Source organism: Lolium rigidum, chromosome 7 (genome assembly GCF_022539505.1).
Source record: "Lolium rigidum isolate FL_2022 chromosome 7, APGP_CSIRO_Lrig_0.1, whole genome shotgun sequence".
Lineage (NCBI taxonomy): Eukaryota > Viridiplantae > Streptophyta > Magnoliopsida > Poales > Poaceae > Lolium > Lolium rigidum.
In genome coordinates, this window is record NC_061514.1 from 328,568,357 (window position 1) to 328,640,445 (window position 72,089).

The 72,089-nt window shown below is 44.7% G+C and overlaps 2 protein-coding genes across 2 annotated transcripts; both read left to right on the forward strand.

Moving 5' to 3' along the window:
* Positions 1–13,146: 13,146 nt before the first annotated feature.
* Positions 13,147–23,647, forward strand: LOC124669880 (B3 domain-containing protein Os07g0679700-like). Its single transcript, XM_047206415.1, has 12 exons — positions 13,147–13,292; positions 14,414–14,495; positions 14,581–14,682; positions 14,744–15,480; positions 15,660–15,756; positions 16,280–16,454; positions 20,710–20,786; positions 20,916–21,329; positions 21,466–21,515; positions 21,660–21,773; positions 22,359–22,426; positions 22,582–23,647. The coding sequence occupies exons 1-12, from the start codon at positions 13,147–13,149 to the stop codon at positions 23,370–23,372; spliced, it is 2,853 nt and encodes a 950-aa protein (XP_047062371.1). The 3' UTR covers positions 23,373–23,647.
* Positions 23,648–27,671: 4,024 nt separating this feature from the next.
* Positions 27,672–32,293, forward strand: LOC124676417 (transcription factor RF2b-like). Its single transcript, XM_047212484.1, has 4 exons — positions 27,672–28,168; positions 29,617–29,749; positions 30,501–30,585; positions 31,637–32,293. The coding sequence occupies exons 1-4, from the start codon at positions 27,672–27,674 to the stop codon at positions 32,005–32,007; spliced, it is 1,086 nt and encodes a 361-aa protein (XP_047068440.1). The 3' UTR covers positions 32,008–32,293.
* The last annotated feature ends 39,796 nt before the right edge of the window (positions 32,294–72,089 follow it).

Genomic DNA, 72,089 nt, shown 5'->3' on the forward strand with positions numbered 1-72,089 from the left:
CGTTTTATCGCGTTACTACCGCTGCAATACCACCACCATCAACTACACGCCAAGCACTTTTCTCGGCACCGTTGCTACTGCTCATACTTATTTATACCACCTGTATTTCACTATCTCTTCGCCGAACTAGTGCACCTATTTGGTGTGTTGGGGACACAAGAGACTTCTTGCTTTGTGGTTGCAGTGGTTGCATGAGAGGGATATCTTTGACCTCTTCCTCCCCGAGTTCGATAAACCTTGGGTATCCACTTAAGGGAAACTTGCCGCTGTTCTACAAACCTCTGCACTTGGAGGCCCAACACCGTCTACGAGAAAGGAGGGGAACGTAGACATCAAGCACTTTTCTCGGCGCCGTTGCTGGGAGGAAAGGTAAACGGCACACACACATCGGCAACCCCGGCAACTAGCCACTTTTCCGGCGCCGTTGCCGGGGAGGAAAGGTAAAAAGGCTCTCATACTACGGTCTCGTGTAAAGTATTTTTCTCGCGCCGTTGTGTGTGTGCTCAAAGCTATTTCCTTTAGATCCTGCAATTGCATCTTTTTGTTTCTTGTTTACACTAGTTTGGCATAATGGACAACAATGAGCTTCTTGTTCTATTTCCTGATTTAAAACATGGATTGTTTGATGCGAAAATTAAAAAACCTATGAAATCTTATTTGCATGCTGGTAGTAATATTAGTATGAACGCTTTGAACACCAATGTTGCTAATGATATAGAAAGTTCTAAGCTTGGGGAAGCTGGTTTTCATGATATTTTTAGTCCCCCAAGCATTGAGGAGAAAATTTTCTTTGATGATACTTTGCCTCCTATTTGTGATGATAATAATAGTGGTCTTTTGGTACAAACTACTATGGAGAGTGAATTTTGTTGTGATTATACTATGCCTCCTACACTTGATGAGAATAATAATGATAGCTACTTTGTTGAATTTGCTCCCACTACAACTAATAAAATTGATTATGCTTATGTGGAGAGTAATAATTTTATGCATGAGACTCATGATAAGAATGCTTTATGTGATAGTTATATTGTTGAGTTTGCTCATGTTGCTACTGAAAGTTATTATGAGAGAGGAAAATATGGTTGTAGAAATTTTCATGTTACTAAAATGCCTCTCTATGTGCTGAAATTTTTGATGCTACACTTGTTTTATCTTCCTATGCTTGTTACTTTGCTCTTCATGAACTTGTTTATTTACAAGATTCCTATGCATAGGAAGCATGTTAGACTTAAATGTGTTTTGAATTTGCCTCTTGATGCTCTCTTTTGCTTCACATACTATCTCTTGCGAGTGCATCATTAAAACTGGCTGAGCCCATCTTAATGGCTAAAAAGAAAGAACTTCTTGGGAGATAACCCATGTGTTATTTTGCTACAGTACTTTGTTTTATATTTGTGTCTTGGAAGTTGTTTACTACTGTAGCAACCTCTCCTTATCTTAGTTTTGAGTTTTGTTGTGCCAAGTTAAGCCGTTGATAGAAAAGTAAGTACTAGATTTGGATTACTGCGCAGTTCCAGATTTCTTTGCTGTCACGAATCTGAGCCCACTGCCCTGCAGGAAGCTCAGAAAATTATGCCAATTTACGAGCATGATCCTCAGATATGTACGCAACTTTCATTCAATTTGAGCATTTTCGTTTGAGCAAGTCTGGTGGCCTAATAAAATCCATCTTTACGGACTGTTCTGTTTTGACAGATTCTGCCTTTTATTTCGCATTGCCTCTTTTGCTATGTTGGATGAATTTCTTTGATCCATTGATGTCCAGTAGCTTTATGCAATGTCCAGAAGTGTTAAGAATGATTGTGTCACCTTTGAACATGTTAATTTTTATTGTCCACTAACCCTCTAATGAGTTGTTTCGAGTTTGGTGTGGAGGAAGTTTTCAAGGGTCAAGAGAGGAGGATGATATACTATGATCAAGGAGAGTGAAAGCTCTAAGCTTGGGGATGCACCCGGTGGTTCACCCCTGCATATATCAAGAAGACTCAAGCGTCTAAGCTTGGGGATGCCCAAGGCATCCCCTTCTTCATCGACAACATTATCAGGTTCCTCCCCTGAAACTATATTTTTATTCGGTCACATCTTATGTGCTTTACTTGGAGCGTCTGTGTGCTTTTGTTTTTTTTTTTTGTTTGAATAAATTGGATTACATCATGCTTGTGTGGGAGAGAGACACGCTCCGCTGGTTCGTATGAACACATGTGTTCTTAGCTCATAATATTCATGGCGAAGTTTCCTCTTCGTTAATTTGTTATATGGTTGGAATTGGAAAATGATACATGTAGTAAATTGCTATAATGTCTTGGATAATGTGATACTTGGCAATTGTTGTGCTCATGTTTAAGCTCTTGCATCATATACTTTTCACCCATTAATGAAGAAATACAAAGAGCTTGCTAAAATTTGGTTTGCATAATTGGTCTCTCTAAGGTCTAGATAATTTCTAGTAAGGTGTTTGAACAACAAGGAAGACGATGTATAGTCTTATAATACTTGTAATATGTCTTTTATGTGAGTTTTGCTGTACCAGTTCATCCTTGTGTTTGTTTCAAATAACCTTGCTAGCCTAAACCTTGTATCGAGAGGGAATACTTCTCATGCATCCAAATACTTGAGCCAACACTATGCCATTTGTGTCCACCATACCTACCTACTACATGGTATTTCTCCGCCATTCCAAAGTAAATTGCTTGAGTGCTACCTTTAAACAATTCAAAATTTATTACCTCTTATTTGTGTCAATGTTTTATAGCTCATGAGGAAGTATGTGGTGTTTATCTTTCAATCTTGTTGGGCAACTTTCACCAATGGACTAGTGGCTTCATCCGCTTATCCAATAATTTTGCAAAAAGAGCTGGCAATGGGATTCTCAGTCCCAAATTAATTAACAAAAATAGACACTCCTCCATGGTATGTGATTGTTGGACGGCACCGAAGGATTCGGTTAGCCATGGCTTGTGTAAGCAAAGGTTGGGAGGAGTGTCATCATAATAAAACTAAAATAAAAAGGTACTCCTTCATGGTATGAGATTGTTGGCAGGCACCCGAGGATTCGGTTAGCCATGGTTTGTGAAAGAAAGGTTGGAAGGAGTGCCATCCAAAAATAAAATAAAATGGGAGCCGCTCTTTGAAGGTTTGTCCGGCAAGGGGGTTAGAGTACCCGCTACCATTCGTTGACAACAACATACACCTCTCAAAACTTTATTTTTATGCTCTCTTTATGTTTTCAAAATCAAAGCTCTAGCACAAATATAGCAATCGATGCTTTCCTCTTTGAAGGACCATTCTTTTACTTTTATTGTTGAGTCAGTTCACCTATTTCTCTCCACCTCAAGAAGCAAACACTTGTGTGAACTGTGCATTGATTCTTACATATTTGCATATTGCATTTGTTATATTGCTTTGCATTGACAATTATCCATGAGATATACATGTTACAAGTTGAAAGCAACCGCTGAAACTTAATCTTCTTTTGTGTTGCTTCAATGCCTTTACTTTGAATTATTACTTTATGAGTTAACTCTTATGCAAGACTTATTGATGCTTGTCTTGAAGTACTATTCATGAAAAGTCTTTGCTTTATGATTCAGTTGTTTACCCATGTCATATACATTGTTTTGATCGCTGCATTCACTACATATGTTGTACAAATAGTATGATCAAGTTTATGATGGCATGTCACTCCAGAAATTATCTTTGTTATCGTTTTACCTCGCTCGGGACGAGCGTAACTAAGCTTGGGGATGCCGATACGTCTCCAACGTATCGATAATTTCTTGTGTTCCATGCCACATTATTGATGTTATCTACATGTTTTATGCACACTTTATGTCATATTCGTGCATTTTCTCGGAACTAACCTATTAACAAGATGCCGAAGTGCCGCTCTCGTTTTCCGCTGTTTTTGGTTTCGTAAATCCTAGTAACGAAATATTCTCGAATCGGACGAAATCAACGCCAAAGTTCCTATTTTCATCCGAAGCATCCAGAACACCCGGAAGGACCGAGAGGGGGCCACAGTGGCCACCAAACCCTAGGCCGGCGCGGCCGCAGAGGGGCCGCGCCGCCCTATGGTGTGGCCCCCCGTCAGCCCTCCCGCGCCGCCTCTTCGCCTATATAAAGCCCCCGGATCGGAAAACCCGATACCAATTGACGAAACCCACGTAAACCTGCCGGAGCCGCCGCCATCGCGAAGCCAAGATCCGGGGGACAGGATCTCTGCTCCCGCACCCCGCCGGAGCGGGGAAGTGCCCCCGAAGGCTTCTCCATCGACACCGCCGCCATCTCCACCGCCATCTTCATCACCGCCGCTGCTCCCATGAGGAGGGAGTAGTTCTCCATCGAGGCTCGGGGCCGTACCGGTAGCTATGTGGTTCATCTCTCTCCTATGTGTGTCAATACAATAATCTCATGAGCTGCCTTACATGATTGAGATTCATATGATGATGCTTGTAATCTAGATGTCATTATGCTAGTCAAGTGAGTTTTACCTATGTGATCTCCGGAGACTCCTAGTCCCACGTGTGTAAAGGTGACAAGTGTGTGCACCGTGTGGGTCTCTTAGGCCATATTTCACAGAATACTTACTCATTGAATGGCATAGTGAGGTGCTTATTTATATCTCTTTATGATTGCAGCATGTTGTATCACAATTTATCTATGTGCTACTCTAGTGATGTGTTATTAAAGTAGTTTTATTCCTCCCGCATGTGTGCAAAGGTGACAAGTGCGTGCACCGTGTTAGTACTTGGTTTATGCTATGATCATGATCTCTTGTAGATTATGAAGTTAACTATTGCTATGATATATTGATGTGATCTATTCCTCCTACATATGCATGAAGGTGACAGGGTGCATGCTATGCTAGTACTTGGTTTAGTAGCGTTGATCTATCTTACACTAAAGGTTACTTAAACATGAGCATTATTGTGGAGCTTGTTAACTCCGGCATTGAGGGTTCGTGTAATCCTACGCAATGTGTTCATCATCCAACAAAAGTGTAGAGTATGCATTTATCTCGTTCGTTATGTGATCAATGTTGAGAGTGTCCACTAGTGAAAGTGTAATCCCTAGGCCTTGTTCCTAAATACCGCTGAGTTACTACCGCTTGTTTACTACTACTGCGTTACTACCGCTGAGTTACTACCGCTTGTTTACTCGTTTTATCGCGTTACTACTCGTCGCAATACCACCACCATCAACTACACGCCAAGCACTTTTCTCGGCACCGTTGCTACCGCTCATACTTATTTATACCACCTGTATTTCACTATCTCTTCGCCGAACTAGTGCACCTATTTGGTGTGTTGGGGACACAAGAGACTTCTTGCTTTGTGGTTGCAGGGTTGCATGAGAGGGATATCTTTGACCTCTTCCTCCCTGAGTTCGATAAACCTTGGGTATCCACTTAAGGGAAACTTGCTGCTGTTCTACAAACCTCTGCACTTGGAGGCCCAACACTGTCTACAGGAAAGGAGGGGGAACGTAGACATCAGTGGGCCATGCCACCGGAGAGAGCGGCGGCAGGCCTACGTGGCACATGCCGCCACCCGCGATGGAGGCAGGTCTAAGCGGGAATCCGGCGACAGGTCCCATCACACTGACTTTGGTAATTGCACTGACTTTGATGCTCCTTAATTGCTCGGTGGAGGCAGCAGTTCCCGCGCGAATCTGTCCGGACAGACTGACAGCATCGCACTGACTTTGGTGAGGCACTAATTTTTAGGCTATACTGTTGCAAATTGGTCTGCTTCTTCCCACGCATCTCACATCCAAACTGATCTCGTCCGTCGCTACTGGAAGATCCACAAGCCGAACCGGCCCCTCCGTTCCGCGCCCGACAGATCTGCCGTCGCCCACTTTCTTTTTTATAAACCCAACCGCTACAAAACCGAACCCAATCCAATCCAAACCGGCCGGCACCGGCGATTTACACAAAAATAACCCAAAAGTGGAAGAAAAGCACAGACTGACCCTCCGGCGAAACTATTTCACCAATCTAACCCTTTTGTGTGGCGCCCTCCCGTGGGCGCCACACGTGCCCATGTGGCGCCCTCTCGCCGGCGCCACCGACCCAGCCGACGTGGCCCCCTCGCCGCTGAGCTGGTGCGCCCATCCGACGTGGCAGCATGTGTGGCGCCCCTCCCAACGGCGCCACACATGCACTTGTAATCCCCCAAAACATACTGTAAGACAAATGCTCTGGGACTTAGCCGTTTTGTGAGGCTCGATGTGTGGCGCCGATGCCACGGGCGCCACACTAGCATGTGTGGCGCCGATGCCACGGGCGCCACACATCCACTTAAGTGTGGCGCCCGCGCCCGCCCCCAGCCCGACCATCTTCTTCTCTGGTTTCTTCTCCTCTCTCCCTCTCTCCCCCAAGGCGGCCGGCGGTTCCTCCTCCTCCCTCTCTCTCTCCCCCAACAAATCTGCCACAAATTCATCAGATCTGACCGGCCAATCTCTTCCCCATCCATTCCTCAAGGTAATCCCCTTCGAATCCCTCACATTCATCCACTAATTTCATAGATCTTGCTAGATTTGCACATGAACCCTAGACATGGAAACTAGATTTGAAATGGCTATGTATGTGTTGAATGTGTATGTGTAGGAACCCTAGATATGTAGGAACCCTAGATATGTAGGAACCCTAGATATGTAGGAACCCTAGATGTGTTGAATGAAATTTTACATGTATGTGTTGAAATCCTTATGTATGTATGTGGTGAAAGGCAAAATTGGATATGAACTCTCATGTATGTATGTGGTGAAAGGCAAAATTGGATATGAACTCTCATGTGTGATGTATTTGGATATGAACTCTCATGTATGTGTATTTGGATATGAACTCTCATGTATGTGTGATGTATATGTGATTCGAAAGTTAGATATATTCTCATGTATTCTTGATGGAATAACTCATATTTGTTAGGAATGTATGTGTGATGGCTTATTTGGATATATTCTCATGTATGTGTTGCTCATATTTGGTATGAATGGCTCATAATATGTTGTATGTGTTGCTCATACATGTAGGATGGTGTGGCTTCTGGATGAAGAGTACGACAGGGAGCACCGGGCTGTTCATATGACGGAGGGAACGGATCTTCACCCTTTGAAGATTCGTTACCATGGCACACCGGATATACCTTATGACGAGAGGTACACGGAGTTCATCCGGCCTACCGGTCTTATGCCGTTCATATCCCTTGTAAGCCGTGGGGGGCCACACATGAACCCTCGGCACTCACCGCCCTTGTCGACCGGTGGAGGCCGGAGACTCACACCTTCCACTTGAGGGCCGGCGAGATGGCCCCTACTCGCAGGATGTTTCCATGATCCTTGCACTACCTATTCGGGGCGAGCCACCGTGTATGAACACAGCTTCGATGGGTGGCGCCGGCGGATGGTGGGGCTTATTGGCGGGGCTCCTCCGCCGCCGAAAAATCCAAAGGAGAGAGTTCCCGCCGGCGCGTCTTTCACTTGGATCGGAACTAACTTTGCGAGAATGCCCCATAGAGGCCGACGAGGACACTCGGAGGACGTACGCCCGCGTGTACTTATGGTACATGATTTCCGGGACTCTCTTTCCCGACGGTGGGGGTAAGCTGGCCCATTGGTGTTGGCCGAAGGCGCTTACGGTGTTGGACGCCCGGTGGAGTTGGGGAACAGCGGCACTTGCCTACCTCTACCGGCAGGTGATGATTTGTTCTATGTACTATTTTCCTATAGTAGTGCGCTACACAAAGTAGTAACCAAATATCTTATGTACGCAGTTGGACGAAGCTTGTCGCAGGACTGGGAGCAAGACGGGTAGCGGCGGTATTGGTGGATGCATGCTCCTACTTTCCGTATGGAGCCGGGACCGCCTATCGCTTGGGCGTCCCGTGGTACTCAACGAGACGCCATGGCCCCATTTCCCTCACTTTCCCGATCGGGAGCCTACTTGGGCATACCTTTGGGACAATGTCTCGGAGATGACGAGCGATCCAATGATCATGTACAGGCAGTACACTCGCGGAGTTGGACACTCTTACCGCCGAGCGGTAACCGATCACCGCGGAGTTGCAATCCTAGTTTTGATTGATTCTACCGGCATCTACTAAATAATTGTATGCTCGCAGGTGGAATGGGAGCCATATGGTAGCTACTACCGTATTGGCGCGGCGATGACCGACCTAAACCCCAAGTGCACGGAGGAGGCGCGGTTCCGGCGTATGCGCTGCCCACTCATATGCATGTGGCTTGTTGAACACCACCAGCCGCAAAGAGTGATGAGACAGTTTGGGTCGTATCGGAGTGCCCACCAATGTGGCAAGACACGGACAAGGCGCTTCACGGGTAAACTTCGGAATCATGCGATGGAAGATTCTTGATAGAAGAGGTACAAACTAACTTGTTGATTCTTGCGGGCTTGATAGGCAGCGGCAGAGGAAGATCACAAATTGGCCGGTCCATCATAGCGGCCACATCACAGCGTTCCAACACGCTTGGAAGCGGCACGGAATGCCGGCCCCGAGCGGATTGTGCCTCACGACTTCACCGCTTTCAACAACTACCTCGAGTGGTTCCATCGGAACACGCGTATCGAGTTAGTGAAGCGCGCGTATCGTGAAGAGATCTTGGACGACCCCATCCGGTTCGATGAGGTTGGGCAAAGCCGGCACGACACTTTTGCTCGCGAGAGGAGATCGACTTCTATTGCTTCCGAGCTGAACTTCGTGGTAATGGATTCTCTCACTAACTAGTACATCATCTAGATTGCCATGTGCTCGCTTAAATTGTGTATGCTATGTTTGTCACAGCGGGAGGAGATCCGGAAAACAGTCGAGGAGTGCGAGGTTGTGTGGGAGCAGAGCCACACGGATGAAAAGCCTGTCGGACCGTTGCGGAATTTCGTTAAGGTATGATCACCAACTTTGAATGTACGCAATTATGTTCCGGTGGCTTTGTAACCGTGAGTTCCATGACGCGAGAACACCGCACGAAAGATGCGGCGGTTAGCGAACTTGCTAGGTTGCCGCGAAGGCGAAATCCCTACATCCTCCTCTTCCGAAGAACATGTATGGACTATTTTGTTGTCGTGAAACATGTTCTTACTAATTTCAACTTTTGTAATCTCATGTGTTCATGTTTGTGCAGATTCCTCCCGAGGACGACCTAATTCCGAGTCAAGGCGTACTTCCGAAGCGTACCTCCAAGCAACGGTCGACTTACCGAGTTGAAGCCAAGGGCAAGGCTCCAAACCGGTACACTCCGGAAGATTATGTCAACCGAGGAAAGAAGGTTGTCACTGAGGAGGATGACGGGCCGCCGCGGAGATCAGCTATGTCGAGGATGAGGAACGACGAGCCGTTCTCTTCGAGAGGAGGAGGAGGAGGAGGAGGAGGAGGAGGAGGAGGAGGAGGAGCGAGGAGCGACAGCGGGAGCGAGCAGCGAGCAGGGAGCAGCAGCGAGGAGCAGCCAAGGCGGCGGACGAAGAGGATGGCCGTCCGGAAGCAGCCCGTGAGGACGACACGTCGAGGACGACACTAGGATGTGCTCCGTGTTGTTGTGAACTATATCTTCATAAGTATCGATTTGTGAACCCTATGTCATTTCGAACCATGGTCTGTAATGCTATTTGTTTGAATCTACGTGCTACAATGTGACCTATGAAGTGTTATATGTGTATGTCATGAAATTGCTACTTGTTGTGTCCAATGTTGTACTCGTGAATCGTTGGAGTTTGGTAGGATTTTTCGGGTTTTTAACACAAGTCGAGTGTGTGGCGCCCTTCACGATGGCGCCACATCGCACCGTAGTGGCGCCCACGGCATCGGCGCCACACATGCCAACCTATATCAACTATTGGGTCGAAAACATCCAGGGGCTTCGGACGATAAGTCCTTAGCCGTTTTCGCGAGCCTCTATGTGTGGCGCCCGTGGCATCGGCGCCACACATGCTAGTGTGGCGCCCGTGGCATCGGCGCCACACATCGAGCCTCGCAAAACGGCTAAGTCCCAGAGGATTTGTCTTACAGTATGTTTTTGGGGATTACAAGTGCATGTGTGACGCCGTTGGGAGGGGCGCCACACATGCTGCCACGTCGGACGGGCGCACCAGCTCAGCGTCGATGGCGCCACGTCGGGTCGGGTCGGTGGCGCCGGCGGGAGGGAGCCACATGGGCATGTGTGGCGCTCCTGGGAGGGCGCCACACAAAAGGGTTAGATTGGTGAAATAGTTTCGCCGGAGGGTTAGTCTGTGCTTTTCTTCCACTTATGGGTTATTTTTGTGTAAATCGCCGCCGGCACCACGCGTGGGGCCCGCCCAACTGCCACGGCGCCGAACCACCTTCTGCTCCCACGCACACCCGACCCATGGCGTACACTATGTTTACGTTCCTTCCCGATGCGCACTCCTCATTCGTCTCACCAGCACCGTCACCGTCGCCCTCAATCAATCCCCGTCACCAGAAAAGAAAAACAGTCACCATCCCCCGCCGTCGCTTCCACGCGGGCCCCACCCCGGCGCCCGTGCGTGCGATCGATTAGAGCCGTCGCCGTCGACGACGCGCGACATGTCGGGTGCACGTACCCTCACCTCGTGCCCACGCAAACGCCTACGTACTACGACTGCTCTCGTACAGTAGTACTAGTAGTACTATACGTCCACACTCGGCAAGTTGCGTTGGCGCCTCGTTTTCACCACCGATACCCGACGTGACCCGCATGGGGCCCAAAGGGATGGGGCCCGAGCGTCAGTGACCGCGTTGCAGTGGCCGACGCCAGCATGCGGGCCTGCGGACGCAAGCGCCTCGTGGTTCGTCTGCAGGGGATGGGATACGCGCGCGCGACGTAGGCAGCGAACGTGCGACGAGGCAGAGGTCACGTGACGCGAGATGGTTGCGCTGTCCACGTCGCCACGTCCGTCTCCCCGACCGCGACGCCCACGGCCGGCTGCCGACGCGTTCAATTGCTGTGCCGCACTGCCGCTCCCATTTTTTCTGCCCTGTTTCGTACACTACGTACGTACCGCCGTGTCCCGCGCCGGAGCACGTACGTCCTGTAGTGTACGTGGAAGTGAGCGCTCGCGTGGCCGGCCTGAAACGTGCGGCCTCAGCCAGAACTAGGGCTCCGCCCACCCACCTGAAAGCGACGCCACACGCGGGATCGGGGCGGCCAGCCGGCGCCGGAGCCGGCGAGCATTCAAGAGTTGAAGCTGCAGCTCGGCCACTGCCTGCCTGCCTGCCAGGCATTCTACTCCCTGCCAATTCCCTTCTTCGCATTCAATTCGGTGCGTGCAGAGGTTGCCCGCCTCCGACCAGGCGCAGCGCAGACACGCATGCAGTTCATCCTCTACTTTTTGTTTTCTTCCCAAACAACAATCTGCGATAAACTAAACTCTGGCACGCATGCGTAAAAGTAGCACCACATGCCAATGCAAAAGTAGGAGTGCTGGTAGTAGCCCAGGGCAGCTCCAGCGGGGCGGCGCATATTTATGTCCGCCCGCCCGCATCTTTTAAGGGTTTGCCCACGAAATATCCATTACTCACTCATGCATGTCTAATAAAAAAATCTCAGTTGTGATCCAGATGCTGCTGAGGAAATCTCAGCTACAAAGTACAAACAATGGATCACTTCCTAAACCAGCACGAACCAGGACACTTTTCTGAGCTGCACCACATGTGTCGCTATTTTTTTTCTTTCTCTAAGAACAACAAGCACATAAGAGAAAAAAATGCTGAACAACACATGCTACAAAGACATGGAAAATAAGCAAAGCAAAGCAGCCCATCACAAAGACAACCGTCCATGATAAAGCAATAGCCATTGACAAGCCGTAGCCAACAAATCAGCTTACAACGTTGTTGGAGAAAAAGAGTTCCCGACGCAAAATAACAAGATTGGACTAATATCGACGTCCTTAATCTAGTGGTCGAGTAGGTGACTGCGTTTTGTTAAATCCGAGGCGTCTGATTTCCAACAATTCTGCGATGTATTTTATTTTACATGTATCTTCTCCTAGAATAAATTTCACTCTGCAAAAGTTGTTTGGAGTCGTCACAAGCGATTTTGGCAATTTGCACATTTGCGGAAGATGCTCTAACACAGCCTACCGGCTGATTAGTGATTGGCATTTGTGCCCGTGACTTGCTGACTCCGACATCGACACAACGCTCTCCGAAGCGGAGTGGGAGCGCCACCACTCCCTCGCCGCAGGTGTGGGAGCGCCAACTGCTGCCGTGACGCGGTTGGGGAGGACGAGCAGCAGATCGAGGAGGCCTAGCGTGTGGCACCTCGGCTTTGTCGCTAGGCCGACGGCTCGGAGTGAAGCCTTCGATGCTGCTAGAACCACCCCCAATCTCGGCGAAGTTTCCATGCTAGCATATTTAGGGTTTAGGAACTAACTAGAGGATCTAATTCCCCTTCTGGGTCGATTATATGTAAACTACCTAAATACTATGGATGAACTAGTTTCAAAATGCGACGGCGATTCATTTTGTTTTAAATTTACAGTTTCGAAATTTGCGGTTGTCGCAAACAGAGTTTTGCTGGTTGCCCATTTGCGAGATCTAGCTAGAGATAACACAGCTCTGACGCCTGATTAGTGATTGGCATTTGTGCCATGACTCGCTGAACGAACGTACCGGCAAGCAAGTACATGCTGCAGCCGCAGCAGCAAGGTGGATGGTGGAGGGGAGCAAGAGCAACAGCCAGCCAGCCAGCCAGCGGGGCAGGAAATATAGAAAAAACAGAGCATGTCCGTGGTCGTGCATGCACGCACAGCCGAGCCCAGGAAGAACAAAAAGCCACGCCCGCTTTACCATCGCACGTCGCTTTCGAGATTTCACGGAGGAAAAGAAAATCAAATCCAGAGGAAATATTCTCCCATCGAGTAGTAGTACTCCAACTCCGTAGGCCGTAGCGAGTAGTGTCCGGCCTGCTTCCCCCATCTCGTTCTCGTCTCGTTTTCCTTGGCTTCCCCGCATCCATCCGCGCCCGCATGCACCAATCGCCAGCGATCGCCCGCTGCGTCGGTTGCTCTCTCCACATCCAGCGGAAAACTACGCCTCCCCCACCCCCTCCCTTCCTGCTCTCCTCCGTATCATGAGGTGAGGTGGACTGGGCTCTCCTGTTCTGGTGGGGGCAGCTTGATCGGCCATGGCGGCGGCTGCGGCGGCGCCGAAGAGGTGCATGAACTCCGCGTGCGGCGCGCCGGCGCCGACGGCGGCGGGCGCGGGGGAGTGGAGGAAGGGCTGGCCGCTGCGATCCGGCGCCGGCTTCGCTCTCCTCTGCGACAAGTGCGGGTACGCCCACTCTGCTACTACATCCTCCTCACCGCTGCTTGCTCTGCGCGCTGTTCCCCTTGTGTGTTCCTAATGAAGTGCCTGCCTGGCAATTTGTTGGATGAATCAGTTCGTCTCGACGCCTTTTGACCCCTTTTTCTCAAGGAGGGCGCAAGAATCTCTGTTCCTTCTTACAGTGCCCAAATTGTTAGATTATTTTCGTTTTCGTTTTCTTTTGTATCCATCTTTTCCAGTGGCAATCTGATTTCCAGTGGCAACTGGAAACAGTAGCTTTGCACATGTATGTACTAGCAGCTTGTAGAAACTAGAGTTGACTAACTTGGTGGCTCCGCTGATACCCGCGGTTATTACCGGCGAGATACAGCAGATAGCTTGCTTGAGTGTGTAGTAGTAGAGATCATACAGAATTCAGATGGTATCAACGTCCGGTTACTTAGAGCAGCTACTAAATCGCGGAATTTCATCCTGTATGTTGACCGGCAGGATTGGTCTCTCTAACGGGCACTGTCTTCCCCTTGGCAGCAGTCTGCTTGCTGAATATACGGTTGACTCGCAATTGCTGCTTGGTAAAAGAAATTTGGTGGTCTGAGAAACTGGACGGTTTTATGTCCCTTAGTATCTTCCCACTTTCCAGTGGCTCTATATTCGATCAAAAGTAATACGATCTGTGCGCAAACTGCGCCAAGTAGAAACAGTAGCTTTTGCACATGTAGCAGTTTTCAGAAAGTAGAGTTGACTCTGTGGCTCCCATGATGCTTGCGGTTAGTGAGTATCATCGGTGCGACACAACAGACAGCTTGCTTGCCTGCGTGGTAGAGCTTAATTGTGGAGATTGATCCTACATGTGTGTGTTGACCGGATCGGTGCCCCTGACGAACTGTCTTCTGCTTGGTAAAACTGTGTTGTCAAACATCTCTGTGTTGTACCATTGGCACCGAATTGCTGCTTGGTAAAATTTTGGTGTTGTGCGGCACTGGGCGGTTTCTTGCGGTTGGTTGGTTTCTGATAATTGGGAAAACATGTTTAATCTCGGTATAGGAGGTTACTGTTGCTCGGTTACAGTTTTTTAGTTCAGTTTTCTGGACTCTCGATGCTTACCATATCACTTCTTCTGTATTTAGGTTGGCATATGAGCAGCTTGTCTTCTGCGATATATTCCACCAAAAGGAATCTGGCTGGAGGGACTGCTCATTTTGTGGGAAGGTGAGATTGGTAGCACAATGCTGTGAAGTATATATTCAACTAAATTGCGCGGTGACTACGATTCTAACGGCCCCTGGTATTTCAGCATCTCCATTGCGGATGTGTTGCTTCGAAGTATTCCTTTGATCTACTTGATAGCGGAGGAGTTCAATGTGTGAATTGCATCAAAAACTCCGGAGCTCAATCTGTAAGCATCTCTGTCGCATGATCTGCTTTTGTTTTTCCAAATCTGATTGTTGCTTCCGCAGGTTCCGTCTCAAGTGTCCCCGAAGCTTTTCTTGTCGCAAAGTAACCAGAGACTCTTCGGTAAGAGCGATGAGTTTTTGTCAGGTAGACCGTTGGAGTCACCTTCCCTAATGCTTGACTCCAGAAATGATGATGTTGCTATTATTTCCAAGAGCCATCACCCATTCATGGTAAAAAACATAGAAGCTGGGCAAAGCAGTAACATTCTGAGGCAAAAAGAAATTGAAAATGGCGCAAGGCAGATTAAATGGGAGCAACCAACCCTCACTATGGGGGACATGGGAAGGATGCCTTTCTTAATTAGGCCTCAAACTGCACTAGAGTCTCCCCAATCCCAATGTACTCGAAGGGATGACAATAGAGATCCAGCTGCTGATAGCACAACAAGCGAATCAGTTTCTGAGGCGTGTCTCAGCATGAGCTTGGGAATTGCTAATAACGGAAACAAGATGGAGGCTACTTCGACAATGGAAAGACCTATGCTATCACCAACGACGCCATTTTCTGAAGGAAGAGAACTTGCCACTACATTATCTCCATTTCAGCATGCACAGAGAGCTCGGCATTTTCTGAGCAGACCACCAAGGGTGGCCGAAGGTGCCGCTTTTGATCCAATGAAAGATGGCTTTCCTCATCTTCGCGTTGCGAGACCACCTGCTGAGGGAAGGGGTCGCAATCAGTTACTTCCTCGGTATTGGCCAAGAATTACTGACCAAGAGCTGCAGCAAATTTCTGGAGAGTATCCTTGATATTTTTATCTTAAACTCCTTGGCAATATTGATATTAAAATCATATGCTAGCAAATTACATGATCCAAAATTGATCAAGTATAGGAATGCCTTCAATATGTAGTATACAGTATACTTTCCTTTTGTTGTGGATATTGTGCTGTCTTCCTTGACTATATTTTGATTAAAGTTCAAATTCAACCATCATTCCACTGTTTGAGAAGGTTTTAAGTGCTAGTGATGCAGGCCGCATAGGACGCCTTGTTCTCCCAAAAGCCTGTGCTGAGGTGATATGTTTTTCTTTAGCAAGCCTTGTGTTTCCTCTTCATAAATTTTAGTATACTGTCACCACACTTTGCTGATTTAACTTTGCCATATAATGTTCCCTATGAATTAAAACCTTTATGCAAAGGAGCACATTGAAGCTCCCCAATTTGGGTAATCCCAGCTGGCTAAGTTCAACAGATTGATTCTAAACTAAAGTAAACGTTGTGTAAAACCTATCTTAACACATTACTATAACACATATGATCAGTCAATCCAATACCTAGAATTTAGTCCCTTGACCCTTGCCATTCTACCTATAATCCTGTATGCTCATTACTATGGTGGTAATATTTTGATGATACTTGTATTCTTACGCTCCTAATGAGGTCATTCATGCTCATGTCTAAAGGATAAAGTTAAATCTGTTTCATGGCTACGCTATTTTGCTTCGATAGTGCCATTCACAAAACTGTGGGATGATGGAATATATAAGGATTTATTTACTTATCCTGTCATCCTGAGTTGCTGAGATACTCTATGCAGGCATATTTCCCCCCGATCTCTCAGCCGGAAGGTCGTCCCTTGACAATTCAAGATGCAAAAGGCAAAGAATGGCATTTTCAGTTCAGATTCTGGCCAAATAACAACAGCAGAATGTATGTGTTGGAGGGTGTTACACCATGCATACAGTCCTTACAATTACAAGCTGGTGATACAGGTGAATTATAACTTCTTGGATATGATTATAAGCACTTGCTCTATTGCATCATATTCATGACTTCTTTCGTGGTTGAAGCTTGATTTTACGTAAGGGTCTCATTGATCCATACAAATTTTGGAAGATTCTATTCCTTAGTAATATTGTTCTGTAAAGCTTGTTGTTATGTTGGATTCAAAGCATTAGCAATTTTGCCTATGAACTACGTTGCATGCATTGTCACGTGGGATTAATTTTCATTAAGGTCCAACTTCATGGGAATGTTCTTTTGTCTCTAACAGCTATTACAAACACTCAGCTGTTAAAAAAATCCTATCCTTTCTTGTGGTGCGACCAAAGAATTTCTGTCACATAGGATTCAGCATGGCCTGGCGCAGTGGTAGAGTATCTCCACTTGTGTCCTGGAGGTCCTGGGTTCGAATCAGCCTCCTTGCACAATAAAAAGCAAGGGACTGGCTGCTAGAAATCCCCTTCCCCAGACCCCACAATGTGTGGGAGCTTTCAGCATTGGGTGCGCCCCTATTTTTAGGATTCAGCATGCCATTGCATACAATTACTATGTTTTTCGTCTTCCTGTATTTCTAGAATCCCGCAAATTAAAGAAAACCTATGTGGATTTTATTGTATTGAATACTTAGGTTTACCGTTGCGTTCATACTAGGAAAACACTCAAAGCAGTAAACTGTACTTTGGTAAGAAAACAATTCATGAATCCCCTTAAAAACCTCCTGCTTTCTAAATATATGCATTGCCACTATTTTGGACTAAACAAGTGCAAGTGGGATCTGTGACTTGATTGTTTTGTCAATTGTCTGATCTTTTTTCGAGAAAACGCAAAGGACCTTTGCGTTTCATTTCATTGAAAAGATAGATAGTTGTTTACATCCTCCTAGGAGGCGAGATACAAGACCAAAACATCAGTGCACATCCCAGGTGGATGGCAACACTACCCGTAAACCCCGAGCCCCTGCCCTAGCCCAAATCGCAAGCTCCTCCTTGATGTTTTGCAACAGGAGGTGCATGGATGGTTGTGCTCCGTCGAAGACGCATGAGTTTCTGTGTTTCCACGTCATCCATGGGACCAGGAGCGTAGTAGATGCAAGCCCTTTTCGGAGAGGCGCCGGCGTGTCCTGCTTTGCGCGGTGCCACCAGTCGAGGAGGCTGGGCTCACCGTCCGGCGGCCGGGCAGTCATCCGCAGCCAGGCCAGTACCTCGTGCCACACCTGTCGGGTGAAAGGGCATTCCAACATGAGGTGGCGCATCGACTCCATCGCCTGGTCGCAGAGGAGGCATCGCTGGTGGTGAGGTAGGCCGTGTCGGGCGAGGCGCTCCGCCGTCCAGCATCTATCCATATTCGCCAGCCAGTGGAAAAACTTGACTTTTGGTGGCGCCCATGTCTTCCAAACCAATTTCCAGGAGCAACAAGGCGTCGATCCATGGAAGGTGGCTAGGTAGCAGGAGTTGGCCGTATAGGTGCCGGAGGCCGTCCACTTCCAGACTAGTTGATCAGGTTGGTCGCTGAGCGCGGTATCTTGGATCATGTGCCATAGCGTCAGGTATTGGCCGATCTCATGGATTCCAAGCAGTCCTTGGATGTCCCTGGCCCAGGCATTGTCGAGCATTCCGTCAGCGACCGTTCTTGCTTTGCGACGCCTCTTGGGGATGCAATCATATAGCTGCGGCATCATCTCCTTTATAGCCCTACCACGGATCCATCTGTCCTCCCAGAAAAGCGCTCGCTGGCCGTTCCCAAGACACATGGTGGTCGAGGCAAAGAATAGTGCTCGCTCTTCAACAGAGAACTGCAGGTCGAGGCCGCTCCAAGCTCGAGTGTCATCGGTGCGGGAGAGCCAAAGCCACCGCAGCCTGAGTGCAAGGCCAGCCCTCTCAATGTCCTGGACGCCGAGGCCGCCAAAAGAGATGGGGCGACAAACGCGGCTCCAATTGACATGGCAATGTCCTCCGTTGGCGGCGGCCCGCCCGGCCCAAAGGAATCCACGCTTGATTTTTTCGACCAACTTAAGAGCTTTTTTTGGCGGGGCGTATGCGAGCATCTGGTGAATGGGGATCGCGCATAGAACGGATTTCACCATTGCCAGGCGCCCAGGCTTGCTCATGAGCCCTGCCTTCCAGGTTGGCAGGCGCCCGGCGATTTTGTCGATGACGGGTTGGAGCTGCGCCATGGTGGGCCGTCGTAGTGTCAAGGGAATGCCAAGGTAGGTGATAGGGAGATCGACAACAGGGCAGCCCAGCTGAGCAAGGATCGGCATGACCATCTCCTGGCTGCAGCGAAGTGGGCTTGCAGAGCTCTTGGCGAAGTTGACATTGAGGCCGGAGGCGCGACCGAAGAGGTGTAGGATTTCCTTGACCGCCTCAAGGTCACTGGGCGTGGGGTGGCAGAAGAGGACGACGTCGTCAGCGTATAAGGATATAGGAGGGACGTCTTTCCTTGGGTGTAGCCGCTGTAGGATGCCAAGCCGGACGGCGTGCTTGAAGAGCTTGCCGAGCACATCGACGGCGAGGACGAAGAGCTGGGGTGACAAGGGGTCACCTTGCCTTAACCCACGCTGGTGCCAGATTGGGGGCCCGGGTTCGCCGTTGAGCAGGACGCGCGTGCTCGCGGAAGATAGCAATATCGACAGCCAGTCGAGGAATCTGTCTCCGAAACCGTAGCATCGCAAGGCTTCAAAGAGGAACGACCAAGATAACGAGTCGAAAGCTTTTGCTAGGTCAAGCTTGAGGAGGACCCGCGGCTCGCCCAATTGGTGTAGGAGTTTCGCCGACTGTCTCACTAACACGAAATTGTCGTGGAGGCTGCGGCCCATAATGAACGCATTCTGATTGTTGCTGACGAGGGTCTTGAGACGTGGGGCTAGCCTGAGCGACAAGACTTTGGCGAAAATTTTCGCGACCAGGTGTATGAGGCTTATGGGCCTGTAGTCTGATAGGTGACTAGCATCGGATCGCTTGGGCAGAAGAGTGAGAAGCGCCTGATTGAGCTTGCTAAAACCCCGGCCTCGGAGATCGAACAGCTGCTGGAAGACGGCGACGAAGTCGGCTCGCACCGTGGCCCAGCAAGCTCGAACGAATTCGGCGGTAAACCCGTCAGGTCCGGGCGCTTTTCGAGCAGGCAACCTTTTTATTGCGCTCCAGATCTCCTCAGAGTCGAAGGGCGCTTCCAGCTCGTGCAGGTCGTGGGTCTCGATGAGCTGGGAGAAGTCCAGGGTGTGCTCCCTGATGACAGCAGTGCCTAGGAGAGCGTCAAAGTGCTCATAAGCGGCCTCAGCCATATCGGCATGCTCAGTAAGGATGCCCTGATCCGTGGAGATGCTGAACACCCTGTTTTTCTGCTTCCTGTAAGTGCATTGACGGTGGTAGAATGACGTGTTCGCGTCACCGTCCTTCAAATTGGCGATCCTAGCACGTTGGCGGGCGATGGTTCGGTCGAGGGAGGCGAGTCCGAGATAGGAGACCTTTAGCTGCTTGCGGAGCTGGCTCTCTTGGGTGGTTAGATGTCTACTCTCCTGCGCCTTGTCAAAGCGGGATATGAGCTCACGGGCTATCGCCATTTTGTCCCGCACATTGCCGACAGTCTTTGCGCTCCAACTCGAGAGCATGCGTGCCGTGGCCTGTAGCCGCAACATGAGTCTCTGGAATGGGTCGGCGTCCCAAGCGGAATTCCAAGCCGCCGTCACCGTGTCTTGGAAGCCGTCAAGCCGCAGCCAGTAATCTACGAAGTGGAAGCGACGATGTGCCATTGGCATGGGACAACAGTCGAGGAGCAGGGGACTGTGATCGGAGATGACGGATGCCAGGCAACGGAGGTGGCTTTCCCCGTGGGCTTCCTCCCAATCGACGGTGCAAAGGACCCGGTCGAGGCGAACCAAGGTGGGCGGTGTTTGTTCATTGGACCAGGTGTAACGTCGCCCATTTAGGTATATTTCTTTGAGGAGAAGGTCGTTGATGAGCCTCCTAAATCTTCCCATCATGCGCCGGTCGAGGTTGTCATTGTTTTTGTCTGCGGCCTGGTAGATTAAGTTGAAATCGCCACATAACATCCAGGGGCCTAGACAGTCATTCCTTATGTCGCGCAGCTCTTGCAGGAATTGGATGATCTTACATGATTAAGTCACATTTTTAATTTTCTACATAGTTTTCTTGGTACATACAATGTTAAATATACTACATAGAAATATCTTGCGTATGTGATTTTACTGTGAAGCTGCTTATATGTAATGGTATTCTTTGTATACAGTGACTTTCAGTCGGATAGAACCAGGAGGGAAACTTGTTATGGGCTTCCGGAAGGCCACAAACACTGTCAATTTGCCAGTAAGTTAAAATTTAAAAAGCAATCTTGCTGCAAATCCATTGTTCCTGCAAATGTTTGTTATGGTTTACTTATTCCCTTATCTGTGTCCTCCAGCCTTACTTCAGTGTGTTTATGTTACTCCTACACAGGACTCACAGATTTCAGCTATTGCAACTGGTTCCCTTCTCGGTGATACATTATTTTCTAGTACCAACGAGAATCTATCAATAGTAAATGGCTATTCAGGATTTCTTCAGTCAATGAAGGGAGCTGCAGATCTCCAGCCAAGCTCTCTATTTGATCATCATGCTAACTCAGTTGATGGAGATGCTAGTTGGCTTAAGACGGATAGATTTGGCGGCAGGCCAGATGAGGGGTCTTTGCAGTTCTTACAAAAAAGAAGCCGCAATATTGGTTCTAAAAGCAGGAGGCTTTTAATTGATGCTGAAGATGCATTAGAACTGAAGCTTTCCTGGGAAGAGGCTCAGGAGTTGTTACGTCCTGCTCCATCTGCAAAACCAACAGTTGTGATGATCGAGGACTATGAATTTGAAGAATATGATGTAAGCTTGCTACCATTCGTTCCTCCCATTTGAGCACTTCAGGGAACCCCTTATTGGAAGCTCAAAAGGACAACTGTTTATTCTCAGCGATGTACTTGAATGTTAAATGAATTCTAACTTAACTACATATATGCAGGAGCCTCCTGTCTTTGCAAAGAGATCAATTTTCACAGTACGTTCTACAGGGTAAGAAAGTCATTGAATAAAATCTCACCAGACTTTAGTCTTCAACATGCCATTATCATTGTTTGTCCTTGCATAGTGGACACCCAAATGTTCTTATGTATGAGCTGTACCAATTTTGGCAAATACCTGATTATGTTTATTTAGGGAACAAGATCAATGGATTCAGTGTGATGATTGCTCAAAATGGCGCCGGTTGCCTCTTAATGTTATTGTTGCCTCCAAGTGGACATGTACTGACAACACATGGGATCCAAAAAGGTATACTATTTCACACCTGTGACTAAATCAGTATCAGTTTTTTATTTGAGAAAGGATGGATCTGTTGATTGATGACCAGTATATGCTGTGAAATGATGAATTGCATACTGAAAGCTAGGTTTTAAGTTTTTAACAAATTCTGGTTTTGGCTGAACCACGACCTTACTCGATCAAGATTTTTCGCTAGTTAAACAACCTTTATTTTATTATCTGACTGACTACTTGACGAAGGATTTGTTTGCCTTACCTATTTGAAAAGATATGAGCCTTTTCATTCTCTTGTAAATGATATCTTGATAACGTCTATGAATAACTTAGTTGCATCAATTATTTAATAATGTTCAGTCTCAGGAGTCATATGGGGCCTTCTAATGTAATACTGTCAAAACATATGAATCCTTTTATTCTTCAAACAATATATTAGTTCTGTGATCATTGTATTTTTCCTCAGTTATAGCACATGTAGTCATATAAGTTAGTTTGTGATTCTCTTTGCCACCGTTTCATATTATTTGATTCCATATCGCAGTATTTCATATTCTGCTTTAGCTGCTTGGACTTAAATCTTTTGCTACCCATATGCAGCTGTTCCTGCTCCGCACCTGAAGAATTAGCCCAGAAAGAGTTGCAAAGTATTCTCCACCAGTATGAAGGTAGGCTTTACTTAGATTTGCTGGCGTTAAACTAGGATACATGGATAGCTTGACCTTGTGAAAAATAAAAATAGAAAGAGTAAGTTTTAGCTTAAGACATCACTATTGACAATTTTGTAAGCGAACATAATTCAAAAAGCTGACTACCGCCGCAGATATCAGGAGGCGGAAGAGCAGTATTTTTCTGAAGCAGAACATCTCTGAAATGGATCCATCAAGCCTTGACGCCTTGGCCACTGCTGCAGTCTTTGGAGAGGTCGGGAACCAAGGTGCTGCTTCGGTTGCAACGACTACCAAGCACCCCCGGCACCGCCCTGGCTGCACTTGCATAGTGTGTATCCAGCCACCTAGCGGCAAGGGCCCAAAGCACAACCCGTCGTGCACTTGCAATGTCTGCATGACCGTCAGGCGCCGTTTCAAGACACTGATGATGAGGAAGAAGCAACGGCAGTCTGAAAGAGAGGAAGCAGAGGCGAGCAAGAAGATCGCTTGGGTGGGCAGAGACGACCCTGAGGGAAGTAACCTGTCACGGTCCCCCCAGACGGTGGACACCACACGAGATGGGGATGTGATCATGTTCGACAAGATTGACACGAACAAGGGTCACATAGACCTCAACTTCCATCCCGGCAACCGAGGCGAGGAGCAGCATGGTGGACAGCCTCGGGTGAGCATGGTCAGCCTTCTCGAGGTCGCAAACCGCCCCCTCGAGAGCTACATGAAGCAGAACGGCCTCGTGAGCCTGGCAGTGGAGCAAGGGAACTCTAGCACGGCTCCGATTCTTCCTCAACCTGCTCCAATGGAGAGCGAAGAGCGACCCTCCGATGAGGGGCAGCTCACGTTGGTGGAGCGGGAGAGAGATCCTGCAGACAATATGGCCGTCGACGAGGCAGCTGATGAGAACCAGGGTAACGCTGTCAGTGCCAGTGACAACGCTGCTGCCTGAACTGAGCTTATTGACCCTGCTTGTATTAATTAAGTAGTGGGTGGGTGTTTTTAACTTGTTTACGTGTGTCTATCTGATCGGCTTACCCCTTTTTTTTTTTCTCCAAGGAACAGCTGGTGAGTTTTAGTGTGAAAAGCAAAAGAAAATCATAGGGTTTCATCGCGACTCTCGTTGTAACATACGTGTACAGGGCTGTGCAATCACGTTTGTACGTTGTAATCGACCTCGATGCTGTGTATGGAAGGCGGGTTGGTGGTCGACCGGCCAATGTTGTACTCTGAGGCATTCGGCAATGCAAACAATGCAAACATTTATCCCAAAACCACCCGTACCGTATACGCATCAATATAGGAATAGAAGTAGAAGTTGCAACTCTGATTTCATGTACAAGCCTTCAGCCATTATACATCATAATCAATCATAGTGGTGGCCGATGCACCGGGCAAATATTGGCAATTGAATGGTGAAAATTTACATCAATATATAATAGACAAATGCGAAGTTAGGAGCATTTCCAGGATTGCTAAACTTAGGAAGAGGAGAGACAGGGTTTAACTGTTCAAAAAAAAAAAAATTGCTCCAAGAGCAACCATAGAAATTTTAGCAGTCCATTCAATTAAGGGAAATGCTAGCACAAACGTTTTCTTACCTAGGGCTCTGGCGATAGGCGATCTCTAGAGCGACTAGGGTTTTCTTCCTCCGCCGCTAGTGCATCCGGATCGGAGTTCTCGTGCGTGGGTGTCGTGCTACTGCCTTCCTTGCTCTGGAGGTGTCTCGGTGGGGGAATCTTTTCCTGGTTGTGCTGCTTCTAGAACACGGTAGGGATAAGAGCGGACATACCATCACAACGAGGACCCGGCAGTTTCCCTCGCTGACCCCTCTGAGCCGCAGGAGCCAATTTCCCAAATTAAATAGAACATAGGAGATTAGTGAGAGGAAAACATTTGTTTCATTATTGTTGGAGGGGAGCTTACTGTACTGTGTAAAATCAGCCCCTCTCCCACCAATGTTACTTGCATGTATGTAATATCTGGAATTTAAAGTTTGGTCTGCCAAATGAAAACAGATCATTGCATCTTTCACTCATTACGAGCCATTTCACTAAAATAATACGACCTCCTAAATGCATGTAATCAACACTTTGTACTGATACTTCAACTATTCTTGTGCCCCTCTTCAGAGCTATTCCTGAGAAAATTAGAAGAAAAGAATACAAAGAAATTGATGCAAAAGCACATGCATAAGAGGAAGCCCTGGCCTTACAGTTAGGTGGCGATGCAGATGAACCCACCACTAAGCTGGTGTTACTGATCCTGATGTATCTGTATGATCCTTCCTTTCCCATTTATTACTATTTGAGGATATCTGATGCTTAATGGAATGACGCGCAGAGCTTCTGCGGATTCTAAAAAAAAACTATTTGAGGATATCAAAGCAGATTTCAGTGTTACCGTTTGTTTAGTCAAAATTATGCACCTACATGTGGTAGACCTGCCATACGTTATAGGATTAGTATTTGTTAATTACTCCAGTGCGCTTATATGGAAGGATACAAGTTATTCATTAACAAGAACTGATCTTAACAAGTATTAGAGTTATTAGTTAATAAGTACTGGTTTTAACATTTGATGCGCTTCCTAGGGGAACTAAGTCTCTATTAGGTAGAACGGGTATCACAGATCTAGTACACACAACGAACACAAGACAAATCTCCACACAACCAACTCCAATCTCAGTGGCCACTAACGCAAGAAAAATAAAATAGAAAGCAAGAGGGGAAATGTACCAACGAGAAGAAACAGCCAGCACGAAGAAGACGTGCGACCACCGCCACTTGCGCCACCCAAATCCACGCCCACTGACGCAACTTGCCGGCCACCACAGCGCCACAAACCCGCACGCACTGCCCCAGCCCACACGACGAAGAGGAGGACCTGCCGGCTCCCGCCGCCACCAGAGAACAGGGAATAAGACCCAGGCCCCGGTCAAAATTAAGGATCTCAAACCGAACTCGCGACCCCCTCCTCGCTGGACACGCACGCACATGCAACCCCACGCTCTAGAACGTGAGGGCATGTAAGCGCACGCGTTGGGGGCCATCAAAAGGACAGGCAATGCAACCAGGAGCGCGCCCAACCCTCAGAGCTTAGAGCATCCCCACTCGTTGACGCTCCCCACGCCCAAATCCGGCGAAATTTTCGTCCGGATTGGACGAAAATTTGGCCTGGGGGGCAGTATATTTCCAGTCGTGTGCTCCCCAAGCGGCGTTTCTCGGGGAAAAGAGGATGGCCCGGGGAGTCCGGACGAAAGAGGAGACACGTGGGCGTGGGCGGTTGGTTTTGCTCCATCCGGAGTCCCCGAGCGCTCCCCGGGGGGCCGGGGATGGCATGGGATCGCCAGATGAATTTAGGCCCAAATCCGGATGAAAACGAGAACCTGGGGGCGCGACTGGACCGTTTTTCGCCGTCCGGATGTAAAAAACGGCTCGTGGGGGGCTTCTCGAGGAGACGAGTGGAGATGCTCTTAGTGCTCTTTAGGGATAGTATGGCATTAAAAAATCTTGACAATCTGAGCTCTGTTTGAATTTTGCATGATACAAATAATTCAGTAGTTCAATGTTCACGCAAGTTTTCTAATTTTTAGTTTTAGTCTAATATATCTTGTGCAACCATGAATTTGTATCCAAGCACTGAAGAAGAATTTCTCTAGAGATCCAAGTTTCTGAGAGTTGTTGTCAAGTGCATCATCTACATCCCTTTTAAGTACACTGCAAGGATAGCAGGAAGCAAGAAGTTTTGTGCTATCCCATCTAATTCCATGAGGCTGTGTTGTCAAAATTATGAGATAGGTGGACGTTATGAAGTTCGTATTTAATCATCTTTTGAATTTTCTCACATGTATTGTTACCCGTGGCAACGCACGGGCATTTTACTAGTAGATAATAATACAAAGATCTGCATGTTAAATGCATATAATATACTAGTCAGCCTCACGTGTTTTGCACTTAAAAATCAATCGGAATGATGACATGAACCTCCCAATTTTCAATCAAAATAGCATTACAGAGCATCAAGTTTGAGCACGCCAAAAGAAAAATGAGCACCAAGTTTGAGATAATTATATGTGACTGAAACATTGACCTCACTGACATTGACCATGTATGTGCATTTAGATATAAATTTGTGTACTCCTTTTTTTTCTCTGTACAACCTTTTCTGGCCACCTGCAATAGCTGATCTCCTCCCATCCATGCGACCATGCCACCCATAACCATAAGCCATAGGACATGTACGACCGGCACTGGTCCATTCGGCTTCAGTCTTCGGGTAATCGAACTGACAGTGATAGCAAAAGATGGGCTGAAACTCTAGAAAAGCCCAGGCCATTTTAATCTCAATGCCCCACGCTGGTTTTCTTCTCCTTCTCACAATCGTACCTACAGGCCCAGCCCCACGCCCGCTCTCCCACATCGACATCGAGACTTCCCACTTCGCACCGTCTTCCATAGCCCTAGCCGCCACTGCTCTCCACCCCAGCAACAACGGTGGTCTAGCAGCCGGCGACCAGCGTGGCGGCGGCGTGGCATCATCCCATCCCTCTCCTAAGCGCCCCTGCTCTCCTTCCTAGTGGTGGTGTTCCGTCTGGCGGGAAACAGCGCAGTGGCGTCGTCCCATGTTCTCCATGACGGCAGCCAGCGCGCGGCCGTGTTCCGGCATGTAACAACCGGCGCCATTTCACCCTCTGCGGGCTGCGGCTCTGCCTCCTTCCACTATCCTCTAGCGTTGATTTCCTTGCCGTAAATTGGTGCTGTTTGGTCCCAACCGGGAATCGAAACGAAATATCGGTGGACGAATGGAGAGTAGGGTAGATGTTTCTGGAATCACGTAGAGAAAGAAAGATGTTACTGTAGCTGCGAATCCCAGTGTTCAGAGCCGTTGGATGGTGTCCGATCAACGGCAGAAATTGCATTATGCTGATTGAATTCAAACTTTCAAAATTGGCACACTATATAGGAGTATAGAAAAGTATGTCATAACAATTCTAAGAATATTATTATTTTATTATATATATTTATATTTTTATTAATATAGATGATTAAACTTTGACCAAATTTTATATGCAAGATATTTTAGACAGGAGGGACAACAATGCTCACTGCTCCAGTCGAGTAGACTGGTACACTAGTCTTTGCTCCAGTAGCGGCCTAGCGGGAGGCTTTCCTTTGCCCAAATCCCGACCCAAACACCCACGCGGTTTAGAGTCTCGGAGACAAACGCACGCACCTGCGCTGCCAGCATAATGGCGATGCCGCCGAAGTCCGGTGAGCCGCCGAAGCCCCCGCCGGGGCGCAGCCCCAACCTCAACCTACCCTGCCCGCTGCCGCCCATCCCCGGCGGGGCTCAGCAAGGCCATTCCTCCGCGACGGCGCCGGCGCGGTCCCAACACCGCCGCGCCAGATCTGAGGTGGCCTTCCGCTTCCCGGACGCCGACGGCGGGGGCTTCGACGAGATCGGATCCGAGGACGACCTCTTCTCCACTTTCATGGACATGGAGAAGATCGCTGGCGGCGGCGCCGACCGTGACCGCGCCGCGGAGACGTCCTCCTCGCCGCCCCGGCCCACAAAGCACCGCCACAGCGCCTCCTTCGACGGGTTCGCCATGGGGTGCGGCGGCGCCCCTGGGAAGCATCAGGATGGCGGCGGAGGGTTGTTCGCCGATGTTCTGGAGGCGAAGAAGGCCATGTCCTCCGAACAGCTCTCTGAGCTCGCCTCCGTCGACCCCAAGCGTGTCAAAAGGTGACCCCCTTTCTTCGTCCTCCTTTGCATTTGAAGCTACCTTGGATTTGAGCTGGTGGTCGGTTGGTAGGATTCTAGGATTACAGGTAGTTCTTACTTTTGATAACCAATTGATGGAGTGCGGCTAAGGACCAATAAGAATTGTGGTTCACGTAGGTGTGGCTCGCTTTGGTTCTGCAAGCAAAGAAACGTGGTGGCCAAAATGCAGGTCGTAGACTATTACTTAGTCAGGTCACGGAACATTGTTGCTGTTAGTTATCTTTAGTCTGGATGGATAGTGACAGGCAGATCGTTGGACAGGACTGAGCAAGCTGGCCAACTTGTCTCATTCTGGCATCGCTTACGTAGGCTTCTTTTTGAAATTCAAGCAGCCATAGAAGTGGTTCGAATGCTAATTTTGTTGTTCTCTAAATTACTGTCATTATTCATAAACCTGCTTCATGCTATTTAGTTCTTAAATAAGCGAAGCGCGTGGATGAAAGGGACGGCAGATGGCAATGATTGTTGCATGTTGCCTTCTTATGGTATTTTCTCTCCATTGGCTATGGCTTCTTTGTATCATTTTCTATGGGCCTCCAACTTAATTCATTGAAGCTTGTGCAGCATATCTATGAATTTGTACTTTTGCTCTTTCAAATTAACCATTTCCCATTTTTACGTACTCAGTTAGTTATTCGATGTAATAGTGACATAGTGTTATGTACTTATTCAATTTGTTTTATTTCCTATGTTGTTGGTTAGTCTGAAAAGCTTCCTAGTGCCATTTGGTTCTTACATAAGCTCTTAGTATAAACGCGCAAATCAAGTGGAGTGGAAGAGGTGGGAGATGGCGATTTATTACATGTTGATTAGGCCTGCACTATTTTGGCGCATTCGCCCCATTTTCAAGGCCTTGTTTATTTCATGCCCGGGGCCTGCAAGATGTTTAATTAGGTTGCCGTGATCAGCATTTTAATTAGTTATTTTATTTTGAAATAACTAGCTAGCTGAAATATAATTTTTTCCCGTTGGCATACATTAAGGAACATTATCATTTCGTAGCATTTGTTTGTACTACGATCAAGTTATATAAATATCTATATTTGTAATGTACGTTTCATCTGTGCCAGCAGCAAAATTTCTCGCATTGCAATCAACACATTCACATTGATATACTTCATAAATTATGCTGTTTCCTAGTATAAGGTGATCTTCATCCTAATAGTGAACTTCACTGATTAGGAACCAATTTTGCTTAGCAAACCAAAATTTGTCCCAGCTGTGGACAGCTGATGTAGCAGAACTTCACTTGAGATATGTTTCTTTCCATCTCCAAAAGAGAGAACAAATTTCTTTTAAAGTTACACTGTACTTAAAATCATTCGCCTCGTGCAATAGTTATTAGCAAGTGCATTATGTTAGCTGGCATAATAAAGGCCAATTAACTTCCTGAGGTTTCTTTGTTTCAGAATTCTAGCGAACAGACAGTCTGCAGCTCGGTCCAAGGAAAGAAAGGCTCGATATATGACAGAATTAGAGCGGAAGGTTCAAACTCTTCAAACTGAGGCTACTACTCTTTCGGCACAACTGACACTATTTCAGGTAACATTTCATCCATCTGTTTGATTCGGATTGCAGTATTCACTATTATGTTTCTCAGTGCATAAAAGAAAAGCACAATATTCCTTGAAGAAAGAAACCGTGCATAGTGAATTAGTAATTCTGCCTTTGAACTGTATTGAACAGCTAGCTGCCCCATAAGTGATAAGCTGTGTTTACCAAGCTGCAACTGCTCTACACTCGCTGAACCACCAATCAGCATGCTGTTTTCTTTGAACTGCTGCACATGCCATCAGAGCTATAGTACATGTTAGGATAAGCTATCTAGATTTTGTTGAATTAGTAATTCTGCCTTTAAACTGTATTGAACAGTTAGCTGCCATAAGTGATAAGCTGTGTCAACCAAGCTGCAACTGCTCTACTCTCTGAACCGCAATCAGCATGCTATTTTCCTTGAACTGCTGCACATGCCATCAGAGCTATATTACATGTTAGGACAAGCTATCTAGATTTTGTTGACTAAATCATATGTAGTGGTAGTGCCAAACCAAGTTATGATTCTATGTGACTATATTAACAATTTGGAGAGCTGAATGGTGATATCCTGCAGCATGAGACAAGAAAAATCTGTAACTCTGTTTACGAGAACAACACAGCTTGTAGGTTTCTGTTGTTCTGGATGCTTGTAATGTTGTAGTCGGACTGCAATTTTTTTACATTTTCTTTTGTATAAACAGTGTTCTTTGCGTAGAATTGCTTGATATCCTTTAAGCAATTATATTTTGCTTGGCAGAGAGACACAACCGGACTTTCTGCAGAAAACACAGAGCTCAAAATAAGGTTGCAGGCCATGGAGCAACAAGCTCAATTGCGTGATGGTAAGTATTTTTATTACCTTAACTAGTACTCCCTTTTATGGTCTTCAACGCACAACTTTGACTGTGATTTTAAGTTATAATATGTCTACAAAATTAGTATAAAAACGTATAACATAAAAAAACATTTCACAAGACGAATACAACAAATACCATTTATATATTCCCAGTTGTGCAATGCCAAAGTCTTGCATTATTTTTTGCGAAACACAGTACATACGCAAACGCTCACAAAAACGTACATACACTTACACTCACCCCTATGAATGCACGCACACCCTACCCCTATGAGCACCTCTGAGAGACTGAGTGCAAGAAACTGATCTGACGGTTCATGAGAATTGACGAAGTCACCATAGACGCATCGCTATCGATGGGAACATCGCCTCCCACGGAAGACAATTCCGCCTTTATGAGACACCAAAGTGTCAACCTAGGGTTTGATCCTTGTTGGGCTGGGGGTGCCACTGCCTTCCTAACCATCCAACCACATGTTGTGCAATGTCAAGTACGCCTTACATTTTGGGACGGAGGGACACAAAACTTCTTTCCAAATGTTGTCTATGCTTATTAATAAATGTAACTTTTGTATGTAAAGGAGAATGCTATTACAGTATCATTGATATGCCAGTTGGAATGCCATTATAGGAGACTTCTATTTTTATCTTGTCTCTTAATGTATTCGTTTGCTATGTTTCAACATGCAGTGACCGCTGAAATCGATGGATACTTGATGCATCTTTTCACTAACTATAGGCACATTTCATGGAAATGTTATTGTTCTCTTTGCTCTTGATTTCACACTTTATGCTTCTGTGTCTGATTGAAGAGTATTGGAGCAGCTAGTTCATACTGCCGTTAAGTCCCATGGTTGACTGTTAAACATAGACATACACTCAAAGCTGACACGTAGTTTCTGAAATTATGTCATGGGAGTTCAGTCACATTTGTCATGTTATAGTGTTGATATTTTTTGGCAATCTGTAAATGTTGGAAACCTTTTTATAGATTAGGACATGACTTGTTGTCTAACAGACGTACCTTATGTTTCCAGCTCTGAACGATGCACTGAAGCAGGAAGTAGAGAGGCTTAAGATTGCTACAGGTGAGACGTCAAAGTGTGATGAACCATATAATATGGGAATGCGTCATGTCCCATACAATCCGTCTTTCTTTCAACTCTCCGAGCAACACACAGCTCAGCACGATGCAAGTGTTCATCAGCTGCCACCCCAATTCCAATCACCTCATCCCAATGTCCCAAGCCACCAGATGCTATCCCACCCCAATACCTTCTCAGATATGATGCAGCAAGACTCACTTGGGCGGCTTCAGGGGCTGGACATTGGCAAAGGATCAGCAGCTGTGAAGTTGGAGGCAGAGGTTGCAGGAAAGTCGGAGGGCAGCTCCATATCTGCAGGTTAAAGCGGTAGCACCTTCTAATTATAGACCTACCGCAAACACGACACACTTCTTTTATTTAGATTTATCTGTTCATAGTCTGACATCCTTGAACTGCTTCCGTCACCCCTCTAGGCATCATTTTTATCCAAGCTTCTGTTTACTTGCATTGATTGGTTGTAAGACCTTGATATGTTTTTTGGGGTTCATTTATTGTTTGTTGTGTGTTGTTTCTAAGTTAGGGGGGACTGGACAAACAGCCTGTATTTTTTTTTCCTTACCTCAGCTTATCAATCACGGGTTTTCAGTTTGGAGATTTTTACATTTTTCTGTTGATATGCTAATTCTTAATGATCACATCCTGGGAACCTAGAAGTATCAAATTGCTGGAAAACTGTGTTGAACATCTGAACTTCTTAGGACATGTACATCGGATGCACTAATGAATGAGCGCAAGGCTGTTAAATCTGATTAACGGCTCCCTTTGGTTGCTTCTCGGCAAGAGGAAATAGATAACACCACTTGTTGGGCATTTTTGTTTGCACAAAACCACAACTACAGCTTGTTGAACGAAACACCACCATTTGGTGTAATGATTTGCATAGAACACACAACCAATCGTTAGCCACTCTGTTAAGGAAGTGTTAGTTAATTCAGGCCCACATTCAAGCAACATGCCAAGCAACTAGCAGGTCCCTTTTCCCCCGTCCTCTCAATATGCTATTGCCGTCGCCGTCCGCACGGGCAGGGAGGTCCTCAGGTCCAGCACAACTGGCTAGAGCCGGCGGCGGAGGCCCGCCTCAACCGTTGCCATGCAGCTCCGGCTTGACGCGCCACCCTGGTTCAATGTTCAATCTCCGATATGCAGCTCCGGCTCGATTCGCCGCTCTTGTCCAATTCCCTGCACCCGAAGGTGTGGGTGGGATTCGGAGGATAGCCGCAATGACGGCCGACGAACTCGACCACGTAATGCCGCTCCGGGAGGCGGGAGAGGTCACTCTTACTTTTTTCCATTGTGCTTCCAAATCCACGGCATCAACAAATTTATTTGAGGAAAGAGATCACATCAGAGGGAGGCAGTAGCAGCTTCATTCATTTTTAATAGGGCAGCTACCGCGGAGGGGCGCGGAGATCTAGGCGTTAGGCCGGCGGCGGATTTTTTTTTAGATCAAGGTATTGCGGTGGATAAAATAATTAAAGATATCACATATTTCTTGTATAGGAAGGGACGAAGGGTTACATCAAGGACTCATCTGGTAACAGCAAGCCAGACATTAGAGACCCAGCATCGTTCATCAACATTAGTACGATAAAAGTAAACGAAAGAGATTGAAAAAAAAGAAGTAGGGCCAATATCAAGAGCAAAAAAATTGAATATATCACATTTCTTTTTTACATGGAGGCTGACATCAGGAACCCGTCAGCCTGTCGCGTCCTTTAGCATTATCAAGGTGGCAGATATTGAAAGAAAAAGTTCAAGTGGTAAAAAATCATTGGGAAAAAATAATCCAAAAAGTAAACGTTTATGGCTGACATCGGGACCCATCAGCTAGGAGCCTAAGTGATCTGATCGGGAAATGTCAACTAGGTCGAACAGAGGGCACTCAGGCTTAGAGGGCACAACCGAAACAAAATTTGACAAAGACGCTGCTATCACGGCCCCATAGTGGCGGGGTGCTGATTTGGGTTTGCTCGGCACACACACCTTAAAAATCGGCATCCACCATGCACTAGGCGACTATGCGTGATGTTTTCCCTCCTGGCGCTAGATTGCCTAAAAACAAGAAAAAGAAGTTTTGCGATCTACCACGAAAAGATCAAAAATCGTCGGGATGGGTCATCATCGACCATGGTTGGTGCCCAACTTCGTCGCCCATGGCATGGTGATGCTCATCTTGTCGCTCAGCCCCAGTATAGCCACGCGGTATGAAACCTCTCTTGCAATGGCGCTAGACACCGCTTGGTGTAGTCAAAGACAAACTTCTTCACAGTCAGGCCTCGATCCTGGAGGAACCTGATCCTTTCCAGCAAGTGCCCAAATTCCCCATCCCGTGGGTCCAGATCTGTCCAAGCCTCGTTGTGGCCGACGATGGTTGTAGGTTCTAGAAATAATTCAAGGAGCGTGGAACACAGACTTAGCACCACTTGTGGCGCCATTCCTCCCACTCGGACCAGATATCACACTCAATGTGATCCTCGGAAAGGCCCCCGTGAATGCGGAAGCTGACTTCCCTTGCATGGACCCCCCATCGTCTTGATGAAGGGGTAGTATAAATGGCAAAAGAGCGCCACCAAGGCGCGATGCCCACGAATCCCTTAGTAAGATGCTTGAAGACCGCCAGGATCACGATGGCCTGGGGATGCAGAAGATGGATCGAGCGTGTACATGGCCACTATTGCGCAGCAGGACTTCGAAAGAGCCGGGACCATCCCCTCCGACAAGAAAGCAGGAGAGGACATGCACGTCGAGCTCGTTCAAATCCGAGGTTGAGGCGAAAATGAGCTAAAGCATGGTCGCCCACCTTCGTGCTCCTTGTCGTCCACTAACCGGCGTATCGGCCCGAGTCACTCCACATTGGCTAGGCCAAGGGAACAACACTTCAGTCAACCTCATCGACTCCCACTCTTCCTCGGTCTCTCCTCCGGCCTCTCTAGAACCCCTTCTCCTTTCACTTCCGGCCATCCATGACCACGTCGTTGGGCACCATCGCCAACAGCAGGCTAGAAGGAAGGAAGAAGAAAGGAAGCAGGGAGCGGTGTGGGGAACGAGGGCGATGCTCCCTCACGCGTGGGTACTACGTGTCGTCACAAAAAAAGAGAATCTTCAACCCACACACACCAACGACTTACCTGCAGTCACACACACACACACCACATTTTTTCTGCATAGCCCGACAACTGCCATCTCCGGGAAAACCAAGATTTCCAGATCCACTAAGTGTTGGTGGAAATGTTCCACTTCCCCGCGAAGAATTGTAGCAAGCACCCCTATTGGGATTGCTAAGGTCCAGAAGGATTCTATAAAGATCAATCAACTCAACACGAGGATGCCTCGGATGATCCAAGCAAGTGTCGCCACACCCATTTTCTTTGGGAGAAATCGTCAACTACGATGTCCTTCTCCTGGCCCCGGGGAGGGATGTGTAAACAGTGACTCATCCATGACTGCTTTATAGATGTCCTGGCAGACATAGGACGGGAAAGTGCATCACTATATTCGTGCCATCAGGCGCATGGTTATCAGCAACCGGGCGCTCGTGTAATCATGTTATTTGAAGTGATTAAAACAAGACTACGACGAAGAGACAATGTTGTATCTAGCTACAAATGGAAGGGTCTTACGCCTGGGCCAGTGCAGAGGTCCCCCTGCCCCACTGACAGAGGCAGAACAAAACGATCCCAAGGACAAAAGGTGTCCAAGCCACGGTTCCAAGGTCAAAATATGAGACATGATGATGGCGCATCCTCGGCATCTATCGCCTATCACTTCTTGATCATGTACCACCTGTCACCTTCCTTCTTGCGTATCAAAAGTCTTTGCCTCGTCAGAACTGCCAACTGGTCGGGCACTGTGGCATCCCCTTGCGGCTATAAAAGGAGGACTATGACCAAGAAGTGGGGGACGTTCCATTCCAATTGAGCTCACCCAAGTCTTATAGCAGGATAGAGCTCCAGCCTTATCCTTGCCTAGGCACCGCGGCGAGGCTAGTTCTTCGATTTCATCATGAACACCTTGTCTATCCATTGAGCAATATAAAAAACAAGACGTAGGCTGTTAGCCTCCAAGTGGCCTGAACTTGGGTAAAATCTTTGTGTGCTTGTGTGTCGGCTGAGAGATGTGTAACATAGTTGCCACCCCATACTGAACAAATAAAAGAGGTACCTATAACCTTGGTGTCTATGTTCCCACACACGACAAAACTCGTCCCAGTCATAGAGCTAGACCAATGTTGGTGTATCTTCTGGTACCAAAATATATATCTTGGCCAGTTTGTACATTGATCAAGCTATCCTAAATATTAGTCTACGTACCCATGAGTCTGAGTATGCAGTCCGCTCATCAGTGTTAAGGTTGTTTTGATTATCAGGAATACTCTATGTGAAATGTATGATGGTGTCTATGTTCTAAGACATAAGTTTAATGAACATCTAAACCAAAAATATGTGTTATCTAACACATGAGTGATATCATTAGATTTAAATTCCATATCATTTTTTGCCGCACGTAGGCCACATTATATTTCCTAATCATTGGTCAAAGTTAAGCTTTTGGTTCCTTCTGTTAGACAAATGTTTTTCTATCTTCTTACAACAAAACATATATTTATGCATCTTGATCAAGCGTGGACTTAAATGTACCCGGACTGAAATGCCCTTACTGAATTTGACGATATAAGCCTCGGTCATGTTTAAGGATGATCTGATATAGTATGCTACCTTGTCTTAAGTTTTTATGTTGTTATAATTAAGCCGTTATTTTAAGTGTTTTCAATAACGAATGATCCTTGCTTCATTGGTGTGAGTTGCCATGTTCTAGCTATCAGATGTAAAATAAGGCCTCATATGTGAATTTGAGTTCGTGCACTTCTAAGGGATGAATTTCATCATCTATTGTTAGAGAACACTTGGATGTCACTATGTAGGTATTGTATCGATCACTTTCAGGGTTCAAAGTCACAAGAGTAACTACATTGAAGCATATATCTTACTCATATAACTGAATATATGGTGGTCGCCTAATAGTAAACTAGATTGTGTTGGAGGGAATAAACCTACTAGATCTAGTTTTTAAATACTAAAAGAAGAAATTATCTTATAGATATATGTTGAAGGTAGTACGAGTTATAAAAAAAATGCTAACACCTATTTGTGTTTCATGTGAATTATATATTAGATAGTACTATCTACAAAACTATCGATTGCAAGAAAAAACGTCTAGGAGTTTTTTTTAGAACCATAGTTTTTTTTTTCAAAACCGAGTACAACAATGGCACACAGAGCACATAGCACCACCACATGCACTTTATAGGTTGTCAAGGTGTTATATGAAGTTTAATGCATAATGGCAGGGCTAGTTTGCAAAAATAATGACAACCGAGGTGTAACTTTAGTATATTAACGAAATAGGTAATCATTAATTCTTTTCTTAAACATTTTATCTATTATTGGAAGCCTTTAACCACAACGACTAGGTTGATAGGGTCAGCGACTAGGATGATAGGACTGTTGTTATCTGAACATTAATAACGACAAACCATCCAAATATTCACTTAACTATAAAGGAAACCATGAGGGAGAGTTACAATTGCGACAAACCTATCTAGCTTGTAACTAGGAGATACAAAACTATTCACGTGGAACAATGGCTACCCGAAGGTCGAACTATTCACGTGGAACAATAGCTACCCGAAGGTCGAACTATTCACATGGAACAATGGCTACCCGAAGGTTGCAGAGAATCGCCAACCGTGTGGCTAAGCGCAAGGCCGAGCAAGAATGGTACGTATTCTTGGTTTCATTTACGCACATTGAACATTCATGCACTCTGATCCCATGATACGCAATACTATATACAGTACTACTTCTAGTTCTTTGAAATAGAATGCACTATTTATGAAGAACTAGCACAGTAGCCCTCTCAAATGAGAGGGCATGTTGCCTTGACTGATCTAATATTTCATATTTTTGCAATCTAAAAAAATATCTATCCATAATCATCATAACATGCATCGCTAATGAACCCCACATGTGAGGGGAACATTTAATCATCTTGACGTATCATTTGCAAATACATGATATATATTGATGATGTGTATGGCTTGTCTATTATAATATTCGTCTGTCGAAAATCAGTTGTCGTTTTGTAGATAACTAGGATGTATCTGGATGTATTAAGGCTAGCCATAATGGTAGTATCTTAGCTAGTATCATGTATATTGGTCCCACAAAAATGCTGATGACAACTAATTAAGGAGGAGAGATGAGTTTAGAGTATCATATGTGGATACTGTATCATAGCGTATATCACGAGAAAAATTAATGCCAAACAAATCTTGTACATCAATTTGCAATTTTGCATTGAGATTCTAAATAGCAATACATATAGCATAACTATGATACTACTTCATGATACTACCCAATATAGGATAGTATCATACATAAATATCATATGCATGATACTACGATATGATACTTAGCACTATTGCCAGCCTAATAAGAACATCGGAACCTAGACAAATTCGTGTCACCTAATTTGGAAAGAAGGTAGTACTCCCTTTATTTACAATTACTCCACGTTGTGGGTTTGGTTAAAGTTAAACTCTGTAATTTTTGAATAAATATTTATAGAAAAATATCAACATCTACAATATGAAATATGTTGTATTTGAATCTTCATAAAGTATATTTTTATATTATACGTATTTGATATTATGAAAATAGATATTTTTCTTATATTGTTGTTCAAAATTCAAATATTAGAAAGTTCAACTTTAACTAAACCCAGAACGCAAAGTAAATAAAAACTGAGAAAGTGCATCACCAAACCGAATTAAAATTTTGAATGTGAGTTCGCCATAGACCTTACTAGTTAATGCCGTGCCTGCCGAAGTGCCAATAATTAACCTGTGTCCGGACCACGCTACAATAGCGTTGCTTGCACACGCACTCAACAAACGATGGACGCTTCAGAAGTTGTCAAAAAAAAAAAAAACGGCGGACGCAATATGTTTTTTTTTAGCAAACATTCATGCAATCTGATCTCATGTTATACAGTACTATTTTTTTTTTCAATATGGAAATGCATTATTGATCAAGAATACATAGTACGTAGCTTATGTGTTCTTTTGGATTTCATATGGACTCTCGCCAAAGATTGTGCTACTGCTAACAAGATCTCATACAATTGTGTGTTGTGTGTTGGACCTTATTTATTCTTTCAGGTCTGACTTGGCCGCTCTACCATCCGAGCTAGTGGAGGAGGTGGCAAAGCGCGTACTGGACAACGATGTAGCTGATCTGGTTTGCTTCCGCGTTACGTGCAAGCTCTTGAAGAATACCTTCATGCTAGAGCCCAGCCGACTAGGCGCATGCATCCACCACCGCTTCCATCCCCACCAGTGGATCATGCTCCCGGAGCAAAATGGTGACTATGCACGACGCATGTTCCTCAACACTGTTACGGCGAGGACCATCAGGGTCAATTTGCCGGTGCTCCACAACCACGCAGTAGTGGCTGGATCCGCGGCATCCCCAGAGGGGATGCTCGTTTTGCGTGACGAGGCCAGTCTCGTCATCCGCGTTCTGAACCCACTGACTGGCCACATCATCAACCTTCCGTCGGTGAAGACACTGCTGCGTGGCTGTCAGCGCAGGTTCCGGGAGGAGCACAAGGTGACGGCCGCGGGATTCACCGGTGACAACAACGTTGTGATCTACTTCGGAGAGATCAACCGAATGTCCGTTGCCAAGCCCGGTGACGCACGTTGGACGCCTGTCCGTGGCCTCCGGTCTCCTATTCGGGCAACCATCACGTTTCAGCGCCGGTTCTACTGCATCGACGACGAGAACCTTCTGGTGCTGGACATGGCGGGACGGTTGCCACGACTGGTGTCCGTCGTCGCCCTAGACAACACTCTTTACTGCGTCAACATGCTCGATAACTGTGGGAAGCTCATGGTGCAGTGCCGTCGCATGCAGTGGGATAGCAGGGTATCTTATTTCCAAGGCGTGATCCTTATGTACGAGGTGAATCTGGAAGAAGGGAAGCTGGTGCTGGTCAATGACCTGGCCGGCCAAGCCGTGTTTGCAGGTGACCTCGGCGCGGTGCTGCTGCCTAACGTCACGCACTGGCCCTGCGTCGAGCCCAACGCAGTCTACTTCAAGTTCGGCCTCTCACAAATGTTCGGTGTGCATCGCATGGGGAGACCGTATCCAGACTACCGTGACGTGGTGGGCACTCTTGCTGAGTACCTGGCTATGTATGTCACTCGCTAAACATCTTTTGAGAGCTAGCTTGGTTAGCTAGAGCATTCTGTATCGTTCAAGTTATGTTGTTCCCGTACTTTCATTTTGAGCTGTGCTTGTCGAAACAGTACCATGATGATGTCCATGGGATTAAGTTGAGTGCTATGCTTGAGTTAAGAAAAAAAATTGCAGTGTATTTGCCAGATTCTTTTAGTTCTTATCAATATAATTCTGTTTCATCAACTCGTTTGACTCATCTGTTTTGTCATTTTAATCACTCTATGTGATTACCAAAAAACCCCATACTCTTGAACTTGTAGCTATGTAATCAATCTATCAATCTTTACTATTTACTCCCTCTTCGCGACAGGTAAAGTTTTGTTTCAATACGACTTTCGACTACACCAGTATATTCATGGGCTGCTTATAGTCTTTTTGTAATTGTTCTATTCTTTTAAGTTTATCTTAGGGTCATTTTATTCGACCATTTGATTTGCCGTTTTTGGTTGTTTTTTATTGTACACTTTGATCTTTTGAACGAAAAATACCCTACCGTAACATATTAAAAGAAGGATAAATCACAAGATATTCTCTTGAACCTATAGATAGATAATCAATGAATTATATATACTAAAATAATTGTATTGCTGAAAAAAAGTTAAAACTCCAAATAATCTCACAAAATGTTATGAGAGTTCACACCCACTAGTAGTCCTCATATCTCCCTCCAGGGATAAGAAACAGTAAACGAAATATCATAGGACCGCCATTAATTTTGAGCCATTAATCAGTCAAATCTTTTTTCAAGGTTTCCTCTGAAACTATGAATTGGAGTCCTATCTTAAATATTATCACAAGTAAGAACCTTTTGTTGCTAGCACGTCCATACTTCTTAGTACACCAATAAGTTTAAGTTATTAGGGCTTTACCCCCTTCTCTTGCTTGGCTCAATCCTGAATTCCTAATAACAGGGTAGTATAATTTAACTATGTTCCCAGTCTACTTTAGCTCACTTCTGCTAGAATGAACATCATAGAGAATAATATATGCTTGATCACTATCATACATAATATATTCAATCTCTATGGCCGGAGATGCGCTGAAACTAATTATGCCATATTCACTTGGAGTTTTCATATTTCTATACATTTTCCTAAATCAACCGTGTCCTAAACCCAATGAAGTAGAAATTTTTACTAAATCCACTAAATCCAAAATTATCAAAATACTAAATCTTCTAGCAATGGATAGAATCTTTTAGATCAAACCGGAGGTCACCAGCGGCGACGAGGAGGCTGACGCGTCTGTGGAGGATAATCAGGTCTAAGGCGTGGGAGCATGACGGTAGCGCATGGGGTTGAACCTGAGTGAGGAGCGCAGAGGTGGACACAAGAGTGAGATGCGCGGGGTGGACGCAAGTACAGAGTGGGCTCAGGCGTGGGCTGGCCTGGGATTTCAGGTTATAGTGGGTCCCCACACACCAGTGGTGTGCGTCTGATGAGCCACACAACTAGTGACACAGACCGGTGTGAGAAATTGGCGTGTTGCATTAAGTTTCATGCAAGTGGTTTTGTAATAGTTGTTGCATGCGACTTTCTAGCACACACATGGTAATATCTGTGGTGTGTTCACTATGGTGGCGTTCCATCATTACTTGGTTGCTAATGAACAGTTTTCCACTACTGAAGTTATCAATATAATGGGGGCATCCAAATATTGGATTCCACTAGAAGTGGATCTAGTATAATTTAATGGAAGTTTATGTAATAATATAGAATTTAATATATTAATTATACGGACATTATGATCTGAATGGAATGGAGAGACTGATTTTTTTTGTTAATTATTAACTGTGATTAAGTTTCATGCGTCTGCAAGGTGTATCTAACACGACAAAACGTTGCGCTACACATTATTTGTGCCTCACACTAAGTTTTGCATGAGCTTTTACTACATTGAGTTTTATCGTCTATATGCCACTAAATAGGTCATGCGACTGATCGTATTTGCCGAGCAAAAAATAGTGCCGTGTGTTCGTTTTCTTTGACACAGTTATTTCTAGCGTCTTATAGGCGTCGTGCTAAGCACATCCATGGAATTGAGGGGTGTCGCTCAGAGTTCAAAACCGCCAAGTAATATCAACATTGTTTTAGTGACTATCATGATTGCAAAGGGGGTGGTAGCTAGATTTTACTGATAGAATAATAGGCATTCTGAACAAGCGAGTTTTCAAGTGTGGAGCTCCTGGTTATGACCAATATCCGCGGGGGTGGTAGGGGGGAGTGGAACTTTGATTTTACGTTCAGGTGGAAAATATCTCATATAGCCTATGTTGTTATGGCCATGTTGGATGGCAATCTTGCCTTCCATATTCCATATAACCTATAGAAACGAAGGAAACTTCTTCTACTATGGTAAATACTACTAAATAAAGAATGTAGTAGTGAAAATCAAGTAGAAGATGTGTCGGTGTTCATCATGAACATTACGATTAATCTCTTGGAGGAAAAATCCTACATGCTGCTTGTCTATTCTTGATTGACACTGATCAGGGTTACAAGGTCGCCGTAATGGCTATGGTGTTCTCTCTAGATTGTGTATCGTTCTCCCCGTCGATCCCTCCTGGCCCTTATAAAGGAGGCTAGGTCTCTGGACTCCGGGTGGGGTTACATGTTAGGGTTCCCTTGTATGGGCTAATTCTTGTGTCGCGTCCTAGGTTCATGGGCTTTAGCTCCTTTAGTAACTATCATCCCTTCTTGGGCTTCGTGGGCCTCTTGTTGGACCGCACCAGGTATGGTCATGGTGGGCACCTGGTAGAGTATGCCCACATCAGCTACATCCCAAAGTCAGAATAAGGTCCTTCACGCCCTATTCTCACTCTGGTTGTGTGTCTAGCGTTGTGGGAGGACGCGTGGAGTCATGTGTTCGGAGAATCCCCTGGGATCCAGTCGGTTTTTGTATTCGTTTGCGTGGTTTATGTTAGTCTCTTCCGATCTTCGGTTTCCATCATTGGTGATGATTGCTGCTCTAGTGCGCTAGTCCATTCGGGCCTTAGCACAACGACTTCTCGTGTATCTACTATAACAAGCTCTACTACGACAAGGTTTGCCCGATGATGGCGTGTATTTCACACGTTCGTTGGGCAACCCCAAGAGGAAGGTATGATGAGCACAGCAGCAAGTTTTCCCTCAGAAAGAAACCAAGGTTTATCGAACCAGGAGGAGCCAAGAAGCACGTTGAAGGTTGATGGCGGCGGGATGTAGTGCGGCGCAAAACCGTAGATTCCGGCGCCAACGTGGAACCCGCACAACACAACCAAAGTACTTTGCCCCAACGAAACAGGTGAGGTTGTCAATCTCACCGGCTTGCTCGTAACAAAGGATTAACCGTATTGTGTGGAAGATGATTGTTTGCAGAGAAAACAGTAAAAACAAGTATTGCAAGTAGATTGTATTTCAAGAAAGAGAATTGGACCGGGGTCCACAGTTCACTAGAGGTGTCTCTCCCATAAGACGAACAGCATGTTGGGTGAACAAATTACAGCTTGGGCAATTGACAAATAAAGAGAGCATGACAATGCACATACATATCATGATGAGTATAGTGAGATTTAATTGGGCATTACGACAAAGTACATAGACCGCCATCCAACCGCATCTATGCCTAAAAAGTCCACCTTCGAGGTTATCATCCGAACCCCTCCAGTATTAAGTTGCAAGCAACAGACAATTGCATTAAGTATGGTGCGTAATGTAATCAACAACTATATCCTTAGACATAGCATCAATGTTTTATCCCTAGTGGCAACAAGCACAACACAACCTTAGAACTTTCTCGTCATCGTCCCGGTGTCAATGCAGGCATGAACCCACTATCGAGCATAAGTACTCCCTCTTGGAGTTAAAAGTAAAAACTTGGCCAGAGCCTCTACTAGAAACGGAGAGCATGCAAGATCATAAATAACACATAAGTATAACTTTGATAATCAACATAACAAGTATTCTCTATTCATCGGATCCCAACAAACGCAACATATAGAATTACATATAGATGATCTTGATCATGATAGGCAGCTCACAAGATCCGACAATGATAGCACAATGGGGAGAAGACAACCATCTAGCTACTGCTATGGACCCATAGTCCAGGGGTAGACTACTCACTCATCACTCCGGAGGCGACCATGGCGGTGTAGAGTCCTCCGGGAGATGATTCCCCTCTCCGGCAGGGTGCCGGAGGCGATCTCCAGGATCCCCCGAGATGGGATCGGCGGCGACGGCGTCTCGGCAATGTTTTCCGTATCGTGGCTCTCGGTACTCGGAAGTTTCGTCACGGAGGCTTTAAGTAGGCGGAAGGGCAAGTCGAGAGGGGGCACAGGGGCCCCGGATGACGGGCGGCGCGGCCAAGGGGGGCCGCGCCGCCCTAGGGTTTGGCTCCCCTGTGGCCCCACTTCCTTTCGTCTTCGGACTTCCGGAAGCTTCGTGAGAAAATAGGCCTCTCGGGCTTTTATTTCGTCCAATTCCGAGAATATTTCTTTACTAGGATTTCTGAAACCAAAAACAGCGAAAACAAAGAATCGGCACTTCGGCATCTTGTTAATAGGTTAGTTCCGTAAAATGCACGAATATGACATAAAGTGTGCATAAAACATGTAGATAACATCAATAATGTGGCATGGAACACAAGAAATTATCGATACGTTGGAGACGTATCAGCATCCCCAAGCTTAGTTCTGCTCGTCCCGAGCAGGTAAAACGATAACAAAGATAATTTCTGAAGTGACATGCCATCATAACCTTGATCATACTATTTGTAAACTTATGTAATGAATGCAGCGATCAAAACAATGGTAATGGCATGAGTAAACAAGTGAATCATAAAGCAAAGACTTTTCATGAATAGTACTTCAAGACAAGCATCAATAAGTCTTGCATAAGAGTTAACTCATAAAGCAATAAATCAAAGTAAAGGTATTGAAGCAACACAAAGGAAGATTAAGTTTCAGCGGTTGCTTTCAACTTGTAACATGTATATCTCATGGATAATTGTCAACATAGAGTAATATAACAAGTGCAATATGCAAGTATGTAGGAATCAATGCACAGTTCACACAAGTGTTTGCTTCTTGAGGTGGAGAGAGATAGGTGAACTGACTCAACATAAAAGTAAAAAGAATGGTCCTTCAAAGAGGAAAGCATCGATTGCTATATTTGTGCTAGAGCTTTTATTTTGAAAACATGAAACAATTTTGTCAACGGTAGTAATAAAGCATATGCATCATGTAAATTATATCTTATAAGTTGCAAGGCTCATGCATAGTGTACTAATAGTGCCCGCACCTTGTCCTAATTAGCTTGGACTACCTGGATTATCACCGCAATACATATGCTTTAACCAAGTTTCACAAAGGGGTACCTCTATGCCGCCTGTACAAAGGTCTAAGGAGAAAGCTCGCATTTGGATTTCTCGCTTTTGATTATTCTCAACTTAGACATCCATACCGGGACAACATAGACAACAGATAATGGACTCCTCTTTTAATGCTTTAAGCATTTGACAACAATTAATTCTTTTCTCATTAGAGATTTGAGGATATTTGTCCAAAACTGAAACTTCCACCATGAATCATGGCTTTAGTTAGCGGCCCAATGTTCTTCTCTCACAATATGCATGCTCAAACCATTCAACTCAGTGTAGATCGCCCTTACTTCGGACAAGACGAACATGCATAGCAACTCACATGAAATTCAACAATGAGTTGATGGCGTTCCCAAGTAAACATGGTTATCGCACAACAAGCAACTTAATAAGAGATAAAGTGCATAATTACATATTCAATACTACAATAGTTTTTAAGGCTATTTGTCCCATGAGCTATATATTGCAAAGGTGAATGATGGAATTTTAAAGGTAGCACTCAAGCAATTTACTTTGGAATGGCGGGAAAATACCATGTAGTATAGGTAGGTATGGTGGACACAAATGGCATAGTGGTTGGCTCAAGTATTTTGGATGCATGAGAAGTATTCCCTCTCGATACAAGGTTTAGGCTAGCAAGGTTATTTGAAACAAACACAAGGATGAACCGGTGCAGCAAAACTCACATAAAAGACATATTGAAAGCATTATAAGACTCTACACCGTCTTCCTTGTTGTTCAAAACTCAATACTAGAAATTATCTAGACTTTAGGGAAACCAAATATGCAAACCAAATTTTAGCATGCTCTATGTATTTCTTCATTAATGGGTGCAAAGCATATGATGCAAGAGCTTAAACATGAGCACAACAATTGCCAAGTATCACATTACCCAAGACATTTATAGCAATTACTACATGTATCATTTTCCAATTCCAACCATATAACAATTTAACGAAGGAGAAACTTCGCCATGAATACTATGAGTAGAAACCAAGGACATATTTGTCCATATGCTACGAGAGGAGCGTGTATCTCTCCCATAAAGTGAATGCTAGGATCCATTTTATTCAAACAAAACAAAAAACAAAAACAAACCGACGCTCCAAGAAAAAGCACATAAGATGTGGCCGAATAAAAATATAGTTTCAGGGGAGGAACCTGATAATTTGTCGATGAAGAAGGGGATGCCTTGGGCATCCCCAAGCTTAGACGCTTGAGTCTTCTTGATATATGCAGGGGTGAACCACCGGGTGCATCCCCAAGCTTAGAGCTTTTACTCTTCTTGATCATGTTGCATCATACTCCTCTCTTGATCCTTGAAAACTTCCTCCACACCAAACTCGAAACAACTCATTAGAGGGTTAGTGCACAATATAAATTGACATATTCAGAGGTGACACAATCATTCTTAACACTTCTGGACATTGCATAATGCTACTGGACATTAATGGATCAAAGAAATTCATCCAACATAGCGAAAGAGGCAATGCGAAATAAAAGGCAGAATCTGTCAAAACAGAACAGTTCGTATTGACGAATTTTAAAATGGCACCAGACTTGCTCAAATGAAAATGCTCAAATTGAATGAAAGTTGCGTACATATCTGAGGATCATGCACGTAAATTGGCATAATTTTCTGAGCTTCCTGCAGGGCAGTGGGCTCAGATTCGTGACAGCAAAGAAATCTGGAACTGCGCAGTAATCCAAATCTAGTACTTACTTTTCTATCAACGGCTTAACTTGGCACAACAAAACTCAAAACTAAGATAAGGAGAGGTTGCTACAGTAGTAAACAACTTCCAAGACACAAAATAAAAACAAATTACTGTAGGTAAAAACATGGGTTGTCTCCCATAAGCGCTTTCTTTAACGCCTTTCAGCTAGGCGCAGAAAGTGTGTATCAAGTAACATCGAGAGATGAAGCATCAACGTTATTACCAGGGGTGTTGGGAGTTTTATCAATTTTAGGCCTATAGTAATTCTTTGGATTAGGCACCTTAGAGACATACATGAATTTTTGCTCCTTACCCACATAAGCTTTCTCATTAAATTTAAAAGAAGAAAAAGTTGAACTCAATTTTCCCATAGCTTCTTCAAGTTTACCAATTCTATGGGTTTGATTATCATGGATAGCGCAAGTTTCTAGAGTAGCAATTCTTTCATTAATCCCTCCTAGGATTTTATCAAGTTTATCAGTATTATCAAGTAATATTTCCAATTTAGTTTCAACACTACAATTTTTCTCTATGGTTTCCAATTTTTTCATAACATCCTCAAGGGAGGTTTCAATTTTAGTTTCATTAACAGGTGGTGTTCCAAATAAACTCTCAATAATGCAACTAGCTTCTAAAGCGGGAGCGCCTAGGAAGTTACCTCCCGCGAGACAATCAAGAACATATCTATTCCAGCTAGAGATACCAACATAAAAATTCCCGAGTAGGATAGTGGTGGAGTGTTTCTTAGTGCACCTATTATGGGCATCACTAATTCTATACCAAGCATCTTTTAAACATTCTCCCCCTTGTTGCTTAAATGAACGAACTTCAACTTCAGGATTACTCATTTTAGCGATAGTAAATAAAGCAAACTAGATAAAGTAAATGCAAGTAAACTAATTTTTTTGTGTTTTTGATATAGCAAACAAGATAGCAAATAAAGTAAAGCTAGCAACTAATTTTTTTGTATTTTGATTTAGTGCAGCAAACAAAGTAGTAAATAAAATAAAGCAAGACAAAAACAAAGTAAAGAGATTGAGAAGTGGAGACTCCCCTTGCAGCGTGTCTTGATCTCCCCGGCAACGGCGCCGTAAAATATGCTTGATGGCGTGTATTTCACACGTTCGTTGGGCAACCCCAAGAGGAAGGTATGATGAGCACAGCAGCAAGTTTTCCCTCGTAAAGAAACCAAGGTTTATCGAACCAGGAGGAGCCAAGAAGCACGTTGAAGGTTGATGGCGGCGGGATGTAGTGCGGCGCAACACCGGAGATTCCGGCGCCAACGTGGAACCCGCACAACACAACCAAAGTACTTTGCCCCAACGAAACAGCTGAGGTTGTCAATCTCACCGGCTTGCTGTAACAAAGGATTAACCGTATTGTGTGGAAGATGATTGTTTGCGAGAGAAAACAAGTAAAAACAAGTATTGCAAGTAGATTGTATTTCAAGTAAAGAGAATTGGACCGGGGTCCACAGCTCACTAGAGGTGTCTCTCCCATAAGACGAATAGCATGTTGGGTGAACAAATTACAGTTGGGCAATTGACAAATAAAGAGAGCATGACAATGCACATACATATCATGATGAGTATAGTGAGATTTAATTGGGCATTACGACAAAGTACATAGACCGCCATCCAACCGCATCTATGCCTAAAAAGTCCACCTTCAGGTTATCATCCGAACCCCTCCAGTATTAAGTTGCAAGCAACGGACAATTGCATTAAGTATGGTGCGTAATGTAATCAACAACTATATCCTTAGACATAGCATCAATGTTTTATCCCTAGTGGCAACAAGACAACACAACCTTAGAACTTTCTCATCATCGTCCCGGTGTCAATGCAGGCATGAACCCACTATCGAGCATAAGTACTCCCTCTTGGAGTTAAAAGTAAAAACTTGGCCGCAGCCTCTACTAGAAACGGAGAGCATGCAAGATCATAAATAACACATAAGCATAACTTTGATAATCAACATAACAAGTATTCTCTATTCATCGGATCCCAACAAACGCAACATATAGAATTACATATAGATGATCTTGATCATGATAGGCAGCTCACAAGATCCGACAATGATAGCACAATGGGGAGAAGACAACCATCTAGCTACCGCTATGGACCCATAGTCCAGGGGTAGACTACTCACTCATCACTCCGGAGGCGACCATGGCGGTGTAGAGTCCTCCGGGAGATGATTCCCCTCTCCGGCAGGGTGCCGGAGGCGATCTCCAGGATCCCCCGAGATGGGATCGGCGGCGACGGCGTCTCGGTAATGTTTTCCGTATCGTGGCTCTCGGTACTGGAAGTTTCGTCACGGAGGCTTTAAGTAGGCGGAAGGGCAAGTCGAGAGGGGGCACAGGGGCCCCAGATGACAGGGCGGCGCGGCCAAGGGGGGGGCCGCGCCGCCCTAGGGTTTGGCTCCCCTGTGGCCCCACTTCCTTTCGTCTTCGGACTTCTGGAAGCTTCGTGAGAAAATAGGCCTCTGGGCTTTTATTTCGTCCAATTCCGAGAATATTTCTTTACTAGGATTTCTGAAACCAAAAACAGCGTGAAAACAAGCAATCGGCACTTCGGCATCTTGTTAATAGGTTAGTTCCAGAAAATGCACGAATATGACATAAAGTGTGCATAAAACATGTAGATAACATCAATAATGTGGCATGGAACACAAGAAATTATCGATACGTTGGAGACGTATCACCCGACTACATTACTGGAAGGACGAGGATGGTGGCGGACCTTCGGCTCGCTCTAGTGCCTGTAGTCGTCGTTAGGTGGTCCAAGTAACTATTTTAATTTGTATTACTCTTTGAGCTGTTTGTAATACTGCTGATGATTACGAACAGATCATCAAAATTTTGGAAAAATAATAATAGTATCCAACCAAAACCTAGACATGCCGCTAGAAGAATATATTTGATGCATGCAAAACCTATCAATTTACACTAACTCCTCGTAGAACAAGCCTCTGCATATAATTGACATATAACAGCTTGTCTGCAATATCCATGTCAAACCATTGATACAAGACAAAAACCCTTACTTCAATAGTTGCCGCAGAGCCACGCCAACCTTTTTACCAACCCACGTCCAATATTTGTTTCCACTCGTCCCGTCTATATTTATGCCACTCACACAACTAAATCCGAAAACTTTTAAATTAATGGGAAACTCAAAATTATAAATATTCACCCTTTTACCAATTCACTCGTGTAACTCTAGTAACAAAAATAGGATATACTAGATTTTACGTAATGCTACAGTTAATAATTATACTTACGAATGTGATTTTCTCCCAATCTACCACAATAGAACTAGTAACGACAACATACAATATTTTTGTGTGTGGTTAGTTTGTTATATATCCTAGAGAAATCGCTAATCTAGGCCTTCAGCCAGGAACTAACACTCTGACTTCTACCAATAACCATCTACTGGTTACCTCAGAATAGATGATAGATGGTATAGAAGATCCATGTGTAAAATATATGTGAGGGAAAAATTATAGGGCTTACCGCTATCAATTATTAACCTCCATATTTTTGTATATGATAATTTACTACTACGAATACAACGTATAACCTTCTATTAAATATTTAAATACATACCTTAAGATGCCATACATTAATTTCCACCATTGATACTTTATATCTTTTGGTGATCCATATCTTGGAACCAAAGAATGACACATAAAATGCATGAATTAAATTAAGTTCACCTCCCATGTATAATGGAACCTAGAACAGAGTAATACTTTTTTCTTTCTTCTGCAAGGCACCTATTCTTAGGGCACACGATATAAGACTTCGTGCCTTCCACGACTGGTGGTATCCAAGTTGTTATCGGTCATCCAACGGCTGCTCACCCATGACTACACTATATCTCAAATAGCGCGACTACAACCGGTTGTAGAATAAGAATAACAATTCTACAACTACTTCTGAACTTCCCAATGCACATGCGTGAACTTGCTGATATGTGTTAGTGAACTTCTGACTACAATTTAGTTTTGGGTATTGAACTTGGTTTTTTAACCAATTGTAAAATAACTATTTTCAACCACTTCTCAGCTTTCCTATACACGCATGTGAACTTCTAGGTATGGATGTTTCGGGGGGTGGCTCATTTCCCCCCACCCCCCCTCTCCCACCGCTACAGTACCTGAGAGTTTTCTCGAAGAAGCCGGGCTGAACCAAAGCTGATCTCGCCGGCGCCGCCAGTCGAGATGGGTGGAGGGGAGGTGCCGGACTAAATAGAGTAATTAGGGTTAGTGGCTTTATGCCGGTAGAGGGCTTGATGCCCAGTAGTCGGAGTGGTGGACGGGATCTGGCCGCTTGGATCTCTGCCGATTTAGGATCTCTCTCGCTTCCTCTTCTACTCTGGTGGTCGAAGGGGAGAGTGGAGAAGAAGATCGACGTTCCTTTAACTAAATGTTTGGCGGTGTGCCTTCGGCTGCAATGAGGCGACGGTGAGACGCGATTTTTCCTGGCCGGCCTTGGAGGCGAGGGGGAAAACGCGTACACGTCGGCGATCTGCGTCCTGGAGGAGCTCCTGGCCGGCCATGGAGGAGAGGAGGAGCTCAGCTGTGTCAGCATCAACGCGTCTGTTTCTTGGAGGCCTTATCCTTTCTGCTACTGGTGCGGAGGCAGCGCGCCAAAGTTGCTCCTCTCGGCCAGCCGTGGAGGCGAGGGCGAGGGCAGCGATGGTGGTGCTGCTTCTCTGTACTGGCAGTGGTGTTTCTTGAAGCTCGGCTTGCGGCGGATCTCAAGCATCGGCGACTCCCGCCGCCGCTATCTTTGGCCAAGGAGGCCTCGCCGTACCTCGGCAGTTCCTACTCCGGGGAGTATCAACTTCCCCCACGCCTTAGGACTGTGGAGGAAGATCAACAATCTCAGCTCGGCGATCCATCCTGGCGGTGAACCAAGTGGCGTAGTCCCCGGCGTCATTGTCAGCGGCCGGTGTCTGAGGTTGAATCAGAGATGCGGTGGAGAAGAAGGACTTGATCGCTTTTTCCTGTTTTTCTTTGAGGTCCTTTCTGTAATTTTCCAGGGCACTTGCGCTACTTCTGTTCAAGCCAAGGTCCTGCTTGTAATTGTGCCCACCGTTCAATAGAGCTTCTGGGCCCTTCGAGGCTTTCTGTTAAAAAAAAAACTTCTAGGTATGTGCTAGTGAACTTCCGTCCGCGATGTAGTTTTGGGTATTGAACTTAATTCGATTTTTAATCAGTTGTAGAATAATAACTAATTTTCAACTTGGGAACTTCCCCATACATGCTTGTGAATTTCCGGATTCTTGTGAACTTTCAATCACGATGTAGTTTTGGGTACTGAATTTTGATTTTTTAAGCAGTTGTAGAAAAACTATTTTCAACCACTTTTAGGAAAACAATTTGTATGCGAAAGGCCGTGTTGGCCAAAGTGACCAGCTCAACAGAATGGATCCCGACGGTGGCACTGGCACGGTAGGGTGGATGGGGACCCAAATTATATTTGCGATGCGAACCAAACAGACATAATTAGACTGAATGAGTTGCCATTTTGGGTCACGCCGCTTGAGATTCCCTTATATAGCCAAAGTATGAGTGGTTGGATGCGTTGCTCCGAACAAACGCCGAGATGCTAGTTCGGCATTTCGCTTCATATCGGATCACGGTAGGTAGTTTTTAGCAAGAATAGTGACTCATTTATTATCAGAACATACATAATCATCAAGTCTATTCTTAAATGCCTTATCTATTATTATCAGACTTTAATAACAAGGACTAGATTCATATGGTCTGCGACTAGGATGAGAGGATTGTCGTTATCCGAACATTAATAACGACAAAATCATGCATACAAAATTCACTTGACTGTAAAGAGAAACATGCGAGAAACTTACAATTACGACAAACCTATCTAGCTTGCAACGAGAAGACATAGAACTATTACCGTGATAAAATGGCTACCCAGAAGTCGTAGAGAATCGCCATCCTCGTGTGTTTTGTAGGACCTTATTAATTCGTTTTTGGATCTCAAGGCATGACTGGGCTGCTCTACCATCTGAGCTAGTGGAGGAGGTGGCAAAGTGCTTACTGGACATCGATATTGCTGATCTCATTTGCTTCCGCCTTGCGTGCAAGCTTTAGAAGAACACCGTCATGCTAGAGCCCAGCGCAGTTGGTACATATATCCACCCAATTTCTATCCCCATAGTGGATCGTGCTCGTGGAACTAAATGGCGATGCACGATGCATGTTTCACAACACTGTCGACCATCAGGATCGATTTGCAGGTGCTCCACAAGTGTGCTGTGGTGGCTGGATCCACAGTGTCCTAGAGTGCATGCTCGTTTTGCGTCACGAGGCCATTTTCTTCAACCACGTTCTCAACCCGCTGACTGGCCACATCATCAACCTCCCATCGGTGAAGACACTGTTGCTTAGCCATCACCGGAGGGGCCATATTTCTAGGAAGTTCCAGACGAGCACAAGGTGACGCTCGCGAGATTCGCCGGTAACAACAACATTGTGATCTACTTTTGACAAGTCAATCGAATGACCGCGGCCAAGCTCGAAGATCTGTGTTGGGCGCTTGTTCGTGACCTTCGGTCTCGTGTTCTGACAACTGTCACGTTCCACCGCCGGTTCTACTAAATCGATGATGAGAACCTTCTGGTGCTGGACATGGCAGGAGCCATGAGTGTTCCCACGCCTGGTGCTTGCCGTCGCCTTAGACAACAGTCCATATAGCGACAACATGCTCGATAACTGTGGGAAGCTCATGATGTAGTGGCATCGCATGCAGTGGGATAGCAGGGTGTCTTTTCACCGATGCGTGATCCTTGTGTAAGAGGTGAATATGGAGGAAGAGACGCTGATGTTGTTCCATGACCAGGGCGGGCAAGCCGTGTTCGGACCTTGGCGCGGTGCTGCTGCGTAGCGTCAGGCACTGGCCTTGCGTCGAGTCAAACACTGTCTACTTCGGCGTCTCACAAATGTTTGGTGTACACCATACCATGACGTGGTGGCCACTCTCGCCAAGCACCTGGCTATGTATGTCACTCACCCTCAGAGTGTTTGAACAATCCATGCTTTGAGAGCTAGCTTTGGTAATTAGAAAATTCTGTTTCTGTATCGTACAAATTATGATGTTCCATTACTTTCATTTTGATCAGCTTTCATGATGATGTCAATTGGATTAAGTTTATTTCTATGCCCAAGTTGACGAAAATAAAATTGCGGCATTTGTCAGATTCTCTTCGTTCTTATCAATATAATTTTGTTTCATGCAAATATATAGTTCTGACACCATGCCGTATTGTTCAAGTTAGTGGGATTATGTTATTTTCTACTAGCTTTGTTGCCGAAAAATTTGCGCAAGTTTAATACAAAGACATTTCATGGGTTAAACAGGTATGATCGTCCTTATATCATCATGTCACCCTTTATGCACGGTCCACTTGAGAATCCTTCTAGTGGAAGGATATCTCTAGCCTGGTTAACATTTATCACATTATCACAAGTTGTAAGATTGGGGATGGATCGTCCGCTATTTTTTGGAATGATTTTTTGGGTGGATGACGTTGTTCATGTGGATATATTTCCCCGTATGATCTCCTTTGCTCGTGATGAAGATCTCAGTGTCATGACATATATTAATTATGAGGATTTGTTATCTCGCTTTACCTTGGCACTTTCGGTCTAAGCATATGAGGCTTTCACCAAGTTAACAATTTGATAGAGAATCTTCATCTTGATCTTTCTAGGTGCTATTTTAGGTCCTCTGTTTGGGGAAATTCGAGGTACTCCTCAGCGAATTTTCTATTAATTCATGTTTGATTGGTTGCTCGAGGATGTAGTACTTATTGAATAACATTTGGAAATCCAGGCACATCTACAAACTCAAAAGTCTTGATGTGGATTTGAGTTAATGACCACATCAATACCATATAGATGACGGCGAGTATGAAACAACATGTTAACTCTGGGCCTGATTGTGTGTTTTGCGTTGAACCCGTCATGGAGGCACCGAAACATATTTTCTTCGTCAGTGATTTTAATTCAAAATGCTAGGACCTGATTGGTATTATTTGAGGGCCTAACCGAGAAATTAAATCCATTTGGTTCAAGCCGTCTGATATTTACTTGACGTTGCTATCTTTACAACATGAAATATATTGAAGGAGAGTAGAGATTTAATTTTCAAGACCTATGACTCCCTCTTCGAGTGGTATAAAGCTTTGTCTCAAAACGACCTCAAAGTACACCAATATATAGTATAAATAGCCCTTGTTCCACCCTTGTTTCATTGGTTCCTTAGAGTCCTTTTGTAAGTATTCCCTTGTTCAAAGTTTATTTCGGGTTCATATGATTTGACCATTTGTTTGCTTTGTTGGTTTTTTCTCTCGTACACTTTTGAGCTTTTTAACAAAAATACCCCTACGATATAACACATAAAAGAAGTTCTCTTGAACATATAGGTATATAATCAATGAATTATAAAAATAAGGAATTTCTAAAAAAAAGAGTAACGTATAAATATTCTCACAAAATTTTATGAGAGTTCATAGCCACGACTAGTCCTCATATCTCCCTCTAGGGTCTAGGAACAAGAAGTAATATCCTAAGCCTGTATTTAATTTTGAGCCATTAATCTACCAAGTCTTGTTTTAGGGTTTCCTCGTAACCTATGAATTTGAATCCTATCTTGAAAACTATCGCATGTAAAAATCTTCAGTTGTTAGGGCGTCCAAAACCTCTTCACTTCCAAAAAAACCTAACACCTATAACATACATTATGGGACTGTCTAACCATCATCTAGCTGAAATTGCAATTCCCCATCAGTCAGATTTCTCTTCTAGTACTCATTAACTCATTCGTCCGTCCCTACCTCAGTATTCATTACGAGTCTGTTTTTTTAAAGGTTTTTTCGAATAGAATCTAGCCCAGGTATTTGAACCTTCTTAGAGCATGTCTAACGGGTCCCGTATTTTTCTGCCCCTTAAAACGCGAGTAGAGGGCCATGTATTCAGTTTTCACTGGCCGAAAAGTCGTCCGAGCTAGCAGAACCCGTAAGGGGTGGGGATATGGGTTCTGCTAGCTCGGACGAGTTGCCAACCCCTCAAAAAAGGGTTTTGACAAATTGGATATTAGAACCAACACAACATTCACATTGAATAAAAGTCTTAAATCACACAATAATCGTCATAATTATTACAATAATGTTTTTCGGAACTGCCAACAAATGTTCTAATGGAAGAATTAAACAAATAACAAATGTTCCCGCATACAACAATAGGAAATGAATGTAAAAATTACCAAACTACCAAGCATCCCCGGCCACCGCCTCTTTTCATTGATCTCCATGAGTGTTTTTGTATCTTCGTCATTTGAAGCTCGGAGATACGTTTCATCATACAACTTGATCACCATCTTGGCAAACATACGCAGGCAATCCGTGGTTGTTTGTACACCATTGCGAAGGTACTCATCGGTATAATCTGCTGGGATACCGTATGCAATCACCCTCATGGCGGCAGATATTTTCTGATATGGGCTAAATCCCATGACTTGGGTAGCGTTTCTCCTTTGCTTGAAGTAATCGCAACTTGCCTCGCAATCTTTGACGATTCTCTCGAACAAAGTCCTACGCATTCGATACCTTCTACGGAAGAGGCGGGGAGGATATGTCGGTACCTCGGCAAAATAATCTTGCATCAGCTGTTCGTGGCCGAGTGCGCGGTTCCGCGGAATGCACATACACCCCATAGTGGATCCTTTCCTCTGATCCAGCAGCTTGGCGCGGTCCTCCATGTGCTTCATGCCGAACATGAGCAGCATCATCTCCGTGTCGTCGTCGTTGAGCAGCTCGTCGAGGTCCGAATCGTCGGAATCCGACAAGGATTAATCTGTCGATGAATCCTCCAAATCCGCCATATGCACATCCTCCGAAGCCATCTACCACGGTGAAGCATAGATCAACCTCCAAACACGGCCATTGTACCAGTGAAAACAAAGAGGAACGCGGCGGAATACTCACCGGAGAAAAGGACGGAGAAGACCGCGGCGGGGGTGCGAATCTGAAGGTTTCCGGCGGCGGCGCGTGGGTGGCTGTGGCGGCGGCACGGGGGAAAACGGGTGGGGAAACTGAAATGTCCGCGCGCGTTGGGTGAAATGGGATACTGGTTTGGCCCTCTGTTCCCGCTCCCACCCCGCACAAGTAGGGGGCGAAGAGCTGCCCCGTAATCGAAACTGGAAAAAATCGACGCGGGGGCTATTTTTACGGGTCCTGCTAGACGGCCCTTTTAAGGGGTCTGTTAGACATGTGATGGCGTGTATTTCACACGTTCGTTGGGAACCCCAAGAGGAAGGTATGATGCGCACAGCAGCAAGTTTTCCCTCAGAAAGAAACCAAGGTTTATCGAACCAGGAGGAGCCAAGAAGCACGTTGAAGGTTGATGGCGGCGGAATGTAGTGCGGCGCAACACCAGAGATTCCGGCGCCAACGTGGAACCTGCACAACACAACCAAAGTACTTTGCCCCAACGAAACCGTGAGGTTGTCAATCTCACCGGCTTGCTGTAACAAAGGATTAACCGTATTGTGTGGAAGATGATTGTTTGCGAGAGAAAACAGTAAAAACAAGTATTGCAGCAGATTTGTATTTCAGTATAAAAGAATGGACCGGGGTCCACAGTTCACTAGAGGTGTCTCTCCCATAAGATAAAAGCATGTTGGGTGAACAAATTACAGTCGGGCAATTGACAAATAGAGAGGGCATAACAATGCACATACATGTCATGATAAGTACAATGAGATTTAATTGGGCATTACGACAAAGTACATAGACCGCCATCCAACTGCATCTATGCCTAAAAAGTCCACCTTTAGGTTATCATCCGAACTCCTTCCAGTATTAAGTTGCAAAGCAACAGACAATTGCATTAAGTATGATGCGTAATGTAATCAATAACTACATCCTTGGACATAGCATCAATGTTTTATCCCTAGTGGCAATAACATAACACAACCTTAGGGGTTTCTGTCACTCCCCCAGGTGTCAATGCAGGCATGAACCCACTATCGAGCATAAATACTCCCTCTTGGAGTTACTAGCATCAACTTGGCCAGAGCCTCTACTAATAACGGAGAGCATGCAAGATCATAAACAACACATAGGTAATAACTTGATAATTAACATAACATGATATTCTCTATCCATCGGATCCCGACAAACACAACATAGAGTATTACAGATAGACGATCTTGATCATGTTAGGCAGCTCACAAGATCCAACAATGAAGCACAATGATGAGAAGACAACCATCTAGCTACTGCTATGGACCCATAGTCCAGGGGTGAACTACTCACTCATCACTCCGGAGGCGACCATGGCGGTGAAGAGTCCTCCGGGACATGAATCCCCTCTCCGGCAGGGTGCCGGAGGAGATCTCCAGAATCCCCCGAGATGGGATTGGCGGCGGCGGCGTCTCAGTAAGGTTTTCCGTATCGTGGTTTTTCGCATCAGGGGTTTCGCGACGGAGGCTTTAAGTAGGCGGAAGGGCAACGTGGGGGGCCACACGAGGGCCCCACACCACAGGTCGGCGCGGCCAAGACCGGGGCCGCGCCGCCCTATGGTGGCGGCCCCTCGTGGCCCCACTTCGACTCCTCTTCGGTCTTCCGGAAGCTTCGTGGCAAAATAGGACCCTGGGTCTTGATTTCGTCCAATTCCGAGAATATTTCGTTACTAGGATTTCTGAAACCAAAAACAGCGAAAACGACAAGCGGCTCTTCGGCATCTTGTTAATAGGTTAGTTCCGAGAAAATGCACGAATATGACATAAAGTGTGCATAAAACATGTAGGTATCATCAATAATATGGCATGGAACATAAGAAATTATCGATACGTTGGAGACGTATCGGCATCCCCAAGCTTAGTTACGCTCGTCCCGAGCGAGTAAAACGATAACAAAGATAATTTCTGAAGTGACATGCCATCATAACCTTGATCATACTATTTGTAAACTTATGTAATGAATGCAGCGATCAAAACAATGGTAATGGCATGAGTAAACAAGTGAATCATAAAGCAAAGACTTTTCATGAATAGTACTTCAAGACAAGCATCAATAAGTCTTGCATAAGAGTTAACTCATAAAGCAATAAATCAAAGTAAAGGTATTGAAGCAACACAAAGGAAGATTAAGTTTCAGCGGTTGCTTTCAACTTGTAACATGTATATCTCATGGATAATTATCAACATAGAGTAATATAACAAGTGCAATATGCAAGTATGTAGGAATCAATGCACAGTTCACACAAGTGTTTGCTTCTTGAGGTGGAGAGAGATAGGTGAACTGACTCAACATAAAAGTAAAAAGAATGGTCCTTCAAAGAGGAAAGCATCGATTGCTATATTTGTGCTAGAGCTTTTATTTTGAAAACATGAAACAATTTTGTCAACGGTAGTAATAAAGCATATGAGTTATGTAAATTATATCTTACAAGTTGCAAGCCTCATGCATAGTATACTAATAGTGCCCGCACCTTGTCCTAATTAGCTTGGACTACCGGATCTTTGCAATACACATGTTTTAACCAAGTGTCACAATGGGGCACCTCCATGCCGCCTGTACAAAGGTCTAAGGAGAAAGCTCGCATTTCGGATTTCTCGCTTTTGATTATTCTCAACTTAGACATCCATACCGGGACAACATGGACAACAGATAATGGACTCCTCTTTAATGCATAAGCATGTGGCAACAATTATTATTCTCATATGAGATTGAGGATATATGTCCAAAACTGAAACTTCCACCATGAATCATGGCTTTAGTTAGCGGCCCAATGTTCTTCTCTAACAATATGCATGCTCCAACCATTAAGGTGGTAGATCTCTCTTACTTCGAGACAAGACGGACATGCATAGCAACTCACATGATATTCAACAAAGAATAGTTGATGGCGTCCCCGTAAACATGGTTATCGCACAACAAGCAACTTAATAAGAGATAAAGTGCATAAGTACATATTCAATACCACAATAGTTTTTAAGCTATTTGTCCCATGAGCTATATATTGCAAAGGTGAATGATGGAATTTTTAAAGGTAGCACTCAAGCAATTTACTTTGGAATGGCGGATAAATACCATGTAGTAGGTAGGTATGGTGGACACAAATGACATAGTGGTTGGCTCAAGTATTTTGGATGCATGAGAAGTATTCCCTCTCGATACAAGGTTTAGGCTAGCAAGGTTATTTGAAACAAACACAAGGATGAACAGTGCAGCAAAACTCACATAAAGGACATATTGTAAACATTATAAGACTCTACACCGTCTTCCTTGTTGTTCAAAACTCAATACTAGATGTTATCTAGACTCTAGAGAAACCAAATATGCAAACCAAATTAGCAAGCTCTAAGTGTTTCTTCATTAATGGGTGCAAAGTATATGATGCAAGAGCTTAAACATGAGCACAACAATTGCCAAGTACCAAATTATCCAAGACATTTTAGAGTTACTACATGTAGCATTTTCCAATTCCAACCATATAACAATTTAACGAAGAAGAAACTTCGCCATGAATACTATGAGTAGAGCCTAAGGACATACTTGTCCATATGCTACAGCGGAGCGTGTCTCTCTCCCATAAAGTGAATGCTAGGATCCATTTTATTCAAACAAAACAAAAACAAAAACAAACCGACGCTCCAAGCAAAGTGCATAAGATGTGACAGAATAAAAATATAGTTTCGGGGAGGAACCCGATAATGTTGTCGATGAAGAAGGGGATGCCTTGGGCATCCCCAAGCTTAGACGCTTGAGTCTTCTTAGAATATGCAGGGGTGAACCACCGGGGCATCCCCAAGCTTAGAGCTTTCACTCTCCTTGATCATATTGTATCATCCTCCTCTCTTGATCCTTGAAAACTTCCTCCACACCAAACTCGAAACAAGTCATTAGAGGGTTAGTGCACAATAAAAATTAACATGTTCAGAGGTGACACAATCATTCTTAACACTTCTGGACATTGCATAAAGCTACTGGACATTAATGGATCAAAGAAATTCATCCAACATAGCAAAAGAGGCAATGCGAAATAAAAGGCAGAATCTGTCAAAACGGAACGATCTGTAAAGATGGATTTTATTAGGGCACCAGACTTGCTCAAATGAAAATGCCCAAATTTAATGAAAGTTGCGTACATATCGAAGGATCACTCACGTAAATTGGCTTAATTTTCTGAGTTACCTACAGAGAATTAGACCCAGATTCGTGACAGCAAAGAAATCTGTTTCTGCGCAGTAATCCAAATCTAGTATTTACTTTACTATCAAAGACTTTACTTGGCACAACAAAACATAAAACTAAGATAAGGAGAGGTTGCTACAGTAGTAAACAACTTCCAAGACTCAAATATAAAACAAAAATACTGTAGTAAAAACATGGGTTGTCTCTCATAAGCGCTTTTCTTTAACGCCTTTCAGCTAGGCGCAGAAAGTGTATATCAAGTAACATCAAGAGATGAAGCATCAACATCATAATTTGTTCTAATAATAGAATCATAAGGTAACTTCATTCTCTTTCTAGGGAAGTGTTCCATACCTTTCTTGAGAGGAAATTGATATTTAATATTACCTTCCTTCATATCAATAGTAGCACCAACGGTTCGAAGAAAAGGTCTTCCCAATATAATGGGGCAAGATGCATTGCATTCAATATCCAAGACAACAAAATCAACGGGAACAAGGTTATTGTTAACCATAATATGAACATTATCAACTCTCCCCAAAGGTTTCTTTTTAGCATTATCAGCGAGATTAACATCCAGATAACAGTTTTTCAATGGTGGCAAGTCAAGCATATCATAAACTTTCTTAGGCATAACAGAAATTCTTGCACCAAGATCACATAAAGCATTACAATCAAAATCTTTGACCCTCATTTTAATGATGGGCTCCCAACCATCCTCTAGCTTTCTAGGAATAGAAGTTTCAAGTTTTAGTTTTTCTTCTCTAGCTTTTATGAGAGCATTTCTAATATGTTTTGTGAAAGCCAAGTTTACAGCGCTAGCATTGGGACTCTTAGCAAGTTTTTGTAAGAACTTTATAACTTCAGAGATGTGGAAATCATCAAAATCTAAATCATTACAATCTAAAGCAATGGGATTATCATCCCCAAGGTTGGAAAAAATTTCAGCGAGTTTTATCACGAGCGGTTTCAGCGAGTTTTAGCGGTTTCGGGTAATTTTGCGCGCTTTGCACTAGGAGTAGAAACATTGCCAACACCAATTATTTTACTATTGATAGTAGGAGGTGCAGCAACATGTGAATCATTAGCATTGCTAGTGGTGGTAATAGTCCAAACTTTAACTACATTTTTCTCTTTAGCTAGTTTTTCATTTTCTTCTCTATCCCACCTAGCACGCAGTTCAGCCATTAATCTTATATTCTCATTAATTCTAATTTGGATGGCATTTGCTGTAGTAACGATTTTATTTTCAATATCCCTATTAGGCATAACTTTCGATTTCAAAAGATCAACATCAGAGGCAAGACTATCAACCTTAGAAGCAAGAATATCAATTTTATTGAGCTTTTCCTCAACAGATTTGTTAAAGGTAGTTTGTGTACTAATAAATTCTTTAAGCATAGCTTCAAGTCCAGGGGGTGTATTCCTATTATTGTTGTAAGAATTCCCATAAGAATTAGCATAACCGTTACCATTATTATAAGGATATGGCCTATAGTTATTACTAGAATTGTTCCGATAAGCATTGTTGTTGAAATTATTTTTTTTAATGAAGTTTACATCAACATGTTCTTCTTGGGCAACCAATGAAGCTAACGGAACATTATTAGGATCAACATTAGTCCTATCATTCACAAGCATAGACATAATAGCATCAATCTTATCATTCAAGGAAGAGGATTCTTCAACAGAATTTACCTTCTTACCTTGTGGAGCTCTTTCCGTGTGCCATTCAGAGTAATTAACCATCATATTATCAAGAAGCTTTGTTGCTTCACCAAGAGTGATGGACATAAAGGTACCTCCAGCAGCTGAATCCAATAAATTCCGCGAAGAAAAATTTAGTCCTCGCATAGAAGGTTTGGATGATCATCCAAGTAGTCAGTCCATGGGTTGGGCAATTTTTAACCAAAGATTTCATTCTTTCCCAAGCTTGAGCAACATGTTCATTATCCAATTGTTTAAAATTCATTATGCTACTCCTCAAAGATATAATTTTAGCAGGGGGATAATATCTACCAATAAAAGCATCCTTGCATTTAGTCCAGGAATCAATACTATTCTTAGGCGAGAGATAGCAACCAATCTTTAGCTCTTCCTCTTAATGAGAAAGGAAACAATTTTAATTTTATAATGTCACCATCTACATCTTTATACTTTTGCATTTCACATAGTTCAACAAAATTATTGAGATGGGCAGCAAGCATCATCGGAACTAACACCAGAAAATTGCTCTCTCATAACAAGATTCGATAGAAAGCAGGTTTAATTTCAAAGAATTCCGCTGTAGTAGCAGGTGGAGCAATAGGTGTGCATAAGAAATCATTATTATTTGTGCTAGTGAAGTCACACAACTTAGTATTTTCAGGGGTGGCCATTTTAGCAGTAGTAAATAAAACAAACTAGATAAAGTAAATGCAAGTAAATTAATTTTTTTGTGTTTTTGATATAGGGTGCAAGACAATAAATAAAGTAAAGCTAGCAACTAATTTTTTTGTGTTTTGATATAATTCAGCAAACAAAGTAGTAAATAAAATAAAGCAAGACAAAAACAAAGTAAAGAGATTGGGAAGTGGAGACTCCCCTTGCAGCGTGTCTTGATCTCCCCGGCAACGGCGCCAGAAAATGAGCTTGATGGCATGTATTTCACACGTTCGTTGGGAACCCCAAGAGGAAGGTATGATGCGCACAGCAGCAAGTTTTCCCCCAGAAAGAAACCAAGGTTTATCGAACCAGGAGGAGCCAAGAAGCACGTTGAAGGTTGATGGCGGCGGAATGTAGTGCGGCGCAACACCAGAGATTCCGGCGCCAACGTGGAATCTGCACAACACAACCAAAGTACTTTGCCCCAACGAAACAGTGAGGTTGTCAATCTCACCGGCTTGCTGTAACAAAGGATTAACCGTATTGTGTGGAAGATGATTGTTTGCAGAGAAAACAGTAAAAACAAGTATTGCAGCAGATTTGTATTTCAGTATAAACTAGTAGAAGTGCCCGTGCGTTGCACCAGGAAAAATAAATACTTGAACGATTCAAGAAACTATTTGTGTTGACATTTCTCTTTGTCACCATCGTTGATGGTGGTCACATTTTCTCCTATTCATGATGAATATAACCAATCCTAAAAAGATAAGATTATGAGCCTCTCATTGGGTTGACTTGTAATACCGCATACTTACAATGATGATGGGCAACACCTATGTCTGATCTACACTTGTGGTCGCGCGACAAAAGCAGATCATTAAAAAATATTGATTCAATTGTCCCAATCTACTCTCTCCCCCTCCGCTGGTTGCAATTGTTTAAGAAACTTCTAAATTAGTTTACCCGATTCAACATTCTCATAGTCTTTGTACCGTTATGGATGATTATCAGTAGATCAGTGAAATTTTCGTAAAAGAAAAGAGAAAACCCTCTTTTTGTTTATTTTCTTCTGCAAAATTAGTTGAACAAAAGTTTTATTACAAAAAAAACCACCCCACCGGCTAGGCCCAGCTATAAGCCACCCGGCCATACCTAGTTCAACCCAAACCAAAACCCTATCTACCTCCTAGCTTTTTACATTTCTAGCCATGCCTCCCTTTTCTCCATGCAATCCTCCCACCAACTGCCTTTCCTCTATCAGCTCGCACCCGAGCCCCCTCTATCAGCTCGCACCCGAGCCCCCGGTTGATCTCTTCTCTTTCAACTCGCTATAGCAACTCTCTCCTCCCCAATCCAACGGCGTGGGCCTCAAGTTCTCCCTCCCGCTGCTAATCTAACTCCGTTGGCGGCCACTCATACAGTCGGTTCCTTGCTATGGCTTGATTTTTCTTTTGGCATGGCAATGTATCATGTAACATTTGTTGCGTAGAATACTCTCCGAAATTAATCAACTTGCGGAGTTTTCTTTTGTCCATTCTCTCCTTAAACACAGCATGAGCGGTGGCTCTTGTGATTATAACAGGTTTGACTAAAGCGGCAAACTTACATCTCCGTATGTCCACTTTGAAAACTCTTTATATTTTTTCTATTACCTCGGCTTTCCGATAAAATCTCTAAATTTTTGTGACGAATCAATATAATATTAATATTTGAAACTGCAAAATCAATGTAATAATGATTCATCATTCAATGTGGAACAAAAATTTCAACAATAATGTAAATATTCCTATCTCCAAATCTCTATATAATTTTGCTGGAACATATCAGTAATGGATCAGAAATTTGTCGCATATATATTGTTTTACAACTTCTACTAACCATTTCATAATATAACAACTAACGGAATGAGTTCTTGTACCAAAATAATTGAAGAAATCACGAAATATTTCTGCAGCAATACATAATCTACGAATCTGGAAGCTAATACGCATCGAGAAACGCTAAAAGAAAAACAATCAGTGGCGGTAGCAAACTCCCCAGATTTTGTAACTAATTAGCTCAGTCCACTACCGATGAGCTCTTTTTTTGTGCGGAAACTACCGATTAGCTCAATCCACCGCCTGGAGCGGCTCGCGCCAACGAGAAGGTCTATCGGAGGAGCTAGCTCGTGGTCATGGAGGAGCCCGGACCCAGCGGTCGCCTCCCCGGGCTGCTCCTGGAAAGCCACCCAGCACCAGACCGGGGCAGCTTCAGCCCAGCTGTTGAAGCATTACAGCGAGGCCGAGGCGAGCTCGTGTGTAGCCGCCAGTGAGTCCCTCTGACTTGCGATCCGAGCATGGGGGTTACCGGCTACGGGCGAGGATGGGAACAGAGCACGGGGTCGCAGTCTCGCAGATAGCCTCCGCGCTCGTCGCAGCCTGCACAGCTAAGCCTGCACAGCCTGCGCATCCGGGGAAAGTCGCGCCTCGGCACGACCACCACCGCTCCTGCTCCCTTCCCGCAATCCGACTCAATTCATGCTCGTTGCCAGCAAAGATGAGTCCGGTGGCAGGGAAGGGAATTAGTTGGTCTGGCGCGGAACGGAACCATGGGAGACACGGCAGCGCCGCCGCGCTCCAGGTTGCCCGTTCCATCCTCATCAGGCCATCACCAATTCATCAATCATCATGAGAGTACCTCAGAGCTGGGGGCACTTCCGGCTGGCTGCTGGCGTCGGGATGACATCTTTGTATGTAACGACGATAGGTGCGACGCTCAGGATGCCGGAGATGCCGAGTCCGGAAACTCGGGAGGGGGAAAATCAAGATCGGGGAGTGGTGGCTTCAGATGGAAGGAAACGGGGCTCGGAAAAGACACGGACGAAGCGGTACTTAACTTACCTGTGGCAGTGGGATGTAATTTCTACCAACTTCAGGGGCAAGAAAAAACGGATCAACAAGAAGCCCTTTTGCTTTTATTATTAGGTATAGAAGAATGGACCGGGGTCCACAGTTCACTAGAGGTGTCTCTCCCATAAGATAAAAGCATGTTGGGTGAACAAATTACAGTCGGGCAATTGACAAATAGAGAGGGCATAACAATGCACATACATGTCATGATAAGTACGGTGAGATTTAATTGGGCATTACGACAAAGTACATAGACCATCATCCAACCGCATCTATGCCTAAAAAGTCCACCTTCGAGTTATCATCCGAACCCCTTCCAGGTATTAAGTTGTAAAGCAACGGACAATTGCATTAAGTATGGTGCGTAATGTAATCAATAACTACATTCTCGGACATAGCATCAATGTTTTATCCCTAGTGGCAACGAGCACAACACAACCTTAGGGGTTTTCGTCACTCCCCGGTGTCAATGCGGGCATGAACCCACTATCGAGCATAAATACTCCCTCTTGGAGTTACTAGCATCAACTTGGCTAGAGCCTCTACTAATAACGGAGAGCATGCAAGATCATAAACAACACATAGGTAATAACTTGATAATTAACATAACATGGTATTCTCCATCCATCGGATCCCGACAAACACAACATAGAGTATTACAGATAGATGATCTTGATCATGTTAGGCAGCTCACAAGATCCAACAATGAAGCACAATGAGGAGAAGACAACCATCTAGCTACTGCTATGGACCCATAGTCCAGGGGTGAACTACTCACTCATCACTCCGGAGGCGACCATGGCGGTGAAGAGTCCTTCGGGAGATGAATCCCCTCTCCGGCGAGGTGCCGAAGGAGATCTCCGAGAATCCCCGAGATGGGATTGGCGGCGGCGGCGTCTCAGTAAGGTTTTCCGTATCGTGGTTTTTCGCATCAGGGGTTTCGCGACGGAGGCTTTAAGTAGGCGGAAGGGCAACGTGGGGGGCCACACGAGGGCCCCACACCACAGATCGGCGCGGCCCAGGCCTGGGCCGCGCCGCCCTATGGTGGCGGCCCCTCGTGGCCCCACTTCGACTCCTCTTCGGTCTTCTGGAAGCTTCGTGGCAAAATAGGACCACGGGTCTTGATTTCGTCCAATTCCGAGAATATTTCGTTACTAGGATTTCGAAACCAAAAACGACGAAAAACAGAAGCGGCTCTTCGGCATCTTGTTAATAGGTTAGTTCCAGAAAATGCACGAATATGACATAAAGTGTGCATAAAACATGTAGGTATCATCAATAATATGACATGTAACATAAGAAATTATCGATACGTTGGAGACGTATCAAGATGCTCTTATGCTTCCCTGCCGTTAGCAAAATAGGAGAGTCCAACTTACACACTGGTTGCATCTTTTCATTTTTGGGCCTTACAAAAATAAGAGAAGATCTGGGCCTTATCCATCTTGGCCCACTCTATCAACTGCCCCCACGTGAGCCACCTATCCTCTTCCTCCCCAGGCAAAGACACCAGCTGAAGACAGAAAAAACGAGAGGAGCAAAGAAAGGAGAGAGGGATCAACAAGAAAATACTCCCTCCGTTCTGAAATATAAGACGTTGGGGATTCCACATTCAATTTTTTCACGCTATGAAATAATGTGAGTAGATCCTAAGACAGAAAGGAGGTGATAGAGGGCAATGAGGAAGAAGACAACAGCCTTTGGATCTCCGAACATCCCCCTTCACTCTACAGCTCCGTCTTGATCAAGCAACTAGATATGTAAGCTCTCCCCTTTGTATGCCAATACCTATTTTCACTGCATCAAAACAATTCAAGTATTAGCAAAAAAATAGAGAAAAGGCAAAACTGAAGAAATTAACTGGAGATTTCATTTAGCTGAACTATTTGGCTTGTGATATCTAGGAATTGTCCGTGTAAATGTCAAGTGCTAAGAACCTATACTATGATCTCGTCAGCTTTTAAATTACTTATAGGTGAGCTAACATGATATAATAACTGAGTGACCATATCATGCATGTATGCAAACGAAGCTAGTAGCAATGGCCAGTAGAGAAGGCTGAATGGGCAAATAAGGCCAACACTGAGATAAATTGAACAAATACGAGAACTTGTATAATCATTCGAACCATTCTTTAGAAACAGTTACTACCAATAGGTAAAACCGAAGCTGCACTCAATGCCTAAATTCTGAAGAGAAAAAGGGATCCGAATCTACAACAAGATAAACTAACAGAGATCTATGACCCCAACAACAATAATCAGCATACAGAAGAAATTAGGTTCTAGTAAATTTAGGAGCACTTCAATGTCAGACTGCTCAACATACAAAAGAAATCGAAGTTCAAGTGAATTCAAGAAAACTTCAAGGTCAGACTATTCTGACTATTTCACTGCTGCGTTGATGTGCACATGCAACCTGTTCTGCTTCTCCAACTCCTCTGTCACTGCTTCTCCGGCTTTCCGTCACCGCAGTTCAAGGGATCGGTGTGTTTCAGGCTTTATTGAATGTTGATATGTGATAAATGAGCAAATAAAACTGAGAAGAAATGACTGAAATAAATAATGAGAAAATTTAAGTGAGAGACTTTCCGAAGAAGGAAGGGAGTGGTGTTTTGGGACATGGGTGCATATGCTCCCTATATTTTGAAATGCATCTTATTTACATTTTAAATTTCAAAAAAATTGAAACAAAAAATTCGTACGTACATCTTCACGTGCTATGCGCTCACAAAGTCGTTTCATAAAAAATCGACTTATCATGTGACGTGTGTAAAAAAGAAAAAAATCAGTGCTAAAAATAATGCTTTTCACAAGATAAAGTTTCTCCTTTTTACATAGACCACAAAAAACATTGGTTTTCCGTGAAACTTGGCGAATGCACATACATTATGGAGATGTACATGTAGAATTTTTTATCCAATTTTTTTGACATTCCGAAATATGCTTTTTTGGTATAGGGAGCATACGCACCCGGGAGCCGAATTGACTTTCCGAAAGAATATATTGAGAGGATAAAATTGAAGCCAGGAATGAAGAAAGATGAAGAAACTGAGAAGAAACGACTGAACACTAAGTAAAAGAGAAATAAGAAAGAAAAATAAGGAGTTAAACAGAGAACGAGAGAATGGACCTAAAAAGACTTTAGAATGACTGAAGAAACTAGAGAAAAGAGAAATAAGAAGGAATTAAACAAAGACTGAAAGAAGGACCTAAACAGAGACTTGGGACAGAGAGAAACTGAGAAAAATAAGATAAAATGAATAAATGAAGAACACTGATCACTATGATGGAGAATCAAGAAAGATAATTAAAAAGGACTGAAACTGGAGAAAGCAAGAAGAATTAAGACAACAACTTAGAAAAACTCAAGAATGGAGAAAGAGTCAAAGAAAAATTTAAGATAAACTGAATAAATGAAGAAAAATGATCACTATCACCGAATGATTTAAAAAGGAAGAATTAAGAAAGAGAATTAAAAATAGATTTAAGGAACTAAACTGACAGAAAGTGAGTAGAAAGAATTAGGGCAGAGAGTGTGTGTGGCATATTTGAGCTAAAATTACATGTTTCATTTACATGGTTAATATGTTGTACGACAGAAGGGCTTCAACTTTGCCACATGACATTTTCACCAATATTTGTTTCATCCTGATTGACTAGACCCATCAAACTGAATGAGCCAACAAATAAAATGTGGCAAGCTACAAACCCATACATAACTAGTGAAGAAATGAACAATACAGGTCCTCTGTCCGCACATGTCCCCATGTTAGGATTTGCAACATTACCCGATGAAGCCGCACCACATCATTATGTCTACTGCATATTTCATATCACCATCAGTAGCTTACTATGTTGACAAACATAGCCTGCTTAATTCTCACAACTAGCAATGACAAGCTACAACAAGTACACTACAGTATCTAGCTAAAGTAGCCAAGACAGATACCGTTCACCAGATCCACACTAGGCCCACTTACTAAAATGGATGGATGGATACACAGAATCAGAATCAGCAACAACTCTAAATGAGTTTTAGACCATAAAACCTGCAGCTCTACATTAACTACAAGCTTACTTTTGATATGCTGTTCTAATACCTCCCACACTCACCTCATCCAGGACACCAAAATCCTGGTAATCGGTTACTAAAACAAAAGGAGGTCACACTAGCCTCTGATGAACTTGGAACCTAACGAATTAGGAAAAATAGGGGAACCTAATGCTGAGATAAACCTTGTATTGTATGTAGAAGAGTATTGGAGATTGCACAGCACCAATAGAGCCTGCTGCTCATGTATATATAGGAGGACACATGTACAATTACAGGTACAACCCTGACAAAACACGGGGACCTATACCTAGTACAATATGTTACTCAACACCCCCCGCAGTCGAAGGGTCGGCACCGACACATAGACTGGAGCGAAACTCAGGAAAAGTCGTGGATGACAATCCCTTCGTCATGATATCGGCAAACTGCTGAGACGTCGGTACGTGAAGAACTCGAACGCGACCGAGGGCAACTTGTTCACGAACAAAGTGGATGTCCAACTCGATGTGCTTGGTGCGCCGATGATGAACGGGGTTGGCGGAGAGGTAGAAAGCCGACACGTTGTCGCAGAAGACCACCGTAGCCTTGTCAACGGGACAAGAGAGCTTGGACAGAAGCTGACAAAGCCATGTGCACTCAGCTACAACGTTGGCCACGGCACGGTACTCGGCCTCAGCACTGGAGCGAGACACGGTGGGCTGCCTCTTGGAGGACCAAGAGACGAGCGACGAGCCGAGGTAGACGCAGTATCCGCTGGTGGAGCGTCGCGTGTCCGGGCATCCCACCCAGTCCGCGTCCGAGTAGGCAACGAGGTCGGTCGACGTCGAGGGCGAAGCATGCAGCGACAAGCCATAGCCGATGGTGCCACAAACGTAGTGGAGAATTCGCTTCACCGTGGCCCAATGTGCACCCCGAGGGGCATGCATATGCAAGCACACCTGCTGCACAGCGTACTGGAGCTCCGGACGTGTCAGCGTCAAGTACTGGAGGGCACCGACGATGGAGCGGTAGAACGGCGCGTCGGAGGCCAGCGACCCATCACTGGATGAGAGCTTGGTCTTTGTGTCGACAGGAGTCGGGGCAGGGTTGCAGTTAAGCATCCCTGCCCGCTCGAGGAGCTCGTGAGCATACTTCCGTTGATGAAGGAAGAACCCATCCGCACGCCGGCTAACCTGGATGCCGAGGAAGTAGTGGAGCGGTCCGAGATCCTTCAATGCAAACTCAGCGCGAAGACTGTCAGTGAGCTGTCGAAGAAGACCAGCAGTGGAGGCCGTCAAGATGATGTCGTCGACGTAGAGCAGCAGGTAGGCCATGTTGTTGCCAGTCCGGTAGACGAACAGCGACGCATCGGAACGTGTGGAGTGGAAACCAAGCTGATGCAGGAAGCCGGTGATACGCTGGTACCAGGCGCGGGACGCCTGCTTCAGTCCATACAAGGACCGAGAGAGCAAACACAC

Excerpts from the sequence above, each read along its gene's own strand:
- LOC124669880 (XM_047206415.1), top strand. The coding sequence starts at position 13,147 with ATGGCGGCGGCTGCGGCGGCGCCGAAGAGGTGCATGAACTCCGCGTGC. Across the intron at positions 15,481-15,659 it reads CTGCAGCAAATTTCTGGAGA|TTCAAATTCAACCATCATTC; the intron begins GTATCCTTGATA and ends TTTTGATTAAAG. Across the intron at positions 21,330-21,465 it reads ATGAATTTGAAGAATATGAT|GAGCCTCCTGTCTTTGCAAA; the intron begins GTAAGCTTGCTA and ends ACATATATGCAG.
- LOC124676417 (XM_047212484.1), top strand. The coding sequence starts at position 27,672 with ATGGCGATGCCGCCGAAGTCCGGTGAGCCGCCGAAGCCCCCGCCGGGG. Across the intron at positions 28,169-29,616 it reads GACCCCAAGCGTGTCAAAAG|AATTCTAGCGAACAGACAGT; the intron begins GTGACCCCCTTT and ends TCTTTGTTTCAG. Across the intron at positions 29,750-30,500 it reads CACAACTGACACTATTTCAG|AGAGACACAACCGGACTTTC; the intron begins GTAACATTTCAT and ends TTTGCTTGGCAG.